Source organism: Camellia sinensis, chromosome 2 (genome assembly GCF_055761805.1).
Source record: "Camellia sinensis isolate YWXY chromosome 2, ASM5576180v1, whole genome shotgun sequence".
NCBI lineage: Eukaryota > Viridiplantae > Streptophyta > Magnoliopsida > Ericales > Theaceae > Camellia > Camellia sinensis.
Genome location: NC_138962.1, coordinates 76,765,709 through 76,826,656, shown reverse-complemented (window position 1 = coordinate 76,826,656; position 60,948 = coordinate 76,765,709). Strand labels below are relative to the sequence as shown.

The 60,948-nt window shown below is 37.0% G+C and overlaps 3 protein-coding genes and 1 pseudogene across 3 annotated transcripts; 2 read left to right on the top strand and 2 right to left on the bottom strand.

Annotated features, from left to right (window-relative positions):
• Nucleotides 1-328: 328 nt before the first annotated feature.
• LOC145814483 (F-box protein PP2-B13-like) lies at nt 329-11,589 on the bottom strand (annotated as a pseudogene).
• On the top strand, nt 3,568-5,546 carry LOC145820725 (uncharacterized). Its single transcript, XM_082917330.1, has 4 exons — nt 3,568-4,275; nt 4,374-4,502; nt 4,774-5,344; nt 5,422-5,546. The coding sequence occupies exons 1-4, from the start codon at nt 3,799-3,801 to the stop codon at nt 5,544-5,546; spliced, it is 1,302 nt and encodes a 433-aa protein (XP_082773456.1). The 5' UTR covers nt 3,568-3,798.
• LOC145820724 (uncharacterized) lies at nt 5,811-7,353 on the top strand. Its single transcript, XM_082917329.1, has 5 exons — nt 5,811-6,134; nt 6,228-6,356; nt 6,462-6,680; nt 6,778-6,899; nt 6,988-7,353. Exons 1-5 carry the CDS (start codon nt 5,811-5,813, stop codon nt 7,175-7,177), a joined length of 984 nt encoding a protein of 327 aa, XP_082773455.1. The 3' UTR covers nt 7,178-7,353.
• On the bottom strand, nt 7,723-10,082 carry LOC114287891 (uncharacterized). The gene is made up of 2 exons (XM_082917328.1): nt 8,987-10,082; nt 7,723-8,887 (listed from the first exon to the last, which is right to left on the bottom strand). Exons 1-2 carry the CDS (start codon nt 10,080-10,082, stop codon nt 7,842-7,844), a joined length of 2,142 nt encoding a protein of 713 aa, XP_082773454.1. The 3' UTR covers nt 7,723-7,841.
• Nucleotides 11,590-60,948: the final 49,359 nt, after the last annotated feature.

Here is a 60,948-nt window from a genome sequence, read left to right as displayed (position 1 = left end):
GAACATAATTTCAAGACAAACCAAATTCTTTTTTCTTTATTTCTTCCTTTTCTAGAATTTCTATGCCAAAAATAAATAAATAAATAAAATAAAATAAAATAAAATTTGAATGAATTCGAATTGACTAAATACAAACCACACAATCTTGCATTTTTACAAATCAATTATCCCTCATTTGGGTAAAAAGCATATATATTGTAATTTTTTTTTCCCCATCTTTATGCCTTTATTAGTCTACTTTTAGTTGCACAATCGTGCCTTGGTCATACATTGAGGATAGAAGAACATGGATTTTGAGTCAAAGAGTCGCTTGGAAAACATTGCTTCATTATTGTTTAGTCCTTAACTCAATGCCTTCAATGATGAGTCCTCCCTTAAAATTATCACCTTTCACCTCCATCACACTCATCTTCACTTCTTCATCTTTTTCACCACTGAACAATTTTCCTATCTCAATCTCCATCCACCCATCTTCTCTCTCACTTTGGGACCCGTCCTTCCCCTCCTTTGCTCACCCTCTGCCTCAACACTTCCACCCGATTCGTATAAAAAAAAAACAGGTCGATTTGCTGTTTCTTGCTGTCACAACAACACAGATACGCCTTGTTGCTTGACACATGACTTCCCACTTCAATTGATGTCTCTGATGGTATTGAATTGAGCCCATAAGCATTCTCAGTGGTTTTCATGATGAGATATACACTGTATGTGGTGTTTGGTGATGGCATTCGAGTTCTAATCTTGCCTTGAATCGCTAATAAGTGGATTGTTTTTGGCACAGCCACCTCTGAAAATCTGTAGAGAGAGTGGGAGAGTATGAGCATGCTTGCATTGGTATAAGGTATTTGATGAAGATCAAATATGGAGAAGAGAAAAAATTACCTTGATTGAGGTATAGATGTCCAATTCCAGTATATTGGCTCATTGCCCCATGTAATGGAAAGTTGTCTTGCAGAGAGTATATATGATTTCTTGCCAGAAAATTTGTCTAATACGAAGCCCTGCATGATGAGGATATCCAGAAGATGATGAATAAGAACACCATTTTTCTCACAACTCATGTATTAATGAAAATTGAAATATTTTTATTTTATATCTTTACTTTTTAAAATTACACGCAACGTATCTTTAAACTTGTTTGGTTTACAGTAGTTTTCTGAAAAACAAAAATTCTTGATTTTATATCATTACTTGTTAAATATGCAGGAAATGTGTCCTCAAAATTTCAAGATTAATTTATGCCCTTAAAAAAAAAAATTCAAGATTAATATTTTTTTTAAAGGGAATTTCGGTTCAGTGCATGATTTGAAGAAATTTTACAAATAAGTAATAAATTTTATAACTATTGATAATTAAAATCATAAATCTTTTTATTAACCTATAAAAAAAATTGAAATTACCACTTTTTTTATCGGCCAAAAAAAAGCTTTATTGAATAAAAACTAAGAATAAATCCATACACCATACATCAATAAAGGTAAAAATACACTTAATAATTACCACTTGATAACTTTATTGAAGTTACCACTTAATGATAATTTTCTCTTTTTCTCTCTTTTTTTTTTGGTGAAATAATAATTCAGTGTAAAATTGAAAAAAAAAATACATGTGATAAATTTTATAAATATTAATAATTAAAATTTCAAACTTTTCCATGTATTCATAAATACTTTTTTAAAAATTCACGGGGCTGTAATTTTTTTGTTTTTCTTCCATTCAATCAGGATCAGCACTGCAAAAGTGGTTGGTATAGTAAGAAGCTCTTTATGAAAAGCAACTCAAAAGGACTTTGAGAAGAAAACTGATAAGCTCACCTTGTTACCACCATCTATGAGAATTGGATTGCAGAGATGGAAAAAAAGCTCCTTCTTTGATGAGAACTTCACCAAAGGACTTTCTGATCTTGCAATATCGGACGGCGGCTATAGTCTCTCCGAAACAACATCAGAATCAGCGGCTGATCAAAAGCAGAACCGGCCCTGGCTAAGGCCATTGAGGCCTATAGGGTCCCAAATTTAAAAAAGTATTATAATATATTACAAATATAAATAAGTTTAAATTATTTTTAGGGAGACTGGCCCAAAGGTCCAAGCCCAACATATCATACCCCATTTAGACCCAAAACAAATTTAATACTCCATTAAGTCCTCAAATTAACAATAAGACGAAAATACCCACAATATATCATCCAATTTACACGCGCGCAACCATCTCCCACGTCTCCATCATCTCAGTCCGATCACTACACTGTCACGTCTCCGCCGCTCGAAATCGACTCCTCAGTCCTCCATCTCTCTTCCGTTCAACTCCATCCCCTCTGAAACCCTAACTCTAACCAGAAAACGTAACCGTTTATCTTCATCACCCACAATCATCTCAGTCTGATCAGTACACTGTTACATCTCCGCCGCTCGAAATCGCATTCTCAATCCTCCATCTCTCCTCCGTTCGACTCCATTCTCTCTGAAACCCTACCCTAACCACAAAACCAAACCGTTCAACTTCAACACAACACCAAGCCGTTCATATTCTCCAATCGGCGACTCTCAACAACACGAAGAACCATCACCACTCTGAAGAGATTTCATAGTTCCTGACTTCCGATTCACAAAAATGGAGAAAAAAAGTAACATCTCTCTTCACCTATTCATTATTTTTCACATTTGTACATCATTCTTTAATATTTCTTATATACACATTTTACATACTTCCAAATGTATAAACCCTCTTTTAATATATATATAGTCCCCTGTTTTTCAACATTCTAAACACTGTTTTTGCACATAAATTCCTGTTTTTACACATTCAACACCTTATTCTTATTCTTGTTGTTCAATATTGGCTTCTCTTATTCTTATTTTTGAATTTTTAATCTTCTTGTTGTTATTGTTGCTTTTTACAAAATACAATGGGCTGTTCCTATTGTTCATACTGTTTCCTTATAAAAATTGCAACATCATAGTGTTTCATTTCATCACTATACAAGCAACATATCTAAATTTATTCAAAATGCAAATGAAACTGCAAAATTACACAGTTTAACCACTACTCAAAACAAATAGCTAACTTATTATAAAGTGCAAATCAAACTGTCAAATTATACAGTTTCGTAACTCTTACCAACAAAATACATATAACTTCATATTAAACTGCATATAAAACTTCAAAATTATACAGTTTTGTCACTATATTACTCATACCCTGTTGTCACTTTCATTTTTTCAGAAATAGCTGTTGGAAGATATTGGAAGAAACAAACCCGTATGCCCACAAATCCAATCAGGGATTTAACCATCTCCCCTTTTGAAAGTCCCTCTCCTGTATCCACTCAAATGCCACCACCACACCCAAAAACAACCAAATCCAACAGACCCCACCAAAAAACCCACAAAACAACCACACCACCTACAAGAAAAAGCCCAAGAACCACAGACCCCACCCACCCAACAAACACCAACCACACCTCCAACCACAACAAAAACAAACAAAAGAAAGCCAACAAAAAACCAAGAAGCTCCTCCAACCAAAAAAAGAAAGCTCCAAGAAAGCCAATCAACTCCTAAAACAACAACCAAGGCATCAAAAGAAAAAAAACCAGCAGTCCCTGCAAAGAGAGTCCAACAATTTAATTATCGTTCCAACATCGGAACGGTAATCAAACTGTTGAAGGGGGTCAAATTCACAAAAACCCAACAGACAGAGCTGCAAAAAACCCCTTTTTGGCCCCTTATAAATGCTCTCTCCTCAACACAACTGAAGGCCTCTTGGTGCAGATGCTACAATTCCATTGTAGCAGAAATGACAACACTCTACAACAAAAGAAAAAGATCATTTGTACTTGGCAAAAAGGAAATGAAACTCAGAACCAGTGATGTCAAGCTCATTTTTGGTATCGACTGTGGAGAAGACAGCATCACCACCAAATCCTATGCAAGACCAAAGGATTTTGAGCTTCCATTTTACAAACGAAGATGCAAATCAGTCAAGAGATTGGATGGCAAGTCTTTGACCAAAATGTTTCAACAAACAAAAAAAGGAAAATCAACCAATGATTGTCAAGATCTTGCAAGGGTAATCACCCTTTACTTGTGCTTGAAACTTCTCATGCCCACAACAGGCCATACACTCAGTTGGAGTTTCCTCAACTATGTTGACAATCTCAACAACATCAAGAAGTACAATTGGGTTGAGGCAATAAAAGACACACTGATGAATTCAATGGCAAATGCAAACAACAACCCAAGGCATGTCACTGGATGCGTCATGTTACTCTTGGTAAACACATTACTCAACTACTTCCCACAAAAATATCAGACATTCACCTATTTCTAACTATCTAACATATTTCAACTTTTTTTTTTTTTTTTTTACAGTACTGGTACTGTGAGCACAGTAAACTCCTCCGACCATCCAACAAAGAAGGCTTCCCAAGGTTTATGAAATGGAACCTTGGCAAAATGTACTCCAAGTGGAAACACATCAGCCTCGCTCACTTTGAAAAGGTATTCAAACTCTTCTATACTATCCTAGCACAAATCTATTCAACACTCCTTTCATATTCATTGTAGTACAAATCACATTATGAAACTGTGAAAATTTTCAGTTTCAAAGCACGCACTTCTTTAACATCACTCATGTTATGAAACTGTAACATTTTTCAGTTTCAAAAAACATATTTCGACACTTAACCCACATTACTCACAGTACAACTCATCTTATGAAACTGACCAAATTTACAGTATTACTGATATATGCCACATTGTTCCAATGCAGGTTAACCAAAGTGCTTTAACCCCAACTGAACAAGAAATACAGTTATTGCATATCAATCAAAGCACATCAACAGACTCTTCAGCAAAGAAACAAGACCACAAAAAGGAGAATAAGCAAAAAAAGAAAACAAAAGCAACAAAAAAAAGAACACTTCTAGACAGTGATGAGGATGACTTTCTCGAAGAAGAACATCATTCAGAATCAGAATCACAATCAGAAAAAGAAGCACAACAAAAAAAAAAGAAAAGAAAGCAAAAACCACAACAAGAACCACAAAGTGATGAACAAGAAGAAAAGAGTGATGATGAAAAAAATCAAGTGACTGATGAAGAAAAAACTGATGAAGAAGAAACTGAAGAAGAAGAAGAAGAAGAAGAAACTGAAACTGAAGAAGAAGAAGAAGAAGAAGAAGAAGAACAAGAAGAAGAAGAAGAACACCTTGATCAAGAAGAAGACCAACAACAAGAACAAGAAGAACAACAAACAAACCAACACGAAGAAGTCAATGAACAAGAATTGACAAACCAACAAGAAGAACTGCAAGAGAAATCTGACATACTTCATGCACAAGGTAAACTATTGTCTAATACTAAAGCATACTGCAAAATTTCATTAAACTAACCAAAACACAATCCAACATTTTTATAGGTCATGACCAACCACAAACACTAACCAAAGAGGACGACAAGGACAAGCTCATATCAGCCCTGAGAGCACAAATGCAAGAAATGGAACAAAAATTCATGGCTGAATTGCATAAAAAAGAAGATTAATTGAAGGAAATGTCCACCAAAAAAACTGGCAGTCCCCAACAAAGATCCATGGTCAAGAGAATCAAACAAAAATCAAGAAAACAAGCACATGACCCAGATTTTGAATACCAACCAATGACCAAACCCAAAGAAGATGCAACAAACAAGACACAAACTGCTGCTGATGTACCCAAACCAACACAGGGTACCAATGAAGAAAAATAGAAGAAGAATGACAACAAAAAAGAGGGTGCTCATGAAGCAAAACAACAGCAGAAAGAAAAGATGCAAGAACATATTGGCCAAGAGAAACCAGTTGCTGCTGAAACAAACCCAAAAGAGCATGCCAATCAAAAGAAGACAAATCTTCAAGTATTGGAAAGTGATGATGATTTCCAGGAAGAATCAATCCCAAACAAGCCACTCAACATTTCATGCCGCAAAACAAACAAGGTTTGGCATAGCCTATCCAAAAAAGACCAAGACCAAATTCAACTCATCAACAACACACAATCAACTGCTTGTGTCTGGTCTGGCAGCGAAGATGAAAACTGCGTATACTTTTCAGATATATGCAGATTGACCAACAGGGAACCCTTATATGGGAATGTAGGTCTCCAACTGCACAATTTTACAGTTTCTGTACATATTCAATAACCTATTCCACAAACCTAACACATTCTCATATATAACATGTTTCAGGTCATTGATGCCTTCTCAGAAAAGCAATTGGCACTCCAACCAACCATTGAAGAATTTGAGAAAAACGATCTAGTCTTTGCAAGCAATCCATACGCAGGAAGATCTTACGTTTTCTCAACACTCATCAATGTAAGCAAAACTTAACATACCTTACAACTGCAAAATTTTCTACTTTATCAACATGTATTACTACATAGTTTTATGACATATTTCAAACATATATATGACTTACAGACTCCACTACAAAACCAAGATCAAGCACTGAGAGAAAAACTGATGGACAGCCATTTTCCAGAAGCAATGAAAAACAGATATATCCATTTCCCAATCAACCACGACAACCATTGGACAATTGTGGTCTTTGACAATGCTGATGGAATATGGAGACACTATGACTCTTTGAGACCAGCAAAAGATTGCCATAACAAGCACTTTGAAATTGCAAAGCAAATTGTAAGTTAAAATAAAATTTCATACTTAGTTCCATCCCTTTACAAACATCTCAACTCATCACTATAACTAACAAAAACACCCACTAACTATTTTGTAGCAACAACATCAACTGAGATGGAATAAAGCATTACTCAGCAAACAGGGAAACATGTTTTCATCTCAAGAGTGCGAGACAGAAATTGCATCAATTGAGGAATGCCCACAACAAACCCCACACTCGTAAGATACAAAATCCATAAACTAATCTTCCAATATGCTAATTTTTGCAGTTTCACCTAACTAATTAACTTCATCTCAAACATTGCAGGAATGATTGTGCAATTGCCGTCTGCAATGTTATCAACCAATATCTCAACTGGAAACCTGTGCAGAAAAAACTTCGTCCAACTGAATGGGTCAAATTTCGAGCACAAATCATCAATCAATTCCTCAATGATGAGAACCGATCTTGGAAACTCGAGCACTACCAAATGTTGACAAAACATACCAAACCATAGAAACAATGAACAAACTTCTTAACAATACAAATATTCAAGGGAACATATCTTTGAACCTTTTTTTTATTTTTTTTTATTTTTCTTTTTTAACATGTGACAAGTACTTTATATACTTTTGGGAATGATCTTTTTCTGGTTATCATGGTTATGGTGAAAATGATTGATGTTGTTGTTGCTCTTATTATTATTATTATTATTATTATTGTGGTTCTTCTTTTGATTGTTTGTCTACCTGTTTGTGGTTGCATATATTTTCATACAGTAAAGGTTGATTCTAATAATTCTTCAAACTGCAAAATTTTTCAGTTTCATCAGCTTGTTTCTAATAATTTTTAAAACTGCAAAATTATGCGGTTTCATCAGGTTGTTTCTAAATAATTCTTAAAACTGCAAAATTATACAGTTTTATCGCTATGAAATATGAACTGCGTTTCCATATTATACTGTTTCAATAAGAAATTTTCAACAACCTTCTCTGCATTCCATAAAAATAAAAAACAAAACCAGACTATTAGAAAACAACTTCAATAAGTAAAAAACACATCAACAAACAAAAAACAATTCAACCAACTTTATTCATTACTTCCATAATACCAAGTATCACATTTTTTATTATCATAATTCCTCAAATTCAAATACAAATCCAAAAGAATAGATTGCGGCCTCAAATAGCAGCCTTGCACGTCTTCTTATTGTGATTCCCATATTTCAAGCACCTCCCACACTTGATTTGCTTCACATTCTCACCCCTTGAAGGTATCCTCTTCTTCTTGTTCCGCCCGGGCTGCTTCTTCGTTATAGGAGGTTTGATAACCGAACTACTGGCACCATCAAAGTCAAATCTCTCACTTGAAGGCACTGGATAAACAGATTCCTTGTATGACTCTCTAAAACAATCTACATGAAAAAAAGGATCAATGAAACCATACACATCTCTACCACTACTACGCAAAGCATGCACAGCATGACAACAAGGAAAACCATTCAATTGCCATTCATGGCAAGAACAAGTTTGTCTACCAATATCAACATAAAAAGAAATAGAAGAATGAACCTCAAGCACAGTATCACTAGCAACAATCACATCCCAAGACTTAGCTAGCTCCAAAGAGTCCACCAACTTCTTTTCCATAACTGGACACAATTTCGTAGTCCATCTTCTAGATTCAGCTCTTCTATCCGACAATTGAGTCATGATTTGAACCCTAATCATATCAACCATACAAGTAATAGGCAACTCACGGGCCCCACCAATCCAATTATTATAAGACTCGGCAGCATTAGATGACATCTCACCATATCGTTTCCCTCTAAAAAATGCATTGGCCCACTTATCATTTTGCAAACCATCCAACATACTATCAACTCTACCATTCCCAGCAATACGCCTCAATTTCTCCATATAATGTTGGAAAGAAGCAACCGTTGGCGCATAAGCACATTTAACTAATATTTTCATCAAACACAGCTTATAGTTAGTACGAAGTCCCACCAATTTGTCAATCAAATTTCTCTTCAAATGATTCAAGCAATAAGCATGATGTGCATTGGGGAAAACCACTGAAAGAGCGTCTAGCAATCCATGTTGACGGTCCGACACAAAAGTCAATCTCCGGCCTGAACCAACAGCCTTCAACAACTGACTTAAGAACCACATCCAATTATCTTGATTTTCAGCGTCAACAATCGCAAAAGCCAAAGGAAACAAACCTGCAAACAAACCCACATGAAACTGCAAAAATTAGCAGACTCACAATACAATAACACACTGACAAACTAAACCAATACTAACTGCAAATAAATACATACCTTGATTACCATCCTTTGATGTTGCTGCAAGCAAATGCCCCTTGTAACGCCCCTTCAAAAATGTACCATCAACAAACAACAACGGACGACAAAATTGAAAGCCATACAAACATCCATGAAATGCCACAAACAACCTCCAAAAACACCCACTACTTTCATCCACATCTAATTCAAACACACTTCCCGGATTCGTTCTCATAGCCGTCTCAAGGTACCATCGAAGCTGGTCAAAAGAAGTTGCAAAATCACCAAACAACCCACCTCTTGCCTTATCAACTCCTAACCATGCAACCCGATAAGAAACATCTATACCATATTGCCTCTTCAACTTTTTTTTAACTTCAATAGGACGAGTCAACGGATTATCACTAATATCATTTTGCACAATATCAGACACAAGTCTAGAACCAACCATTTTGCTACAAGATCTACGAGCAACAACCCCACAAGTATGCACATTATCCAACTTCATTATAAAAAAAACACCAGAATCCATCAACACCCTTCCATGCACAAACCATTTACAACCCGTAGACGACTTCATCATACATTCAGCGGTTACTCTTGTTGCATCATTCTTCAAATAATTCACTGGAAAACCACACTGAACCGCATACTTAGCCAATGCAATGCGGAACCCCGACACTCCACCTTCAAATTCTTGACCAACACTATGTATAATCCCCTTCCAACTAGCAGACAACAAAACTCTCTCTGGTTCTGGATAAAAACTACGCAACAAACCACCAACATCATCACAATCATTCACAAAAGAACTCTCACAAGTTACAGAATCAATCCTACAAGAATTACCATCATCAACCTCCACAACTCTCTTATCCCCCACAATAACATCAACAACATGACAACCACTACCACCTACCATTGACAGCATATTCCCCAAATCATCATCACATTCAACAATACAATTAGAATATCCAGGAACAGAGAAAAACAAACAAAAGTTACCAACACTCAACTCCTTCAACTTCGCACATATTTTCTCAACAACTTCATCATAACTACATCCGTCACTAATCTTAATAGCAGCACAACAATTACTGTATTTGCACATTAACATGAAACACCGCTCCATACTGCAAAATCAGAAACCAACAAACAATTGTTCACAGATTCCAAACTGCAAAATTATGCAGTTACAACATATCAATAACAACAGTACACAATTTACAATTCCAAAACTGCAAAATTATACACTTACGACATATCAATATCAAAACACCAGAATTCACAATTCCAAAATACAACTTCAAAACACATTACACTATACGACAAATAAAATCAACAAAATCAAAATCAAACAAACAAAATTCGCCAAACACAAACCACATATCACGCAAATTTGCTTATATATATATACATACATATATGTCGACAAAATACAAACCACATACACACACAGACATATATATATATATATACATATATATGTATATCTATGTATCGACAGATACATACATACACATACATATATCTATCACCAGAGAGAGAGAGAGAGAGAGAGAGAGAGAGACAACGTACGAAGATATCGCCTGTACACAGAGATTCAAATCGCACAACCAGATCCACCTCACAGCACAATGAGATCGACCACACAGCACAATGAGATCGCCACAACGAAGAGAAATCGAGATCGCGGAGACGAAGATTTGATTTCCTTTTTTTCAACGAAGCAAAAATTTGATTTCTCACGTACATATAGATCTCAAAACAAAGGGTAACACAGTCATTTAAAAATACGAAAATAAAAAACGGGACCTCTGGGTATAAAACTAAAAAAACTGTGGACCTATTAAACTATTAAAAATAAATTGGGATTAGAAGGGAAATAGATCCCCTACATAGGACTACATGGTAATTTTCCCTTATTTTTATTGTTTAGGGCCAATCTAAATGATCCAAAATTATTCTGTTTGGCCCATATTTGTTTATAGGTATGGTTTGATCCAATTAAAATTATTGGTGGCCCAAAATAGGAATTTCAATTTTTGATGGTCCTTGAATGAGAAATACTACATACACATACAAAATATTGGTGGCCCAAAATAGGCCCCCTAATTTATTTATTTTTATTTCTTTATTAGATTTTAGTGGAATAAATAAATTTATCCTAATTTTTTTACTTTATTTGTTTATCAGATTTTAGTAGAATAAACAATTAATTCAATCTCAATTACACTCATACACAATATATTCAATAAACAACAATGCAACCACACTCATAAACAACATATTCAATAAACAACAATTAATTTAATACATATTCAATACATTTTAATTTAATAAAGTTTTTCTAATTTTGGTATTTTTTTTTTTTTTTTTGGGTATGAATACATTTGATATCTATTTTTGTATCAATCAACAATAATGATACCAAATAAGGTAAAAAAAAAATTCTTTGTGAATATAAGCCTCTGTTTTTGTTTTACCTTAGACCCCCGAAAATCCAGAACCGGCCCTGTTCAAAAGGTGGAGGAAGCAAGTGATGATCTACATGCATCTGCAGGAGATGTGAGTGATAGAATTGTTGAAACAGAATCTTCTGGCCGCATAGTGAACAACTTCAACTTCAAACCCTCCATTGCTTAAAAATGGACAAATAAGTTTAAATTAAAATCAAAGCCAAACAGAGCCTTAAGATAAAAACAATAATATGTGGCTTGGTGTGGTTGTACTTGCTCGTGATTGTGGGTATACATATAAGTGAAGCCCTTGAGACAAGTTTGTTTGTGGCCCGAGTTTAACAGTGAAATTGTTTAAGAGAAGCTTCCTGGCATATTAAACTGATTTCATTAGATAAAGTGGGCAAAAAACGTATTTGACAGACTTTAATCTACCTTTGATTATCAAAAATGCTGCGTGACCGAATTAAACTACCGAGAGAATCAAAAAACAAAAACAAAAATTCCTTCCACGTAGATTGAGGGGCCAATCACTAATCATCCCTTTAAAACGCAAGTGATTTTTCTTGCGAAATGGCATCAACCCCAAAGCTCAACATGGTTGAACTCACAATCTTTATTAAGTAATGCTAATAATACAAACAATATTTACATAATGGAATATATGTGTGATTCACCCTTTGTGAGAGTTTTGTGTTTCATTCTGTAAATAGTTTATGTGGATATAGACTTATCCATTTTCATTATATAAATTGAAACAAATATTATTTGAGTTTGAATTTGTTAAAATTGAACATCTCAATTTCATGAATAAAGTTCATGTTGTGGGACTAGTATCTATTCATGTCAATAATCTAAATCATCCATCTTATATGAAACTTGAGAAAAACACTTATGCAAAAAATTGGATTGATCCGATATAATTAATCACATAATCAAATTACATATATATTATAAGAGAAAGGCTTCTCTCCAATTGGGTTTTCCAGCGTGCTGTTGGGCTTCCGTGGGCCCACTACGGAGTCTACATCGATAATCCAAATTGTTCAATATGTAAGACTCGTTAGTACTTCATCTCCGTAAAATATTATGTTAATTAGATATCAATAACCACTTGATCAAATCATATTTGTGTCGATAGTTTATTTTTAAAATCATATTTACTTTTGACACAAATTTAATCTAATTAAGTGGTTATCGAAATCCGATAAATATGATTTTTTGCAGGGATTAAATACTCAACGAGCCTTATACATTGAACGATTCGGATCATCATTGTAGACTCCATGGTTAGCCACAAAGCCTAACAGCGAGCTCTAGTCCGATTTCAGACTGAAGAGAAACATTAGCCATATTGTAACACATGAACAACCTATTCTTAAAAACATGTAGACTGTATAGATTAAAAAACGTCTAATTGTATGGCAATCGATCTTGGATCAACTAAATTTTTGCGTGGATAATTTTCTTAATTAGTTGTATAAGATGAATGACTTAGATTACCAAAATAAATATAAGTTAATCTGATAATAGATCAATTTTACGATAAAATTCAAATTCTTCAATTTTCTCAAATCTGAACACATACTACTATGGTACAAGAACATGAATACCAAATAGACTAGTTTAAATTGGTTAAATCTCAAATACCAAATACAGGGCATACCACATTAATATTTTTGGGTAGTTATTACGTAGTTTCGAGTATTATATGATATTACATATGTAGTGCTTTAAATTAATTATATATAGCTTAAAATTTTATAAGTTAGAAATTATAACTCACCTTTGTTAAGTAGTTCAGATATGGGAAATTATTCAATGTTCCCGGAGTACTACGTATCTATACTCCTTAACCAATCATCATTCAATATACCTCTCATGTTCACCAATCACCCAACAGAATATCCCACCTACCTACATTCTCCACCAATCACAATGTTATAGAATATTACGTGTCTATACTCCGGGATTACTGAATAATTACCCTTCAGGTATAAAAGACAATCTACTTAATATGTTTTGAATTTTTTATTAGCCGAATGTACCATGTTAAAAAAAATCACATGGTACTCTCAGAATATTTAATAATTTTCCAACATTTCTCAAGTTCACATAATCTCTCTTTTGTTTCTCGCTTAGGCCATCTTTGTTTAACCCCATAAATAAAATTTCATTAGATTAGTAATTCAATATAGATTTCACATAAATTATGTTACCGGATAAAAATGATATGGACTAAAAGTCCTTCTAATCCCATTATGGATGTGTTTAGTTCAAAAATTAGGAAAAGGATTTGGAAAGGAAAATTAAGAGGGAAAAGGGAAAGAAAAAAAAAAGTGTGAAATATATGTAAAATATAGTTATATTTCATTCATATGTCGCGTATGTTTTCTTTTTTCCTTTCTAAATCGATTCTAAATCCATGAATCAAACACAGCCTAAATCTCCCAAAATGGTATAATTATAATTCTCATGGGAGGATGCAAATCGCAATCCAATTCTATGAAATTGGAGGTGAAAAAATTAGTTTGCCTCACTTCAAAAAAAAATTAAAAAACAAAACAAAAGCACACCTTTTTTTTTATGTAATTTCAGAAACTTAATATCACCATATTAGTATATAATAAAAAGAAGGGTAAATTTCACTTTACCCCCTTATAATTTGAGTCATATGCAGTTTATCCCCTAACATTTAGAAATGGAATCTTATCCTTCTGTGACTTGTGGACTGAAGTGTACCCTTAGACCCATTAACGATTTAATTAAAAAAACTAAAATAGCCATTTTTGTCATTTGTTTGGAGGTAAAGTGCACTATAATCCCTTGTGATTTATTCCATACGTACAATTTATCCCCTTAAATTTTGAAAATGAGCATATAACCCCCTTATATATGCCATGTGTTTTGCACTTACTGTTAAGTTAGACGGAATTTTAACAGTGCACTTCAATTTGACAAACCACGTGGAGGTTATGTGATGATTTCCAAACATTATGGGGTAAATCACATATGACTCAAATCATATAAGATAAAGTGAAGTTTGTCCTAAAAACAATTATATTTGGCTGTTAAACACTACATATTTGATTTTCTTTTACCCATGCCCTAAAATTAAATTACCAAAAAGAAAAGAAAAAAAAAATTCATAATTCCATCTTCTTCCTTTTCCAGCTCTACCAGCATCACATCCAACTCCACCTATTAGGAAATCAGCAGTACTAGAAATCTAGGCACATAATATATAGATATAAATAAATAAATATATATATATATTAGATTACAGATTTTTCTAAGTCTGTTGAATGAATCCGACTTGATTACAATTTATACAGAATAAAGAAAAGTAATAATTGACTGATGGAAGCAGCTGGCAGCGCATGGGGTAAAGCAGATGTTGTCGGTTGCTTTCGGTTGATTGATTGAATAGTTGAGCGACTTTAAACAAAAGTTGACTGGGTGAATTGTGATGGTGAACAGTAAAAGTAAACAGTAACTTTTACTATTCATCACTTTTGGTAGAACATGTGAATAATGGAATCAATATAAATACAAATTGGTAGCTTTTCTCAAAAGAGTATTGATTGAAGCTAATTTGTATCTATATGGAATCCAATGTTGATCAGACAAATGGATCTTGAGCATCTTGAAACTCGGGTCCTGAATACTGATTAGTTGATTCTTCAGAGGAATGGATCTGATGTGAACCATCTTCTGAACTGGTGGATTGGGCTTTAGCTTGATCCAAAAGTCGATGGGCTAACTGGATCATGTCTTCTTTGGATGATTGGGTTTTACCTTTGGACTTGCTTTTGGGCTCAACAGGAGGTGGAATGGGCTTCGCCTTGACTTTGGACTTTGCTTGAGACTTTGATTGGGCTGGCTGAGCAGCAACAGTTTTGGACTTGGACTTGGATGATTTGGGTTTGGAACCACTAGATGAGGGGCTTCCAAGGTTGACTGGAGGAAGACTGGGCTGACTTCCTTGAGTAACTGCAGCAGTTGGGTTCTGCTGGGCTTTAGCAAAAGCAGGAGTTGGAGCACATTGATCAGGTGGGAATTCGTCTTGAACAATTTCAAGAATTCTGGGAACATTATACTTGACCCACCATTTGACTGTATGTTGGCGGATGATGATGTTATCATCAATCCCATAGTGCCATTTAAATATCCAGGGAATTTTGTATTTAGCAATAAATATGAGTAATAAGGGAAATTGTCGTCGGTGAGTAGAAAATGGGTAATCAGAAGCAAAATAATGAATTATGTTACTAAGATCATCAGGGAGGATGTCTGAAATGGTGCCATAGTGAGTCCACCATCTCAGAAACCAAGTAGGTAACTCGGATTTGATTTTTTGATCAAATGAGATGAACCAAGAATGACTGAAAGTTTCATTTTGGTACAAGAAAATCTTGAACCAGGCATCAACATAGTCATGGTAATTATATTGAATAGAATGACCAGGTAAATCACGAAGCTGATTAGGATTACCCCATTCAGCCATGGAAACAATGTTGTGAATATAAATGGAATGATATAGGATCTTGTAAGCATAAGTGCGATCCTGGATTGGTTTAATCAAAATGGAATGGTGATTGATTAGAATATCCTTGTAGTAGGCGAGGGTTTTCTCTGGATGGGAAAGGGTGAAATGGCATCAAGAGCCAAAATGGAATTTAGCAATGTCATTGATGGTTTGATTTTTCGGGTGACTGGGTTCTTTGTAGAATAGGTTAGTAACATGTGAATTAGTGTATTCAGATCGGGATGGTTTAACAAGATTAATGGGGAATGGAGTAACTGAAACTGATTGACTAGATGTAAAAGGATCAGAAGCCAATGCAGATAATAATCAGGGCGATGAATGGTACCAAGAGTTTGGTAACGATTAACCATTTCGAGTGAATAAGATGGGGTAACTGACTCCAAAGGAGGAGGAACAATAAGTTGATTAGGTTTACTGGAGGATGAGGCCAAAGCCTTGGAGGGAGGCCTTGGACGAGACATCTGCTAGGAAAGAAATAATGGTTAGCAACCAGAAAGAAGATCTAAATAATCTTGATGGCGATGTAAACAATTGTAGTTGTGAGCAAGTAAATTGCGACGGGCTTGAAGTTGATGGTAATTGATATATTGGGCTCGTTTGGTAGTTGGTCGGGCTAATTTGAGGCGGTGAATACGGTAGGCGAGTTGTTTAATTTGGATTTTGAAATAGGTAATGCGGGATTTGTGGTAAGCAGTAAATGGTAGAGTCATTCCTTACCCCCCTGTAAAAATTCCCGGGTAAGAAAATCAGGAAGGGAATTTTGACAACCAGGTATATAGGTAATATCAAAATAAAAAATACTTAAAATAGCTTGCCATCGGGCAAAAATTTGTTTACTAGCAAGATTTTGAACATCTGTTTCAATAACAGATTTAGCAGATTTGCAATCAACACGCAGTAAGAATTTTTGATTTAAAATATCATCCTGAAATTTTTGAATACATAAAACAGTTGATAAAATTTCTTTTTTAATAGTACAGTAATTTAATTGTGCTTTAGTCCAGACACCAGAATGATAGCGAACAATTTGTTCAGAGGACTGAGGAGTAACTTTCTGAAGAAGAATGCCACCATAACCAATATCGGAAGCATCAGTTTGAATAATTTTGAATGAATTTTCAGTAGAAATACCAAGACAAGGAAGATACTTGACATATTGTTTGACTTGTTTAACAATAGAAGTATGAGCAGAAGACCAAGGGGGAGGATTATCCTTTAACCTATCAAATAGAGGTTGACAAGTTTTCCTAAGGTCTTTGTAGAATTCAGCAATGTAATTGAGGGATCCTAAGAACCTTTGCAATTGGGTTTTATCCAGAATTTCATCAGGGAATTTGGATGCAAACTCAATGGATCGACTAATGGGTAGAATAGTATTATGATGAATATCATATCCTAAGAATCGTACTTTATTTTGAAATAATTTAATTTTAGGAGCAGAAATGACAAGACCATGACTCTTGATTGTGTAAAAGAATGCAGTTAAATGTTTTCAGTGTTCAGTAATTGATTTTGAAAAAATTAATATGTCGTCAATGTAAACAATGGAAAAATGACTAAATGGGTTGAAGATGTCATTCATTATATGTTGAAATTCACTAGGAGCATTTTTTAAACCAAATGGCATGACATTCCATTCATATTGGCCAAAGGGTGTATTAAAGGCAGTTTATATCTATCTTTCGGATGAATTTGAATTTGCCAAAAACCACTTTTCAAATCAAATTTACTAAAGATAACAGCTTGACTAAGTCGTTTAATTAAATCTTTTTTATTAGGAATAGGATATCGAATCCATTCTAGAACATCATTTAAAGGTTTATAATTGATAACTAAACGGGGAACACCGCGTTCTAATTCAGCATTTTTATTAACATAAAAAGCAGAGCAAGACCATGGTGATTTACTAGGACGAATGATTTGGTTGTGTAATAAGTCATTAATTTCTGTTTTACATAGTTCAAGTAATTCATGATTCATTTGAATTGGTCGAGATTTAGTAGGAATATGTCGTTCATCAAAATTTTTAATATAAGGTAGAGTGACTACATGTTTTTTCCTATGCCAAAATGTAGTAGGTAAAGTAGAACAAACAGTTGATTCAAGCTTTAATTTGAAATCATTGATTTGAGAAATAAGAATTGGATCAGTTAATTGTTGGTCAATGCGTTTATGATTTATTTCTTCTTTAAGAAAATTTATATGCCGAGTTAGGCGGTTAATTTGATGGGAAATAGAACAATCTTTTAATTGATTTAAGTGTAATAGTTCAGGAGGGGATAAAAATTGAAATGTAACAGGTTGGCCTAAAACATGTGTAGTGATACCTGTACTAGATGTAGTAAATGGATATAGTAAATATATAAATGGGGAACCTAAAATAATTTTATCAGTCATGTTTGTTACTAAAACAAAAGAGGTTTTAAAACAAACATTATCTTGACAAACATGAACTTTAGGTAATTTATATTTGATATGCATTCTAGTACCATTAGCAGAAGTTAATTTCTCTTGACATTTTTCATAATATGTAGTAGGAAGTAAACCTTCTTGTATACAATTTAAATCAGCACCTGTATCAATTAAAGCAATTAATTCTAATTCAAAATTATTGACAATTATTTTAATTTTAGAATACCATTTTTGAATGTAAAGTTTATTAATTAGACTTAACCGTTTTTCTTCAGGATTGTTGGATTGAGAGTGGTGTGAGCGGTTGTCAAATATCAAATTATCAGGATTAGTAGGATCAAATTCATGTTCAGATTCATGTGGGGATTCGTGCTCATTAGTTTGGAAATTATCTAAACTTTTATCAAGTTTTAAAGCAATAATTTCATCTTCGAGTGTTTTATCTTTACATTGCAATTCTTTGATTGTTTGTTTAATCTGATTGATCTCGTGTTGTAAATCTTGTAACGTAACTTCTTTTTGTTTATTTTTAAATCGTTCTAAAGTTTTGGTTAAACTTATTATAGGTTTATGAAACTTTGGTTTAGTATCGGAATGGATTAATAAATATTTTAATTTGTCAGTATATTTTTGTTTTAATTTGGGATCGTCTAATTTACTAATAAGGTCAATAAGAGCAGATTCTTCTTGAGTATTTTTAGTAAGGACAGTAATTTGTTTAACTGGTTTACAACAAACATCATTACATCCTATGTTAACATTGTTATCAGAATCATCACTGGGTAATTGGTAATCGGATGAAGTATCAGGATGATCAGAAGAAGAGGAACTACTAATAGATTGATTTAGGTGAAAGATTTCATATAATTGATTTTTGGAATTATCATCAATTTGAAGTTGGTTAACTTTATCTTTTAATTTTTGTTTTTCTTTACATTTATTTGAATAATGACCTTTTTTACCACAATTATAACAAGTAACATCCTTGGTAGATTTAGATTTTGGATGTGATTTAGATTTGTAATATTTCTTTTTAGGCGTGGTATAAAATTTATCATTGGATTTGGAAGGTGAATAATTCTTTTTATATTTAGTAGAATATTTATATGATGATTTATGTTTATGTTTATGTGATTTTCTACAAGAGGGTGCAACAGGTGGTAAACCATATTGTTCACAGAAATTGCCTAATTCATATTTGGCTTTATGTTTATCTTTATTAGCTTTTTGAGTAAGTTTGAGATCAATACACATTTTTAGTCCTTCTTTTTGAATAGTGCTAATTATATCACCATATGTTAAATTATCATATTCAATAACACCAGTAGGTTGACTAAGAACATCTCTGATTTTGTGAGCAAATAAGCTAGGTAATCCATTAATAAATTTTTCTTTCCAGAATGATTTGGTACAGTCTTCTCTTAGCATAACACGAGAGGTAAATACATCCTTATACCATCTAAAATCACTGAGGGTTGGACAGTTAAGATTACTGAGTTGATCATGGATACGGGAGTATATATTTGTAGGAGTACCAATAAAATGGCGGACTATGGTATAGATTAATTGATTAATGTTGTTAGGGTGACAACATCCTATGGATTCATCAAAGATAGGTAGACCATTTTCATCAGTTTGGTTAGCATATATGATTGAGTCACGTTGTTCTTCACTAAGGTATTTTTCCCACCAGGATTTGATCATGCCAGTGAAACCGGAGGTAATTAAGGAAACAATTTCTGGTTGGGAATATTGGGGATAATTGCTGAGAAAACTATTTGCTACCATAGATAAATGATTTAGTTTTTGAAGGATCTGATCTTCACTGAGACCATCAATATTCCATTCATATAATTTTTTAGCAGAAACAGAAAATTGATTACTAAGATTAGTTTCTTCAAATTGGAGATCAGGTGGAGTAGGTCGAGAATACCAGTTTTTGGTAGTTTGAGGATTAACTTTGGGATAATGAATTTTATTAAGATGAGAAGATTGAAATTGTTGAGCTAATTGATTTATTTCATTATCAGTAGTGTCAGTTTCAGATTGATCGAAAACAGTGTTGGTAATAGGTTGTTGATTTAAAACAGTAATACCTTTATCTTTGGAGGTAGAAGTATCAGAGGGAGTTAATTTAGTAAATAATTGTTCAATAGCTTGGACAGTTGATTGATCATTAGTAACCAGGCTAGTTCTTTTGGAGCGATGACTAGGAAGATTAAGTAGAGGTTGATCTAAGGGTTTAATAGTTTTTGTAGATTGGCCATCTAAATTAGTTTCTAGTTTATCTAATTGTTTACCAATCGTTTTTAGACATTGATTTGTATAATTATTTTGTTCAATAACCTTCTTGATTTCGGGGTCAGTGCCAGGTAATTTAAAAGGAGAGGCTGGAACTTCAGAACCTTGGTGATCAATAATTATATTTTCTAATGGAGGATGATTAGAACTAACAGAGGTAGTAGGAGAAGTTTTCCATTTATGTTTTGTAATTGTGTTGATCTTTTTGTAATATTGATCCATATAATCAAAGAAAGATAATTCAAAACCATATTGAACCATAAAATCATACCATTTTCGGGTTATTCGGGATTGTTGGACAGAATCATATTTAGCACGATAAGCATGTCTTTTAATTCTATTTTCTTTGGATCTAAAGTCAATAAGTAATTTATCTAAATCGGGAGTAAAATCTTTTTTGATTGTCATAAGTTGAGGATTGACTGGTGGTATAAATTCTTCGAAATCAGTTTGGGTTGGAGAAGTATTTGAAGCTATTTCTTCTTCTGGAAAATGTGTGGTAGTAGTATAAACAGGTTTACTTATTTGAGAAGTTGTAGAATTATCAATCCCTTTTAGCTTATTTTGGGAAGATTGGTTGGTTGGACCAAGATGTATTTGACTATTTTTGCGAAATAAAGGAGTATTAAAGATTTCATCATCAGTTGTAATTTCGATAGGGACACTAGAGGTACTATGTCGAGAAGATTGACTTCGATTAAATTTAATTCCAACAGAACCATCATTAAATTGTTGAATATTTTGAATATCTTGGATAGAGGATTGTTGTTGAGTATGTTTGTAATTTTCATTGATAGTAATCCATTGTTCAGGTAAATCTATATTTTGCCATTCAATCATTTGGGGAATATTAATATTGGATTCGCCACAACTACTACTTTGGATTAATAAAGTTTTATCTTTAGGGCTTTTATGTAAAGCATGAACATTTAAATTAGTTTGCATACATTTATAATGAACACGATAAATTAAAGCAATATTATGAGCTTTTTCTAACATTTCAGTGTATGAACCATGTAGTTGAATATTTAATGTTAAAGCTTTGAGTATATGTGGATCACGTAAACTGAGTGTAAAATCAGGAAAACAGTTGAAATGTACGGGTCCTTTGTGAAGACCGGTTTCCATCATACCCATTAAACTATCATTGTAATTAAGAAAACGAGCGTCGCGTAAACATAATAAAACAGAGGTATTTTTATCAACTATAGTTAATGGATTGACATCAACTTGAATTAAACCAATATGCATAAAATTATAACCATTATCTAAATGTCGTTTAATTAATTTTGAATCAAATAATTGACAGGTTTGTAGTGGTTTTTCTAAAGCATAGACTTGTTCAATAGTTTTAACATGGAGAGTGACTTTGAAAACATTTTGTAAAAAAGTTGTTTTATAGATTTCTTTAATTGGCAGTTTAGGTATATTCCATCCAGCATTAAATTTATCATTTTGTATTTCAACATCTTTTTCATTAATTACTAATCCTTGATTAGGTATTGAGGGCAAAGTTGTTGACCTAGAACTTACTGATGAGTTACTTCTAAATAATCGACTCATTGTTATGGTTAATTAATCAGTTTTACAGATATCTTAATACATACCCTATTCTTGTCAGTTTTACAGCATACCTAGTATACATACATACCCTATTCGGAAGACCCCTAAGTCCAACACGGCCTAATTCTAAGGACTTACTTAGGACAGGGACGAAAGTGGGTGACTTAAACTAGGTGGATATAACAGACTGATCTTGTGGGTGATTATATATATAATTGTATTTGTATTCATTACGGCTACTCGCAAATTTGATTGGGTTGAGTTGGGTGGCCTTCCATCTGAACTTAGGCAAATTAAAAAAAAATCAATTCAAATATGTTCGCTTAGTTAGCGGATATGAATTAAGCAGGTTAACGGGTGGATGAGGATCGATTTGGCCGTTTAGACTTTATTATTTTATGCTTTTTTTAAAAAATTATTTTAGAGTAATTTTGTACTAGTTTGAACCTTATTTAAGTCCAAAATTTTTTATTCTTTATTTTTTATAATTGAAATAAAGGTCAAACTTTCATAGCTCATTAATAGCTAATATTATTATTAAATAAAATCTTCTTTTTTTAAATATATAAAGCATAGAAACGTAATATCATTTTCTTAAGGGCGTTGGAGGATCAGGTTGGGTCGAGTAACCTCTCATTCATCATCTGTTCAAACATAGGCAGATTTGAAAACATTTCATCCTCATCTACCTGCTCAAGCTATCGAAACAGCTTAAAAGCACGAGTGTGTTGAGTCGAGTTAATCGGTTTTGACAAATCAATCGAGTCTATGAGTGTGTGAGTGATTTTCCGATCACACTGCCCAACTCAGTATTCAGCTGGAGAGCACTGGCAGAATAGATGACACCTAGCTGACCTGCAACAGAAAGAGAAGATTCTAGCGGTGGTTCGTCCACCCGGGGGCACTCCGACGATCAAGTCAGTATATCTCTCAAAGATAATCAATAGTGTTAAACTCACTGGACAAAATATAAATTGCGTACCTTAGACCCATCAGGGGTGCCTCTCTTTTATAGTTAACTCAATCCTAGTCCCACTAGAAGCCTAACTTCAATGGACTCTTGCTCAGTGTTTAACCTGAACTCTCTAAGAGATAAAGATAAACTCCCAAAGAGCTTTATCCTTATCCAGGCTGAGTTCCCTCCTCATTTTAGGACTCTTGTCCCTTCTCCGCATATCTCGGATTCCAATATCTTCAGAGATAACCTCGGCGTCATGTCCTGGACATGTGGCACCTCGGCTGACACGTCGGCATCACCTTGGCCACGTGTTGGGACTCAAAAAATATATCCCCACAACTGCCCCTTAGGTTCTATTACCTCGGCATCCTGAGGTGATGGAACCTATATCGGTACTTCCTGCCAGTACATCAACGTAAGCCGAGATCATCATCATAGGCCGATAAGTCTTCTTAAAGATTAAGAATCCCAAAGGGCTTCTTCACGCGTATAAGCTGTTATACGTAACAACTCAACCGTTTAAGCCATGTGCCTTCCCCTCACTGGATCGTACTTTTTACGCGCTTGTAAGTCGTCTTAAGCCTGTGTGCGCCGTCTGACAAATTCGTTTTTCTAGGCTCATCAATTCTGTGTTGCCGCCGTTTTAGGTTTTTAACAAAACTTTTCCCCCTTTTCGTCTTTTCACTTTACATTGTCTCTATTCAAACTCTTTCTCTCTCTTGCCTTCTCTAATCTTCTATTGTTCCAAACTCTGAAGCTCTACTACCACCGCTGTTTCACCTCTTCCGGCGAGGCTCTTTTTCCACTACCGCCGTTTGTCTGACTTCAGCGATCTCAACATCGGCTTTTTCCCTCTGGTATGTCATCGTTCCTTCTGGTTTTTAGTTCTTGTTACGCTCCAAGAAATTATTAGTCGTCATTGCTGTTTTACTCAAGTTTTTGACTTATGAATCTTACCTTTCACACACTCTGTCACAGTGTTCTTGGTAGTTCACCCTTGTTCTTGATTCTGAAACACGTTTTTGTTTTTTGTTTTCTGTGTCTTTTCCATATTTCTACCTCCAATCTTGCTCCATTTTATTTAGGTTTGGGATTTGTTTGTAGAACCCTCGATTTTTTAGGAAAAATTGAAACTATTCCCACACATTCTGTGTATCTTCCAACTTTAGCCGAGGTCCATAAAAACCCTTTAGTGATACCACTTTCGAAATCCAACCTTTTCAGTTTAAGACGATATCATGGGTATGTGGAAACATAGAGTAGATACCCCGAGCAAATTAGATCACTTTAGGCGTGAGTTTCACATCCCTGCCGACGTCCATCTGAGGTTGACTGGGGATGACGACTCTATCATGCCCGATGTAAACCTCATGCCTTTCCTAATAGTAACGTTTATTGAGTATGGACTTAGGTTTCCACTTGACCCTTTCTTCCGTGAAGTCCTCCACTTCTATAGGTTGAACCCAATGCAACTTGCAATCAATTCGTACCGAGTTATTAATGGTACCATAGCCTTAGCCAAACAAGAGAATGCTAGGATTACTCTTGCCGACTTCCAGTTCTGTTATACCATGTGTCGCCTGAAATCAAAAAAAGGCCATATCTATTACCTCAAACCGAGGTCTACAGAATACAAAATTGTTGCCGACCTCCCTAACTCCAACAAGGGAGCGGGGGATGACTACTTCATCGTTTCGGGTAATTGGGAGTTTCAGCCAAACGATGACCTCCATCTTTATCCCCTATGTCGTATAATTTTCAGGGAAAGAGCTGGTAAGGGCCACCCTTCACAAATTTTTTTGCTTTCTTGCATAAAGTTTTCAACATTCTGCTCTAATGTTTACGCTTTTTCTTTTTTGCAGTTCTCCCTTAGCCACCAAAGGGCTTCCGTCGGTCTTTCTTTCCCAGCAAAGACTTGAAGAAACCTTTGAATTTGCCAGTTCATAAGCGGAAGGCCCCTCTGCTTCTCACCTTCATCCCCGTGTATAAGTCGGCTCTTCCCGACATCCCAAAAAAAAAAAAAAAAGCCTTTCTCCACCTTCTGCCACAACTCCACAAGTCGCGTCCACATCTCGGACAGACCAAGGATCAACCTCTGATCTAGCTGAACAGCCGTCAACCTCGGCTCCATACTTGATCCCGATATCCCAACGACAACGCTGACGACAAACTGTTTTTGCTATTGAGATGGGCCATCAAAAAACTGTTGCAAAAGATCTCCTGGCCAGCATCCCATCAACCGTCGACGCTCCACCAGCGCAAACCCAGCCTCCACCAAAGTAAAAAAGAATTAAGAAGGCTCAACCAAAGGCCAAGGTGACTCAGGTTGACACTGAGGACACTTTGCCAATCTCCAAACTGGCTAAAAGTGACAAGTCCCAGCCTACCACGGAGAAGAGGCGTGCTGAGGCCCAACCATCCGATTCTCCGAAATCAAAGAGGCCGAGGTCATCCTCTGCAACCACCTCGGGGTCCAAAAAACATGATGCCCCCTGGGCCCCCAAAATCACATTGGAGGATAAACCAGTTATGGCTAGCGACAATGCCGACGACATCAATGTCGGCGTTGCACTTAACACTGCTCTGCTTCTTCCCGGCGATCTCAACAAGAACGCCGGGCTGAGCGAGTATGAAAACTATGCACTGATGCTCCATCACTCTATTCAGGTAAGTCCCTTCATTGGGAATTTTTCCTTTCTGTTTCTTCATTTACACACTTAGAATATTTTCTAATAACTTCTTTTTATTTTCAGACCATTCAGCACGCTCATTCCTTCTCAGTACAATCTTTCCAGAACCGAGAGAAGCTAACCGAGAAGAAGAGGGAGGTCTCCAGTCTATAAAAGACTAATAAAAATCTGCAATCAAAGATGAAAACTCTAGAGGATCAGGCCGAGGCTGCCATCAAGGCTCAAAATGACGTCGAAGAAAAGGCAGACTCCGCTGAGGCCATCAAGAAGGTGCTTGAGGCCGAGAAGAAAGACACCAAGGATAAAACGGCATAGGCCCAAAAATAATTGCAAGACGCTTTGGCCGCCAAAGAGGCCGAAATCAAGGCGGCCGACGAGAAGGGCTATAATGAGGGGGTGGCTGACGTCACAGCGGACTACGAAAAGTAGGTGAAGCAGGCATGCAACAGGGGTTTTACCCTTGGTTGGATGTCTCTTCTCAAAAAACTTGAAGTCCCCGAGGACTCGCCCCTTCGGAACGCCGATGTCATTCCTCTTCCATTCCCTCCAACTCCAACTCAATCCGATGACGACTCTGAATCTGAGGAGAAGGTTTTGGTGAGGAAGTCAAAAGATGTTACTGGGGCCAAGTCTCTTCCTCAAACTGAGAAAATCCTAGACTTGACTCAAGATGAGGAGGTTGAGGAGGTCCCCAAGGAAGCAACCCTTAAGAGGCATCTTTGGACGTGCCTCTTGCCGACAAGAGCCTTAATCAGACCCTTCAAGAGATTGATGCTAAACTTGCGGCCGTGAAGGTGGCCGAGATGTCCTCCCAGCAATCTTCCGAGATCCAGACCCAGCCTGCTGATGGTGCTGAGGAATCTTAGTCTTGATGTTTTTCTCTTCCTTTTTTGTACTTTGTTTCTCCTTTCAAAGTAATGTAAACTCTTTAAGTTGCCGATGTGCTTTTTCATGAATACAACTTCTTTCTTGATTGCTTGCATTGTTTGTCCTTCCTTTATTGTTTCTTGTATGTCTTTCATACTTAGAATAATTTTCATATCTTTAATACATACTTCTATCTTGTGCAACCTTCTCGGGGTAACATACCTCGGTTATGACGATTTACTTCGGCAAGTATCCAAATACTTTTCTTGGCATAACCTCGGTTTCAACTTGTAATTTTGTCTCAAATTTCAACAAGTGTTTGACATCACCTTGGTTTAACTTTAACCTGTAAACTTTTCTCAAGTTTCAACAAGTGTTAAACATTATCTCGGTTTAACTTCAACTTGTAAACTTTTCTCAAGTTTCAACAAGTGTTAAACATCATCTTGGTTTAACTTCAACTTGTAAACTTTTCTCAAGTTTCAACAAGTGTTTAAACATCATTTCGGTTTAACTTCAACTTGTAAACTTTTCTCAAGTTTCAACAAATGTTTAAACATCATATCGGTTTAACTTCAACTTGTAAACTTTTCTCAAGTTTCAACAAGTGTTAAACATCATTTCTTCTCTCTGCCCCCTAATGTGAACCTAAGTTCCTCTTGGGGTCTCATTATGCACGTGTTCTGAAACAACGTTATGTATCTTCATCAGTCACAAATATAAAAGAATTCTGCGAAAATCTTATTCATTACGTCGGCAAATAACAAGGAAAATTTAATAATAGAAAAGCTTTAGATTACAAGTATTCCAGGGTCTTGGCAACTTTTTGCCCTCACTATCTTCTAGCCGATATGCCCCGTTGCCCAATACCAAAGTGATTCTGTATGGTCCTTCCCAGTTTGGGCCAAGCTTGCCCTCCCTGGGATCCTTCTTGTTGCCGACGACTTTTCTCAGGACTAGGTCGCCAACTTGGAACTCCCTTGGGTTTACTCTTTTATTATAAGCTCTGACAAGCTGCTGCTGGTAGGCTACGAGCTGAATTGCAGCTTTCTCTCTTCTTTCTTCCTCTTCGGCTAGGCCCGAGCCGACAAGAAAGAAGCGTTCTTCATCCCCCTATTGGATGAGGATTTTCTTCAGTGTTTCTTCACTCTTTTCTGCCGGCTCCTTGCCGACATCCTCTAGGACCTCCACGTCCTCATCTTCAATCTCTGCCTTCTTTGGTTTTCGAATGTTGCAGGTGGATTTCATCGCTGCCATGGAGCAATTCTTTGCCTGCAGCTGATCTCCTTTGACCTCCTCAATCCCATACTCTGTTGGGAATCGTAATAGTTGATGCAAAGTTGAGGGAATAGCCCTCATTGCATACAACCATGGCCTTTCCAAAATGATGTTTTAAGGGGAGGGTGTGTCAATTACGGTGAACTCTATTTTTATCTTCCTAGTACCTGCCTGCACCTCCAAACTAGTTGTTCCCAATGGCCATGTCGGTGTTCCATTGAACCCGACCATTGGGCTATTGGACTGTTCCATATCATCTGGGTGAAGGCTAAGCTCCCTATAACATCGGACGTACATGATGTCATAAGAGCTGCCTCGGTCAATCAGGATGCACTTTACTTGGCATTCCCCAACCTGGAGGGATACTACCAAGGCATCATTATGCGGATGTTGCACCATCTCAAGGTCGGCTTCAGAAAAGGACACTACTGGTCCTTGGTACTCCTCTGCCCAATGTCTCTTCTTCCCGACTTGGTAGACATGCTGCAGATGTTTTACCTTCTAGGTCTCCCCCCGAATCTCGTTTTCATTAACCTTCGAGTGAATTACATTAATTACCCGAGGTCCTCCTGCTTGTGGTTGTTGTACTGGAGAAGGTGGAGCTGCTGTCGCCTGAGGCAATCTTGCCTATTCTTCCCTTGTTCTGGCCTCGTCGACAAGGTCTCTCAGATGGCCTTGCCTCACCAGGTCTTCCAAGTGTGTTTTCAGGGCTCTGCAGCCCTGAGTCATATGCCCGTTTTCATTGTGGTAAGCACAATGCCTGCCAAGGTTTCTTCCCATGAATTCTCCTGGTGCCCTTGCTGGTGTTCTAAAATAGGGTTGGTTCCGAATTTGATCCAGGACTTTGTGAATTGGGATTTGGAACACAATTGTCACTGCTTGTGTAGCCCTTAGTTCTGTCTCCTGCTTGCTGGATCCGTTGTTACCTCGGCCTCACTTCGGCGAGCCATTTCCTTTCTCCTGCTTTGTTTCCCTGGTCCCCGACATGTCTTCCTCGGCGCTGGCATACTTCTCGATTCTTGCCATGAGCTCTTCCATGCTTTTTGGCAATGTCTTTGCCAAAGACTTCCGTAGTGGACAGTTGTCTTTTAGGCCGTTCTTGAAAGACACGACCGCCACTTCTTGATTACACTTTGGTATTCGGTTGAATACCTCATAATATCTTTTTGCGTAGGCCATAAGGCCTTCATCCTTACTGATCTTTAAAGCCATCAATGCGTCGACCTACAAACGTCTCGGCCAAGCCTTCCTAAGTCTTCACGTTTCCCTTTGATAATTTGTGGAACCAATCTGATGCAATCTCCCCGAAGGATGAGGGGAACATTTGCAGAGCAGCGGCTCGTTCCCATTATACAACGCCATTGAGTTCAAGTATAATCCAACATGGAAATTGGGGTCTGACTTACCATCGTATATTTGGAACCTCGACATACTGAATCTCTTCGGTGCCTCAAACCTGTCCAACTCCACCGAGAATGGTGTCCTCGGCTTATCTAGTGAGGTTACCTCAGCGTCGACATTCTGTTGCTTCCTCTTGAGGTAATCCCTTAAGTTCTCCTTTGTCCGCTCAGGAGCTCGACTATCTCCTGCTTTCAGTCTTTTTGGTGCACTACTTTCAGCTTCGTGGTGAGTCCTCTTTGACCCTTCTTCATGAGTTGTGTCGAAACACAGCGCTTGCCCCTGAACATTCCGATGTCCTTTGGGTTCTGCCTCCTTTGTGCGATGCGTCCTCTGTGATTCTTCTCTTCTTGACTCTCTTCGTCCGACCTCCCTGGAAGGTCGGTGAGAGTATCTTTCGCTCCTGCTGTACTGAGGGGTTACGAGGATTGTTTCTGCCCTCCCTTCTGGGCATTGGCCGCTGGAATCGGCGTGTCCTGCAGTGGGAACGGTGGCTGCATGACATTATTTTGCATCATGAAATTGACGACCGACTGCAGGTCTGCCAATTTGTTTGCCATATCTTTTACCTCTTCATCCCTCCGTAGGCACCTATCCTTCCATACTTGGAGGTCGTCCTCGTTGTAGTACCCACTTCGATCTGGTTTCTTTGGTACGTCGCCAGTCTGGCCGACGTCTTTCACTCCGTGATTCTGGTCACGAGTTTCTGCGTTGCACTCGTCCCCTTCGATATCAAGGTCAATAGGTCTCCCACTCCCAGTAGGAGTGTCGTCCCCAATCTTTTCCTTCTGTCCGTTACTGGCCATCTATTCTTCTTTCTTTCCCACAGACAGTGCCAAATTGTGTGAGTGATTTTTCGATCACACTACCCAACTCAGTATTCAGCTGGAGAGCACTGGCAGAATAGATAACACATAGCTGACCTGCAACAGAAAGAGAAGATTCTGGCGGTGGTTCGTCCACCCGGGGGCACTCCGACGATCAAGTCAGTATATCTCTCAAAGATAATCAATAGTGTTAAACTCACTGGGCAAAATATAAATTGCGTACCTTAGACCCATCGGGGGTGCCTCTCTTTTATAGTTGACTCAATCCTAGTCCCACTAGAAGCCTAGCTTCAATGGACTCTTGCTAAGTGCTTATCCTGAACTCTCTAAGAGATAAAGATTAACTCCTTAAGAGCTTTATCCTTATCCAGGCTGAGTTCCCTCCTCATTTTAAGACTCTTGTCCCTTATCCGTTTATCTCGAATTCCGATATCTTCGAAGATAACCTCGGTCTTGCCAAGATCACCTCGGCGTCATGTCCAGGACATGTGGCACCTCGACTGACACGTCGGCGTCACCTTGGCCACATGTTGGGACTCAGAAAATATATCCCCACAATAAGTATCCCTAAATCTATAAATACAAAAATAAAAGTTAACATCTATCATAATATATCATTGTGGGTCAAATTATAAAACTTTTTTTTATAATGTTAATGTCTATCCTAATTAATGTATATATATATATATATATATCCTAATTATCCTAATTAATGTATATCATTGTTAATGTATATCATAAATTAGGAATTAGAGTTAGATTAGGATTGTATCACTCTCCTATATATAGGAGCTTTTGTATATGGTTATTCAATCCAATAATACTGATACATAATTTTCCCTTTCTTTCAACCATCCTAACAAGGTATCAGAGCGTAGTTCTTGAATCCTAAATCCTCTTTTCTCCTGCTTATTGCCCGTACACAGTGGCATTATAGCATCTCTTTTCTTTTTCATTAATACACCATTCTTTGTTCGACAACACCGTTTCGTCACTGCTCTATCATCATTTTTGACCAAAATTTTATAAATTTTTTACCACCGTGCTAGGAATTGTGCCCTGGTTCCAACGCCACCAGGCCCATTGCCACACACCTCCGTATGCGTTCTCACACGCTATTTTTGTAGTCGGCGCGTCTAGCCTTCCGCCGCCACTCTCCCACGAGCCAACACGAGCCCTTCTTGCTACCGTGTGTGCCTTTTCTGCTACCATGCACCCACGTGCACCGTCCTGCTACTGCGCACCCACATGCGCCGCTCCTACTACCATGCTCCCGCGTGCACTGTTCCTGCTACCGTGCACCCGTGTGCACCGTTTCTACTACTGTGTGCCGCGCATGCCTCTATCATTACCATGCACCACGCGCCTCTTTTGCTAACGTGTGCCACACACACTAACGTCATCCACTTATTGGTGACATCATCTGTGGCCTATTTGTCATTTACAGGTCCATTTTTTGGCTATTTTGGGCCAACTCAGTTGCTTTCTAGCTATTTTCAACGTTCCAGATTCACTGGACACTCTATTTCACCCAGTTCTACACCGACACTACTGGGCCCTGTTTGTGACTCATAGTTTGATCATTTCATAGATCATTCAGATAGTTCTTCTCTCTACAATGGCTCTTCTGGATCCTCTAGTCGACATAACTCTTCGATTTAGTTTGCCTTTGCTGTTGTTGCACCTGTCTCCTCTTCCACTCACACTGTTCATGATATTGAAACTATTATGCAAAAAGTTATTTCCACTTCTGGTACACCTTCTACTGTTATCTCTATCAGCCCAGGTACCTCTTCATGGTATTTTGATTTAGCTTGTTGCAACCATATGACCTATGCCCTACACTGTTTTCTTCCACTACATGTCCTTCTAATTTTCCTAGCATTCATACTGCTGATGGTTCTCAAATGCATGTTAGTCATGTAGGTCATCTTTCTACCTCTAATGTCTCTCTCTCTCTCACACGTATCTGATCCTTAATCTTACACTTAATCTTATCTCTGTTGTTCAACTCTGTGATCTTGGCCTCACCGTTCTATTTTCCCAAACTGGTTGTGTTGTGCAGAATCCGAAAACGGGACAAACCCTTGAGATAGGTCATAGACATGGACGTCTATATGAGCTCATTTACCTTTGCATTCCCTCCTCCAGTCCTTCCAATGTTGAGACTGCTGCTTCTGCTACTATTAGTTCCCCTCTTGCTTTATGGCATTCTCGGTTAGGTCATGTGTCTTTTGGTCGTTTGTGCTCTCTAGTTTCAAGTGGCCAGTTAGGTGATGTTTCAAATGATTAAGTAGACTGTCTATCTTGTGAACTTGCAAAATAGTCTGCCTTGCCATTTACTATAAATACCCTTTATGTCTCATGCACCTTTTGATCTCATATACTCTGATATTTGGGGGCCTTCACCTAATACCACTATAGGGGGATCTAAATACTTTGTTATATTTTTCGATGATTTCACTTGTTTTACCTAGTTATTTTTTATGAAATCTCGCTCTGAGTTACACTAAATATATTATGATTTTTCTCATATGGTCAAAACTCAGTTTTCCTCCACCATCAAAAATTTTCATGCTGATAATGCTCAGGAATACAAAGAAACTCATTTTTTGAAATTCCTTCGTCAAAATTGTACGCTTTCTCATTATTCTTGTCCTGGTACCTCCCAACAAAATGGTCGTGCTGAGTGCAAACATCGCCATATCTTAGACACTGTTGGTGCTCTTTTAATCTCTTCTTCTTGTCCTGAACGTTTTTTGGGAGAAGCGGCTCTCACAGTAGTCTATACTATCAACCGTGTTCATTCCCCTACCATCAACAATCAAACCCCATATGAGCGCCTGTATGGCACACCTCCTGCCTATATTGGTCTTCGTGTATTTAGATGTGCTTCTTTTGTTCTTCTTCAACCACATGAGCGTACCCAATTAGAACCTCGAACCCCTTTGTGTTGCTTCTTGGGGTATAGGATTGAAAATAAAGATTATCATTGTTGGGATCCTCTTTCTCATCACCTTCGTGTCTCTCATCATGTAGTATTTTGGGAACACAAAATGTTCTCCTCTACATCTAAGTTTCATTTGTCCACTCCTCTCACTACACCATTCTTCACAGATCTCTCTCTTCTGTTTGATAAGCTTGATACAGACACTATTTCTGACATGATGACTCTGGCCCATCCTGAGGATTCTGCTCCGCCTCCTGGTCTTGCTGCTCCACTTTTTGATCTTGAGCCAACTTCTATACCTGCTCCTACTCCATCTCCTAGTCCTATTATCATTCCTTCTCCCAGTAAGCCTCATACATCCCTTGATTCCACTACATTATCTTCTGCACCAAAGGTACCTTTTCGTCATTCTACTCTGGTAACACAACCTTCTATACTTCTCCGTGATTTCATTGTTGGTTCCACTGCTTTTTCTTCTCATGAACCTATTTCCTATCAAGAGGCTTGGTCTAACCCTCTTTGGCAGCAAGCTATGAGTGATGAACTACAAGCTTTAGATAAAACTCATACCTGGGATGTAGGTGACCTTCCACCTAGCAAGAGTGTTGTTAGTTATAAATGGGTTTACAAGATCAAAACCCACTTTGATGGTTCCATTGAGCGTTATAAAGCTCATCTTATTGCTCGAGGGTTTACTCAAAAATATGGGATTGCTTACGAGGAAACATTTGCTCATGTTGCTCATCTTACTTCAATTCGTAGCCTACTCACCGTTGATGCTACTCGTCATTGGAGTCTTTGTTAGATGGATGTCAAGAACGCCTTTCTCAATGGCGATCTCACTAAGAAAATTTATATGCAACCTCCTCTTGGTTCCTCAATTCTGTCCACCAAGGTCTGTAAACTCCATCGTGCTTTGTATGGTTTGAAACAAGCTCCCCATGCCTGGTTTGCCAAGTTTAGTTCTACCATTAGTGACTTTGAATTCTCTTCCAGTGCCTATGATTCTGCTCTGTTTATACGAAAGACAGAGCGTGGTGTTATTCTTCTTCTTCTCTATATTGACGATATGATCATCACCGGAGATGACACAGTAGGTATCTCTAGTCTCAAACAGTTCCTCAGTCGCCAGTTTGAGATGAAAGATTTAACTTTGCTTAGTTACTTTCTCGGCTTGGAAATTTCTCATGATTCTTCTGGTTACTTTCTCACCCAGGCCAAGTACACCTCTGATCTCTTGGCTCGTGCTGATCTTACCAATTGCAAGACTGCTCCTACCCCAATTGATCCTCAGACTCATCTCACACCTCTTGATCGTCAGTTGTTGTCTGATGCTACCTTATATCGTCAGCTAGTTGGCAGTCTTGTTTATCTCACAATTACTCGTCCAAACATTGCCTATATTGTTCACATTGTCAGTCAATTCATGGCTGCTCCTCGCTCTCTGCATTATGATACTTCGGTTCGCATTTTGCGCTATCTGAAAGGAACTATGTTTCATGGTTTTCACTACTCAGCACACTCATCTTTACAGTTACACTCATTTTCTAATGCAGATTGGGCAAAGGATCGTATTGATCGCCGTTTCACTACAGGATTCTGCTTCTTCTTGGGTGACTCTCTCCTTGCTTGGTGTAGCAAGAAGCAAACTCTTGTTGCTCGTTTTAGTACTAAAACTGAGTATCGTGCTCTTGCTAACACTACTTAGGAGCTTGGGTGGCTTCACTAACTTCTTTTGATATGGAGATTTCTCATTCTACTGCGATTAACCTATATTGTGATAATCAGAGTGCTTTCAGATTGCCCATAATGATGTCTTCCATGATTGCACAAAACATATTAAGATTGATTATCACTTCATACGGCAGCATGTTACTAGTGCCATTGTTCATCTTATCTTTGTTATCTCTGCCGATCAGACAACCGATATCTTCACCAAGGCTTATCCTCTTGGTCGTTTCAATGATCTAGTTTCCAAACTCAAGTTGGTTGATACTTACCCACCTTGAGTTTGACGATGGCTGTTAATTTATATTCTAATTAATGTATATATATCCTAATTATCCTAATTAATGTATATCATTGTTAATGTATATCATAAATTAGGAATTCAAGTTAGACTAGGATTGTATCACTCTCCTATATATAGGAGCTCTTGTATATGGTTATTCAATTCAATAATACAGATACACAATTTTTCCTTTCTTTTAACCATTCTAACATATAAATCTCAAATATTTTTCTAAATTAAATTACCAAAAAAAAAAAGAAAAAAAAAATCAGAATTCCATCTTCTCCCTTTTTGAGCTTTATCATTATCACATCCAAAATACTGTGATCCTCTCCCTCCAAAAGTTGCCCCAAGGAAATTGAGTGGGTCCTTTTAGGAAGGGGAATCCCGAGAGCCTAGTATACCTGTAGCAGAATTTTTTTAACGAGGAAATTGCTATTCATAGTATGTTTTTTTTAAAAAAAGATTACATCAGTGATAAATTTTTGTAAATATTTTGTGAAAAAATTATTGATTTTTTTTTTTTTAATTGGCGAAAGTCAGTGATTAATTGTTATACTAGTACTTTTGGGAGTTAAAACTCACACTAATATACCTTGTAAGAAAATATTATCATCTCAATCTACTCCTAAGAGTGGAACCCAATCCCTTCCCATTAGGAGAGACTTGGGGGTTGTTTGGCATCCCTTACTTAAGCACATCTTTTTATCGTATTTGAGTTACATCACCTTTTATTTGAATCACATTATTTCTCTATCATATTGTATATCTTTTTGTAAAAAATTAAAAACAAAATACTTATTTAGATCATCCTAAATAATTCATAAGTAACCAAAAGGTTAGCCAACTAAACTAGAGTACTTAGTTGCAATTTTTTCGTTTTTAATCCTTTCATTCATACTGCTAATCCATTACAGAGAACAGCTATTATCACCGTGTATTCTTACCGGCTGATTTGGTATGACAAAAGTGGAAAAATGTTACAGTAAGACACTCTACTATGTAATTTGTTAGGTATTTTTATGATACGTATTATGTATATTTATAGTAAATAGTATATAATTTTTTAGTAGAGGTATTGTTACTTTAAAAATGTTTAATATTATCACAAAAATGCATGTTCATTTTTTAATTAAAACTTATAGTAGTTCTATGAGAAAATTATGTATCATAAAAATATCTAATAAAAGACATACCGTACATACATTGCACAATAAAGAATTCTTACCTGTTTGAAGAAGTTTGGAACGATTGTATATTTGTTTATGCAAAAAATCTAAAGGTCCTAGAATTTGGGACTCATAATGTATTCAAAAATGGATTTGGGTGGCCAAAATTAAATTGATGAAATGTACGGTCCATATATGAAATGAATTTGAGTAATTGGTGTAAAATTCTGGGTAATTTTTGAGTTTTTATATCTGAATCCTTAGAATTACTATTGTTTATGTTTAGGATATATAATTGTAGAGAAAGTCTATGATATCAATACACCCTATCATAAATTGGCGTAATTTTGTTATAAAATTTTATAACATCAATCACAAAATGCGTAACATCACTATAAATTAGTGTGACTAAAAATACCATAACCAAACCACAAACTTTTATAATATCAACCACAAAATTTTAAACATTTTGTTAAGCTAATTTATGACAAAATTATTAATTTCATAATTAATATTACAAAATTTTATAATAATGTTAATGGGCGTACACCATAGACTTTCCCATGATGATTTTAACCTCATACAACCAATAACTTTATGATACTTGTTAGGGATTTTTATTGACAAATCTCATTTTGGAGTGTTCTAACCCAAAAAGTCCATAAAGGAAATTTATAACCTAGTTAGTCTCATATGATTGTATTTTTATTCCATAAGGTCCTTTTTTCCTAATTTTATATTTTTTTGAGACTATTATACCCTTGTATATTATGTTAATACATAATATACAGAGAAAAAAAAAAAGAAATACATGTTCTTGTTTTATTTTTTAGCGTTATTCACGTTGATGATTTTGATTCAATTAATCAATGTCGATCGTTTATGGTAGGGTTTCATTGTGGTAGGATTTCGGTGTAGTGAAGAGAAGACGACGATGATAGGTTTCTGTCCATAGGTGTGTTCGTTTTCGTAGTTTGGTGTTTGTGTGTGCTCTGGTTTGTTACATAATTGTTGAAGATCAATCATTGATCGGAGGTTGAGAACGATTACAGAATTTTTTTTTCCTCAAGGATAGTTTCATTTTGTTTATGAATGCATTGTCATTTATGTGAAGAATTGTATGCTCTGTTTTTGAATTATGTGCATTTTCTAGAATACATAGGTAATACAAGTGTATGTTTGATGAATAAGGTTTTAATTTTTTACCAGTAATGCATGTATATTTTTGTTGTTTGAGTATCGGATATTTGACAGAGATGCATGTACAGTAGTTTGAACAAATTAATTGTGGTGGATCATTGGTGAAAGGTTGTTTTTGGTTGATTGGTTTATTATTTCTTGTTGTTTTGTGATTGTTTTCATAAGATTTTTGTGGCATTTGGTGTGTCATCTCTGTTTGATTAGATAATTTAGATTATGTGAACAATATAAATGTTCACATATCATTTGTTATAATGTGATTGTTCACTTCCTTGTTTTTGTATTTTTGCAGCAAATGGATACCTTCATGTTGTTGGTGTGCTCATATGGATTCTTCCATAGGTGTAGTTCAAAACTTTGTTTTTATTGCTTTTTTGTTTTTTATAATTTTTGGGTTTGAAGATTCAAAGATTGTCTTCTTCCATTGTTATGATTCAAAACTCTATTTTCTACCATTGTTACAATTTCAGCCAAAAATCAAAGGGAGAGAGAAGGATTTGAATCAAAGGGAGAGAGCGGATTCGAAACTCAATTATGTATCCAGTCGCTTTTGTTACAAACTTATTCTTTAAATGTGCATTTGGTTTGATTTGGACTAGATTGGTGTAATAGTGAAATTGCATGGATTGTTATTGATAGTGATAATAATGAAGATGAAGATGTGAGTGATGGTTTTTTATTTTTTAAGAGATTGAGATTTGTCAAATTTCTAATTCTGTTGCATCCATTATTTTTGGTTTTTTGTTAACCTCATCACATCATTAATCAGTGTTAATATTCACATTATCTGTAACGAAAATTTGTCATTTGTGTTGTCAATTAGTGTGGATATTCACACATCCATATAATATTGAATAGTGCATATATTTTCATTGTGTTCATTACTACTATGCGACTGTGATGTTAAAGTTCACATCAAACCACTGTATTCAGTCATATAACCACAAGCCACAATGTTTATTTAGATACAAAAATTATGTGAATATTCACAATGTAACAAATAGATGTGAAGATTCACATTAATTCTAGTATGTTTGTGGATGGTCATACACTTTATTTATGTACAATGTGAATATTTACATCTGTAGTCAACTATAATAAATATAGGACATAATGTAATCAAAAATGGGCCTTAACATAAATTACGATATGAACATTCACACCAATTTCAACATAAGAAACCAAATGTGGATGTTCACACTTCATATTATTTAGAACATTATTTGGTCAACTATCGTTGTGTGTATTCAATATTCTTTTTTGATATGTTTGTGGAAGAATCATACACCTGACATATGTAAAATGTGAATATTAACATCTTTAGTCGATCACAGTAAACATAAGACATATTTTAAATATTCACATTAATTGAAAATGGGCATTAACATAAATTACAATGTGAACATTCACACCAATTTCAATATTCACACTTTATATTATTTAGCACACACAACACATCAATACCAAATATACCATCAAAACATATAGCAGTGTGAGAAGTAGATCATTAATTTATATATATATATATATATATATATTATTAGTGTTTTCAACTACAAGTTGTCCAAAAAAAAAAAAAAAAAACACACACACACACACACACACTTGTATTGTGGTATAGCTAGTGTATGGTGGACAACCCCCAACCATAGGATTGAATGAATTAAGAACATGTTTCATTTTTCTACAAAATTATCACAGACTGACTTGTTTCGGTCATTCAAGAAAAAAATGACTAATAAATGTCGTAGTTTGCACCATTCAGCATGAGACATGTTTGGCTCTATCGAATCATAGTAGACACGTTGTCTCATAATGTAACAAACGCCCAGTGTACAATCAACGCTTCAAGATAGATGGATGTAGTTAATAATTGAAATAATTTATATTATGTTGTTCGAAGGTGAAGATATTGTGGTGAGACTTACGAGTTCGGGGTTTGTTGGGGTAGTTGTCAACTGAGATAATAAACTTTGACGTATTGTGGGCTGCCAACTTATCTCTAACTAGAATGATAAACCTCTATTATAATCTGAGAGGGTAATTTATGTGACTACATTAGGCCGAGCTAAGTCAATGGTTTTAATCATTGGATCGGGCTGTAGGCCGAGGTACGAGCTTGGGTAGCATGGTCTTGGGCCAAGCAAACATTGAGCCAGTCAGATGTGTCGCTAGGGCTTGGACCAAGCTGTCTGGACGTAGTCTAGAAGCAGACCGAGGTATCACTAATGCAGAGGGCCATGCTAAGTTTAGCTTGGTAGAGCGCCATCTTGGATATGTCAAGCATAGAGCAAAGCCAAGTTAGCTCGCTTGACTGTGTTGACAGCCGAGATAAAGGATTTGAACCATCTCACTTGGTTGGCAGTGAGTAGGGTGTTCTCAGGATAGGCATTATCCTTGGGAATGTGATTCCTAGGAGGACTCTACTAAGGAGAGTTAGAGTCCTACTAGGATTGTACCAGGCAGAATTTATAAAAACTTATGATAGAACCTGTGGATAGATATGGCAATTCTTACTCTCGAATACACAGAACTTTGCTGTCTATTGTTTATTTTGCTGACTTAGGCATCGGAGAGGTTTCCGGCATACCCTCGTCGGTTAGCTCACGCTTGTGTTTTCAAGTGGTAAAGTGACGACGTTTGGAGAAGTGCAAACTTGGTTAACTGGATTATACGATAAGATTATTCTGTGCTCGTACAATTGACGTCGTCTGTGAGAAGTAATCACAGAGAACATGTGACTTCCCAAATCTTTTTTTCTTTTTTTTTTTGGAACATCATCAAATTCAAATAACAAAATAGCTTGCTACATTAAACACCTAATTAGAGAAATTTAAATTCACATAATCAAAAGTTTAACAACACAAAAAAAATTACAAGTCCACATACAACATTATAACATTCTTAATTACTAATACAAGATATAATAAAATTTTATTTTGCTAAAATTTTGACTTCAAGTTAGCCAAGGTTCTATATTAGTAGCAGCTCCAATCTCATCTTCCATTCCTTGAATGTTAAAATCTAGCATAAAACGTTGGGGTAACAAATATATATGCCTTAAGTTTTACAACACAGTAAGAAAATATAACCAACCTGCCATTCTTTTTAAAGAAAATAATCAAATTAATAATCATGGCAATTAAAATAATAATAAAATTAATAGCATGATAAATATAACAACCATTATAATAATTTCAACAATTTTAATAGTTTAGGTGACACTTGAAATCTCACCAAAGAGATTTTTTTATCAACCACTAAGCTATGACCACGGTTAATTTGAAACCCCCCCTCCCTTGGTCAAATATTCAAGAACTACCAAGGATACCCACGCCCAGAATTACATACCTAAGCCGTGGCATCCATGGTCTGCCCCAAGGAAATGGTCTGTCAGGGGTACGTAACTTCCCTGTGTGCCACCCGCACATCCACCCTTATCCCCAAAACCAAATACCGATAAGGTTCAAATAAATTCCGTGCCATCTTTAGGGTTTCGCGACACAATTATACAAAAATTATTAAAAACCAAGGCTCACCCTGAACTACCGATATTAACCCTCGATCGTTAACTTTGTGTATACCGCTAATTATTTCAATTAGTTTTTATATTAATCACAAATAATTCAAATTTCAAACACCAATAATGTTATACTATTTCATTAAAATTCTCAATATAAAATATTACACATGTTACACAATAATCAATCAATGTACAAAATTTAAATAAACAATTAAATTAAACCATGGTATGAAATCATAATTTAGATACAAAAAAGAAAAAATCGTAATTACACACATGCATGGATTTTTAATTTACAAGATTACACTAGCACAATATTAAATTTTAGTCCAGATAAATAATTGAAGTAATGATTTTGGTCTCAATTTGCCAGAAATTTTTAGAATATATATTTCGTAATTAAAACTATAAATAAATTACTTATACAATTCTAAAATTCATAAAAATCCATAGAATACTCAATAAACATGTTATGGTCATTTTTCAAAAATCATTTTCCAAAAATCAATAATAAATAATTCTGAATAATTCCAAGAAATTTTATGACACAGATTTATCACATTTTCTTAAATTAATTTCATACTTAAATTTATAAATCAATTCCACAATATAAAATTTTATTATGAAACTAAACTTCTCAAATTTTATTTTTTATTTAGAAATTACCAGATTTGGTTTAATATAGAATTTTTAGTGATTTTTCAAACATATAGTAAAATATGTCTACAATTCCAGATTTGTTTAAAATTTTGTATAAATTCGTACAAAACTCAATAATTGTTGCAAACATTCATGGATGAACTAGACATTATTCTCAACAACTTTGTAAAGAAATCATCTCAAAAGTGTTAGTATAAAATTGTCTAAAAATTCGTACAAATTCTTACAGATTTAAGAGCCAAATAAAATCTTTAATCATCTCTTTAATGGCATAAACTACACATGCAAGTCTAATTCTACGATAATAGCATGATTTTAAGACTACTAATATTTTCAAATATTTGATATACAAATCACAAAATTTATATACAACTATAAATAAAATTCTATCTATAATTACTGCTATGAACACAATCTAAAATTTTAACTTTTAAAACAAATGAGTGGGTTGAGAGGATTTTCTTACTTAGTAATAAGGTTGAAATGGAGTGATGAACTGGTAAGAAAATATGTAACTTTCTAGATCCTATACTCTTCTTCTTTTCCTTACTTATTTTTCCCACAGAACTTTTTATTTCATTTCTCCTCACTGATCTGGAGATGCAAGCATTTACGCACTTATATAGGTGAAATCACCCTACTGAGCCTTCTCTCTCTCTCACTCTCTCTCTCTCTCTCTCTCTCTATTATGTCTAATCAGATCTTCTAATTCCAAGGGATATCATGTAGGTATACATTCTACAATGACATGCATACAAACAAGTGGCATTCACTACAAGAGAAAATCTGAAAATTTGATTTTTTTTTTTTAATTTGTGTAGGTTTATTAAAATTAATACACTAATGTTTTTAACTAAGTTATTTAGCAAAGATAATTATCATGATAAATCCTTATTGAAATAATTTATAAATAATAAATATTGAATACCCACAAAATTATTATTCTTAATAATGACTTTGTTAGTGATTGAATTGGATTAATTTAAAACTAACGTATACACTAATATATATTTTAGATAAACTCTGGGTAAAATTAATTAATTTATTTATTCATTTATTTTCTTTTAAGAATAATTAAATGCAGGTTCTCAGAATCTACCTCCTTAAAATAAAATAAAAAATTCCGCCCCGAAATTAATTCATACCTTTAGATTTGAAGAGATGAAGATAATTCGCACATATGACATCTTCTCATTCCCACGTTGACTCCTCCATCCCACAATGTCTCCAAAGAACTCAAACCAATGGTATGGTTTTACCTCGTAATTTCTTCTTACAACGATCTAAAATTTTGACAGGCTTTTCCTTAAATGTCACATCTTCATCAAGATTAATTTCCTCCTAACTGATGATGTGAAAAGGGTGTGGCTCGTATTTCCTTAGCATAGAGATATGAAATACATTGTGTACCCCAGCCAGTTGACGTGGTAGAGCCAAACAGTAAGCCACCTCTTCTACTTTGTCCAAAATTTTGAAAGGCCCAATGAAGCGAGGTGACAACTTTCCTTTTTTTTTCGAAATGAACAACTCCTCAATGAAATTGTATTTTTAGAAACACATGATCTCCAACTTGAAATGCTAAAGGTCTTCTCCTTTGATCTGCATAGCTTTTCTGCCTATTCTAAGCGGTCTCAAGTCTTTGTCTAATTAGGTTCACATTCTCAGTAGTTTCTTGAACTAACTCTGGCCCTCAAAGAGGTGCTTCTCCGACTTCCATCCAACATATTGGTGATCGACAAGGTCGTCCATACAAAGCTTCATACGGTGCCATACCAATACTTGCCTAAAAACTATTATTGTAAGAGAATTCGGCTAGTGGTAAGTGTCTCTCCCAACTACCCTTGAAATCCATTACACAAGCTCGAAGCATGTCTTCTAAAGTCTGAATTATTCTTTTTGATTGACCGTCAAGTTTGAGGGTGAAAAACCATACTAAAACAAAACTCTATACCCATAGCTTTTTGCAGACTTTGCCAGAATTGTGACGTAAAACGAGGATCACAATCTGGCACTATTAAGACTGGTACTCTATGCAACCTAATGATTTCTCAAATAAATAATCGACTTGATGATTCGAGTATGTCTGCTGGTCCAATTGGTAGGAAATGTGTCGTCTTAGTTAACCGATCAACCACAACCCAAATGGCATCATGGCCTTACGGTGACCAGGGTAATCCCATTACAAAATCCATTGTTATGTGTTCTCATTTCTATTCAGGTATTGGTAAGGGTTAGAGTTTCCCTGCCGACTTCTGATGTTCTGCCTTTACTTGCTGACACGTTAAGCACTTAGATACGAATTGAGCAATGTCCTTCTTCATTCCACTCCACCAATACTGTTGCTTGAGATCCTGGTACATCTCGTTTCCTTCTAAGTGAACCGCAAAAACTGAATGGTGAAATTCTTTAAGTACTTCTTCTCTCAATTGTTCGATATTTGGCACAAAAATTCTACCTAAATACCTTAAACTACCATCTTGATAGAGCGTCCAATCCGGTGAAGAATCCCTGGACACAAATCGTGACTTGATGAAATCGGTCTCTTGATCAAATCTTTGAGCTTCCAGCACTTTGGTAAAAAGTTAGGGTGTTGTAACTATTGCAAACAACCTAACCTTTCTACCCCGAGTCTATAGTTATAACTTAAACTCATTCATAGTACTTACCATTTCCCATTCTTTAATTAATATGTTGGCTATAATCTCCCTTGTCTTTCGACTTAGTGCATCTGCTACAACATTAGCCTTCCCGGGATGGTAAGACAAAGTGAATTGGTAATCTTCAAGGTACTCTATCCAGCGTCTCTGCCTCATGTTCAAATCTCTTTGTGTGAACAAGTACTTCAAGCTTTTGTGGTCGGTCAATATCTTAAACTTTTTGCCATAAAGGTAATGTCTCCAAGTCTTAAGTGCATAGACCACAGCCGCCAACTCCAAATCGTGAGTAGGGTAATTTTTCTCATGATTCTTGAATTGTCTTGATCCATAAGCTACTACCTTCCCGTTTTGCATTAACACGCCACCTAACCCTTCCTTAGAGGCATCACAATAAACTATGTACTCGACATCACATTCAGGTATGATTAGTATAGGAACGCTTGTCAGTCTCTTCTTGAGTTCTTGAAACGACTGCTCACAAGTTTTGTTCCACTCATGCTTTACTCCTTTTTGTGTTAGGCGTGTCATCGGCTTGGCTAATTTGGAGAAATCTTGAATAAATCTCCTATAATAACCTGCAAATCCCAAGAAACTATAAATCTCAAATGTATTCTTAGGTTGTTTCCATCCCATTACAGCTTCTACTTTAGTAGGATCCACTGATATTCCCGTTTCAAACACAACATGACCTAAGAATTTTACTTCCTTCAACCAAAATTCACATTTGCTAGCTTTAGCATACAATTGGTTTTCCCTTAGAATTTGCAAAATGGTTCTCGGATGTTGCTCGTGATCTTCCTCCGATCGTGAGTATATCAAAATATCGTCAATGAATACTACCACAAATTGGTCCAAATAAGATATAAAAAAAAAATTCATTAAACTCATGAATGCCCCAGGCGCATTTATCAAACCAAATGGCATTACCACAAACTTATAGTAAACATAACGGATTCGAAACTCAGTTTTGGGTATATTTTCTTCTTTGACACGAAGTTGGTGATACCCAAACCTAAGGTCAATTTTGGAAAAACACTTTGGACCTCTTAATTGGTCGAACAAGCCATCAATTCTTGGTAATGGATTGATTTTTAATAGTGACTCGATTTCGTTGTCGGTAATCAATGCATAATCTCAAGGTTCCATCCTTTTTCTTTGTAAATAATGTTGGCGCTCCCCAAGGGGACATACTTGGTCTGATGAACTTTTTATTCAACAATTCTTGTAATTACTCCTTCAGTTCCCGAAGTTTAGCTGGCACCATACAATGTGGTGCTATAGAAATTGGTGAAGTCCCAAGTTGAAGCTCAATCGTGAAATCTACATCCCGTTTTGGGGGTAATCCCGATAATTCGTCAGGGAAAACATCAACGTACTCGCACATCACATGGGGTAATCCTAGATCCTTTCGATTTTTGTTTTCCAAAATTAAGCTTGCCAACCACCCAGTTAGTTAATCATGCCACCGCGATTTGCGACACGTTGAAGTTAAAGAATCTTGTCTAAATTGAACTTTCGTGCCATTAAGAGAGGATGATGTCACCGTCTTACTGTAACAATCAATAATGCCTCGATGAACTGACAACCAGTCCATTCCTAGGATGACATCAAAATCAAACATCTCCAAAACTCTTAGATCGCATATCAAATATGAACTGGAGATTTCTAGTTCACAAGATTTACATACTAGATTTACTCGGGTTTGACCACCTAAAGGTGAAGCGACACTCAAAGCTATCTCTAATGTTTCTGGCTCCAAACCCAAACTTGATACACATGCAGTGGATATAAAAGAATGCGAAGCTCCAGAATCAAACAATACTTTAACCCAAGAATTCATAAGGATTAACATACCTTGAATTACTGATGGGTTACCAACATCTTCTTCTTCTTAGAGAGCATACATTCTTCCTACTGCTTGTTGGTTAGTCCCTCATAGTTTCTTTCCATTTCCAGCTCTTTGTGGTTGTGTTCTTGGCCGGCTTGCATTCCTAGAGGCTTATGGCTGCCTTTTGTTGGTCTGAGCATTTTGAATGGGTTTAGAACCTTGTCCTGACTGCATTTGTTGTATTGTTGTGCCCTTCGTTAATCCATAAAATATTCCCCACCTTGAGGACACTCATTTCAACGATGCCCCTGTTGGCCACATCTGAAACACTTTTTTTTCCACTCATTTACAAAGTTTTTTCTTTGCTGGTTTCCTCGATTCTGCCTATGTTGTTGTTACAACCCTCCGGCATAAGGTGCTGGTGCAGAATGGGTTCTAGTGTTTCAAACTAGATCTTCTCCTCGTGATTGGTTATTGTTCCTTGATCACTAATTTCGAATGCGTTCAGAATCCACTAATTCTCATTCCATAATTAAACCTCGATCCACCATTTGAGCATAGGTGGAAAGTTGCACTACGATTAATCTTCCTCTAGTATCTACGTCCAAACCCCATTCAAATCGTCTAACCTTATCCTCTTCATTTACCATTATTGTTGAAGCATCACTTGAGAGAGCCTCAAAACGGTTTGTATATTGAGTAACTAACATTTTTCCTTGTTTCAGTTAGAGGAACTCTTTAACCATTTCTTGTCTTAGCTAGTTAGGAAAATATTTTTCCATGAATAAGTCTTCAAATTGCCTCCAAGTCAATCTCTCTACTTGTCAAGTACTTTTGATTATTTTCCACCAATGATCTGCTTCCCCTTCCATTTGAAACACTGCCATAGTCATTCTATCTTGCTCATTTCGGATGTCAAAAGTATCTAGTAACTTCTTAATTTGTCTTAACCAAGCATCAGCTTCATAAGGGTTTGATCCACCAAGAAATTTGTGGGGATGTAGCTTTTCAAATTTTGCTATCATTTCAAATTTGCTTTGATCTTGGTTTCGAGGTGGTATATTGCCAACCCTATCAGCAATTGCGCGTATAATTCGGGCGACCTCCCCATCAGATACTCCATCACCATTACCGTTGTTATTATTTCTTGTTTACCCAACCATTCTACACAATGGGATTTTTAGTAATTTGAGATTTATTCATTTATTTATTATCATTATTATTATTATAACATATATTTATATGCAAAGACAGTAATTAAAAAAAAACTTCATTAATTAGATTGGACAAGTTACAAACAACAAAATACAAATAAAAAACTAAAAATAAAATACTACAGGCAAAAGATAGCCCCTACAAATTAAGGTTAACTCCTACATCAACAATTCTAAACTAGGCAAATTTTACATAGTAAGCAAACAAAATGATTGGTAGCCTAGTTTGTAACTCCCTTAAGACCTCTAAAACAGCTAAGGAAAGTCTCTCCTCACAAGAACTTCCGGCTCCCACATGGCTTGGCAAAGTCCCATGAATCGCCACAACACCCTCACAAAAACAACAGTTTCATGCACAAAATGCCCTAACAGCTGCATCGGTTCCTCCTGATAAATCCTTTAGTCTTTGAAGTCCACTGACCCATCTATCTTCACAATTCAGTTTGGGTCGAACATGACATACTGAAGGCTCCAAATGTCAAAAAGGTTGCTCATCCTATCGGTAAAACCATCCAGGAAAGGGCCTAACTGATATAACCAAGGATTCTCTTGCCTCAAGATCTGGACAGGTCCGATGTAAGCATCTACCCAACTTTCAGACTTCCAAGTGCAGCTTCCTAATGGATAAATCCTAACATACGCAAATGAGCCAATTTGCAGGCCATTTTGAACATTCCAATTCTCAAGTACAGGTCCTATATCTCTAGTACTTTTGTCAGTATTAGCCTCTACAGATTCCTCTTCGGTGTCAGACTCAATCACAATCACCTCTAGTGGGCTGTACATAGGTGCAATTTCTTTGGGTTCAGGTTCAGACTCAAGCTCATAGTCTTCTATAGGTGACTCCACTTCTTCACTTGGGTCAAACTCTATTTGATAATTTCCCACTGAGTCTTCTTCATTAGAGTTAATATCTGATGATCCTGGCATCCTACAATTAAAAGGGTTCTAACTTAGTTAAGTCACTGAAAATTATAAAGAACGTAAGTTTTTTTTTTAAAAAAAAATATAATTGCTACCCATGGCCCAAAAGTTCGAATCTAAACTCTGATACTAAATTGTGACGCCCCAAATATTATTTTTTTTTTGGAACATCATCAAATTTAAATAACAAAATAACTTTCTAAATTAAACATCTAATTAGGGAAATTTAAATTCTCACATAATCAAAAGTTTAACAACACAAAAAAAATTACAAGCCCAACATGCAACATTATAACATTCTTAATTACTAATACAAGAGATAATAAAATTTTATTTTGCTAAAATTTTGACTTCAAGTTAGCCAAGGGTCTATATTAGTCATAGCTCCAATCTCAGCTTCCATTTCTTACTCGTCAAAATCTGGCAAAAAACACCAAGGCCACAAAAATATATGCCATGAGTTATGCAACACAGTAAAAAAATATAACCCACCTGGCATTCTTTTTAGAGAAAACATCAGATTAATAATCATGGCAATTAAAATAATAATAAAATTAATAGCATGATAAATATAACAACCATTATAATAATTTCAACAATTTTAATAGTTTAGGTGACACTTGAAATCTCACCAAAGTGATTTTCTACCAACCACTAAGTTATAGCCACGGTTAATTTGAAACCCCTCCCCCCTTGGTCAAATATTCAAGGACTACAAAGGATGCCCACGCCCAGGGTTATATACCCAACCCGTGGCATCCATGGTCTGCCCCAAGGGAACGGTCCATCAGGGGTACGTAACCTCCCTGTGTGCCACCCCCACATCCACCTTTATCTCCAAAACCAAATACCGATAAGGGTTCAAATAAGTCTCGTGCCATCTTTAGGGTTTCGCGACACAATTATACAAAAATTATTAAAAACCAAGGCTCACCCTGAACTATCAGTATTAACCCTCAATCGTTAACTTTGTATATACGCTAATCATTTCAATTAGTTTTTATATTAATCACAAATAATTCAAATTTCAATCACCAATAATGTTATACTATTGGATTAAAATTCCCAATATAAAATATTACAGATGTTACACAATAATCAATCAATGTACAAAATTTAAATAAACAATTAAATTAAACCATGGTATGAAATGATATTTTAGATACAAAAACAAAAAAAATCGTAACTACACACATGCATGGATTTTTAATTTACAAGATTACACTAGCACAATATTAAATTTCAGTGCAAATAAATAATTAAGGTAATAATTTTGGTTCCTTCTCAATCTGGCAGAAATTTTCAGAATATATATTTTGTAATTAAAATTATAAATAACTTACTTATACAATTCTAAAATTTGTAAAAATCTATAGAATACTCAATAAACATGTTATGGTAATATTTCAGAAATCATTTTCCAAAAATCAATTATAAATAATTTAAAAAATTTCCAAGCAATTATATGACACAGATTTATCACATTTTCTTAAATTAATTTCATACTTAAATTTATAAATCAATTCCACAATCTAAAAATTTATTATGAAACTAGACTTCTCAAATTTCATTTTTTATCTAGAAATTACCAGATTTGGTTTAATATAGAATTTTTAATGATATTTCAAACATATAGTAAAATCTATCTACAGTTCCAGATTTGGTTAAATATTTGTTTAAATTCGTAAAAAACTCAATAATGGTTGCAAGAATTCCTGGATGAACTAGGCATTATTCTCAACAACTCTTTAGAAGAAATCATCTCAAAATTTTAAGTATAAAATTTTCTAAAAATTCGTACAACTTTCTGGCAGATTTAAGAGCCAAATAAAATCTTTAATCGTCTATTCAATGGCATAAACTACACATGCAAATCTAATTCCACAATAATACCATGATTTTAAGACTACTAATATTTTCAAATATTTGATATACAAATCACAAAATTTATATACAAGTATAAATAAAATTCTATCTATAATTATTGCTATGAACACAAGCTGAAATTTTAACTTTTAAAACAAATGAGTGGGTTGAGAGGATTTTCTTACTTAGTAGTAAGGTTGAAATAGTGTGATGAAATGGTAAGAAAATATGTAACTTTCTTGATCTTTTACTCTTCTTCTTTTATTTGCTTATCGTTCCCACAGAACTTCTTATTTCCTTTCTCCTCACTGATCTAGAGAAGCAAGCATTTACACACACATATATAGGTGAAATCACCCTGTTGAGCCTTCTCTCTCTCTCTCTCTCTCTCTCTCTCTCTCTCTCATCTCATCATTCTATTATGTCTAATCGGATCTTCTAATTCCAAGGGATATCATGAGGGTCTACATTCTACAATGACATGCATACAAACAAGTGGCATTCACTGCCACAGAAAATCCAAAAATCTGTTTTTTCTTTTATGTTTTTTTAATTTTTAAATTTGTGTGGGTTTATTAAAATTAATACACTAAGGTTTTTAACTAAATTATTTAGCAAAGATAATTATCATGTTAAATCCTTATTGAAATAATTTATAAACAATAAATATTGAATACCCACAAAATTATTATTTTTAATAATGACTTTGTTAGTGATTTAATTGGATTAATTTAAAACTAACTTATACACTAATATATATTTTAGATAGACTCTGAGTAAAATTATTTATTCATTTATTTTCTTTTAAGAATAATTAAATGCGGGTTCTCACAAAATGACCCTTTTTATTAAGTTTTCATTTAACCGATTTCAATGGCACACAACGAAGACTTGCCTCAATCTGTTATCGATAGACAAACTCAAGAAGGGGACAATAGGTGGGAGGATTTGCCTTTTGTCCCGCCCATGGTAGAATTGGATCCCTAGTGACGGAACCCAAAGAGAGGCGTACGAGAAAAACGAGGCTCAAGTCCTCATCGCTCTCAAAGCCCATATGGATAGAGACGAATGTTGGATTCTCAAGTTCTGAAGGATCGCGTGAAGGAGCAAAACGAATTGATAAAAAGGATGATGGCTGACATGGAGATCATGAAGCATTAGACGAAAGGCAAAAAAGTGGATGGGGAAAAAATCCATGAAAGCAGAACGCGTTCTAGCCACTCAGAGGATCGTGATAGGCAAGTCACACCATCACAATCTGAAATCAGAAGCCTTAGGATAAGCGACACACAATCGAGAACCTCCAGGACTCGTTACTCCATGTATGAGAGAACAAAGACTGAAAGGTCTTACACAGAGGAAAGCAATTATCGACCCTCCCACAAGCTCCAAACCACTTCTCAACACACCCAGTTGCCTAGGTTGGCAGACCTACAAAACGTGCTAGAAGAAAAGGCTCAAAAGAGAGAAGACTCCCAGGCACGCGACCACTTAAGGGTCTCTGCTCTACAGCGGCTAGCTCCTCGGACACATGGAAGTGTCAAGGTTGGAATGCCAACGTCGCGCCTTACTTATGAACCAACAGACAAAGCGTTAGCAAGGTTGCAAAGCTCGTCGTTCGTTCTGACAATAGAGAATGCACCCTTACCCTTAGGCTTTAACCAACCTAAGTTCACAACGTATGAAGGGAAGTCAGACCACTATATGCACTTGAGCCACTTTCACCAAGTTATGGCCATACATCGACAGAACGAGGCTCTAATGTGTATCCTGTTTCCATCAAGCCTAGGCAACCTGGGCTTGACTTGGTTTGAAAGATTGCCAGAGGGTAACATCGCTCCATGGGCGCAACTGGCGGAAGCGTTTGTCACTAGGTTTAAGACAAACACTAAGACCCCCATCAAGATAGGCCAGTTGCTTGCCATTGACATGGGTGAGAAGGAAACGTTAAAGGCTAACAATAACAAGTATTAGGAGACCTTCAGTTAGATAGGCGATTGCCCCACCAACGTAGCTATCGCACAGTATAAGCGGGGTTTGTCGGCGAGCCATAAATTGAGGGATTCAATGACAATGACACCACCCCTCACAATGAAAGCCATGATGGAGAGAGTGCACCAGCACATCAGGGTAGAGGAAGATGGCGCTTGAGCCAAGCCAAAGTCCGGCACTACAGCGATGTCGGACAAAAAGCCTGTGGCAAAAGTTAACACGATCGATCAAGAGGACCGACCAAACAGAAACGATCGAGGCAGATGACCAAATGGTGAGGACTCCCAGGCAAGGAGGTTAACAGTCCGCACCACCATTACCACTGTGTTCAAGAAGCCTATCTACCGAATTCTTAGCGAGATACGCGATGAACCCTTCGTTTGGCAGCCAGCCAAGTTGGGAGAAGCGCTAAGGGGTTATGACAATAGATATCAGTGCACCTTCCATGATGAAGTAGGGCACTGAACCGAAAATTGCACACCACTGAGGGGGCATCTAGAAGAGTTAGTGGTCACGAGCCACTTGGACCAATATATTGAAAGGAAAGCTCGGCCAGCTCCCTAAGACAACAATAGGCCAAATGGGATGCCAATCGAACCTTTGCCTCAAGGCATAATTAACGTGATACATAGGATCATCGAGCCTAAGCGAGTCTGCGAGCTTAGAGGAATGATCAAGAAGGCGGAGCACATGAGGGAAGTACTAAGTGTACAAGCTACCATGAAAAAAGGGAATATTGAAGCAAAAAACGTTATCACCTTCTCTGATAGGGACTTAGCAAGGTTACAAAGCCTGCACAACGATGACTCTGCGCGTCAAGAAGTTTGACATCAAGTGGATCTTGATAGACCAAGGGAGCTCATGGGAGATAATGTACTATGAGACCTTCAAACAACTCAAACCAAAGGACAAAGACTTGGCACCCGCGACATCTCCCTTGGTCAGTTTCAACTCTATGCCAGAATGGCCGGTTGGCAAGATAATTTTGCCGATCAGAACTGGGACGAGGATGAAACAAGTGGAATTCTGGGTGCTGAAAGTCCCTTCCACTTACAACATTATTTTGGGGAGAGCATGGTTGCATGTCATGCGAGCAGTAGTATCAACCTACCATTAGGTGATGCGATTTCCTAATGAAGTAGGAGTGATTGAAGAAATCTTGGGAGACTAAATCATGTCCAAGAAATGCTTCGTGACGGTAAATGGCAGCCAGGCTGCCAAAGGTTTCGTACAGATGGTAAAGGAACCAAAGAGCAACGAATTATTTACAGATGTCAGCAAGGCAACCGAACAGAAAGCAATAGAAATCTCATGGAGGTCAGAATAGACAAAAGTTCCCAAAGAAGTTCTTTTTGCTTAGCTCATCTTTGTCCAGCACGGAGAGAATAGAGATCATGGAATTCTTGACCTCTAACATCGAAGTGTTTGCCTGGACGCCGTATGACATGCTTGGCATTGATCCAACTTTTATATGCCATCAACTTAACGTCCACCCGACCGCCAGACCAATTATACAGCGAACTCGCCGATCGGCACTTCACCACTCCGAGATAGTGGCTAAGGAGGTAGGAAACCTACTGGAGACAAGGGTAATCAGAGAGGTTCACTATCCCAAGTAGATCTCTAACACCGTAGTAGTGCCAAAGAAGAACAATAAGTAGCGCTTGTGTGTGAACTACAAGACAGTGAACAAAGCATGCCTAAAATATAGTTCTCCTTTACCACGGATAGACCAACTGGTGGACCTAACTGTAGGTCACAACCAACTTAGCTTTCTTGATGCGTATCGTGGATACCATCAAATCCCTATGTATGAACTGGACCAGGAGGTTACGTCATTTACAACACCTAGGGGGTTGTATTGTTACAAGGTCATGCCCTTTTGCCTAAAGAATGCAGGGGCAACATTTTAGCGAATGGTCACCAAAATGTTCGAGCCATTGCTAGGCAGAACGATGGAAGCTTACATAGATGACATGGTGGTCAAGAGCAAGAACGAGGGAGACCATCTCAATGACCCAGCTGAGATGTTTCAAATTTTGAAGACTCACAAGTTACTACTAAACGCATCCAAATACGCGTTTTGGCGTGGGGTCAGGTAAATTTATTGGCTTTCTACTGACCAACTAAGGTATAAAAGTCGATCCCTCTCGTATCGAAGCCATTCAAGATCTAGAGAGGCCCAACACAATGAAGGAACTACAGCATCTCACAGGCCTAGCTGCCACGCTAAACCGATTCATAAGTCGATCGTCAGATAGGTGTCGACCGTTCTTCCAAGCACTCAAAGCCAAGTTTGAGTGGGATGATGAATGCGACCAGGCTCTGGAAAACTTGAAAGAATACATAACCTCTCCGCTACTGTTGGCAACCCCAATACCAGGAGAGGAACTTTTTTTATACTTGGTAGTATCCCAGCATGCAGTTAGCGCAGTGTTGGTATACGCTGAGGGGATGCAACACTTGCCTATCTTTTATGTAAGCAAGACATTGCTGGGTGGCAAAATGAGGTAATTGCCTTTGGAAAAACTGGCCTTAGCTTTGATAATAGCTTCAAGAAAATTGTCGCACTATTTCCATGCACATACCATGATCGGTTTAACAATCTTCCCCTTAAAAGCCTTGTTTGAAATGGCGAACTTTTCTGGGTGAATATTGAAGTGGGCCACGAAGTTAGAACAGTTCGACATCAAGTTCCAGCTGAGAACCGTAATTAAGGCCCAAGCTTTGGCAGACTTCATAGCTAAGTTTGCTCCAGGAAGTCATTATGTTTGCCCAGTCGATTTGACCGAGGCAACCGAGCAAAGGGGGAAAAGTGTCACAGGAATAACGCAGCCCCCAAAGCAAGTCGCTCAACTGCGCAGCGAACCATTCAGTCTTACAGTGGGAGGGGGAAGGAGCAAGCCGTACTACTACAAGCAAGGACTCTCCAGAAAGTGAAGCGCTAAGACAGTCAGGCAGTGAGGATCAAATCTTAACAATAGACAAAAACTTAGAAGAAGACAACGTTAACATCCATGATCCTAAAGTGTCCTTAGATCCCTCCACTTGCTAGAAGTTGTTCGTAGTAGAGATGTGGAAGCTCTTTGTAGATGGAGCGTGCAGCAAACACGGAGCTAGACTTAGGATAGTCCTCATCTCACCATATGGCTTGAGCATTGAGTAGGCTATGAACCTCGGTTTTTCAGCATCTAATAATGAAACGAAGTATGAACCACTATTAGCCGATTTGAAGTCAACCTGCTAAATAAAGACCACCGAACTGATAGTGTACAGCGACTCCCAACTAGTAGTCAACCAAGTTTTGGACGATTATAAGGCGAAGGATGATAGAATGGCCAAGTACTAAGAGTTTATCATAAAGGAGATCATGAAGTTTGAAGTTATGAGGATAAAGTAAATCAACCGAGAAGAAAATAGCAAGCCAGATGAACTAGCCGGTTTTGCATCTATAGCTGACACATCTATCTCACACCCATTGCTAGTGGACTTCCTGCCAAGACCGAGCATTGAGGAACCTGAAGCAGCCGAGGTATGCTATGCCGAACTAGGTTCCTCTTGGATAGACCCCATCATTGTGTTCTTAAAAGATGACATTTTGCCAAAGGACAAGAAGGAGGCCAACAAGATTAGGGCGAAGTCACAGCGATTTTGGCTCTCCCCATCGCTAGCACTGTACAAAAAGTCCTTCACGGGACCATACTTAAAATATGTCCATCCTAGCAAGGTCAAATCGTTTTTGTTTGAAATCTATGAGGGCATTTGTGGAAGTCACCAAAGAGGGAGATCTCTAACTTACCGAGCTATTTCACAGGGGTATTGGTGGCCATACATGCAGGCAGGCGCAGAGAAGTATGTCAAGAAATACGAGCAATGTCAGAAGTTTGCGCATCAAATCCATCAACCAGCTAGAGAGCTCTTACCTTTAACCAATCCTTGGCCTTTTGCAATGTGGGGCTTAGACATAGTGGGATCACTTCCAACCGCGTCGGGCAACAGAAAGTTCTTTATTGCGGCGATAGATTACTTCACAAAATGGGTGGAGGCAAAGGTGCTTGCATCCATCAAAGGAAAAAATGTCAAGAAGTTCGTCTGGCAGAACATCATGACCCGATTTGGAATTCCCAAGGCCTTGATATTTAACAACGGCACTCAATTTAATAGACAAATCTTCAGGGGTTTTTGTGAAGAGTACAAGATCGAATTCTACAACTCTGCGCCGGTATACCCCCAAAGCAACGGCCAAGTCGAAGCTTCCAACAAAGTAGTCTTGGATGGTCTAAAAACGAGGCTGCAAAAAGCAAAAGGAAAATGGGCTAAGGAACTTCCCTACGTCTTATGGGCTTACCAAACTACACCTAGGAGGTCAACCAGCAAAACACCTTTTTCCTTAACTTATAGCATGGAAGCAGTAATCCCCCTGGAAGTCGGCCTCCCCACTATTAGAAACAAAAATTTTGATCCCGATTTGAATGGAGAGGCCATAGCCTTGGAGCTAAATCTTGTCGAAGAAAGAAGATAAAGGGCACTGGTACACATCGCCTCATATCAATAAGAATTGTTCATAAAATACAACAAGGCGGTACATCGAAGGCAATTCAAGATCAGAGTTTGGGTACTATGCAAAGTAATGGGAAACACTTTGGTGCCTGGGGAAGGCAAATTAGGACCCAACTGGGAGGGGCTGTACTAAGTGATTAGTCTAGCAAGAAAATGAGCATACCACCTCGAAGACATGGATGGCCGAGCTATCCCAAAGCCATAGAACACGGCCAATCTCAAAGTATATTATTTTTAGCTCTGTAAAAACTTGTAATTTTCTTTGACATTCAATAAAACAAGTCGACATTTTTTTCAGTATAATTTCTTTCAGTACTTGTATTTCCCTATTTGTAAACTTTTTTGCATTCTTTGCCTAACTTGGAGCGATGAAGATTGACGATTTTGACCAACATCTTTTTGCACTCGGTAGCCGAGATGAGTATCTAGGCTAAAGAAGGTTAGCAGGTTTAACTAACAAAATTTTTTTACTCTTTAGCTGAGATGAGTATTTAGGCTAAAGGAGGTTGGCAAGTTTAACCGACAACATTTTTCGCACTCTTTAGCTGAGATGAGTATCTAGGCTAAAGGAGGTTGGCAGGTTTGACCAACAAAATTTTTTGCACTCTTCAACCGAGATGAGTATCTAGGCTAAATAAGGTTGGCAAGTTTGACTAACAAGACTTTTTTGCACTCTTTAGCCGAGATAAGTATCTAGGCTAAAGAAGGTTGGCAGGTTTGACCAACATTTTTTGCACTCTTTAGCTGAGATGGTTGTATCAACTAAAGAGGGTTATCAGGTTCGACCAGCATAACTTTTTGCACTCTTTAACCGAGATGGTTGTCTCGGCTAAAGAAGGTTGGCAGGATTGACTAACTATTTGAACTGTTTGACCGAGGTGGTTATTTCGGCCAAAGGAGGTTAGCAGGTTTGACCAAGAAGCTTTTTGGATTCTTTAGCCAAGATAGGTATCTCGGCCAAAGAAGTCGACAAGGTAAGGTATGGCCGAGCTAGTTAGTTCGGCCAAGCATTTGTGGGGAGAGGTTTGAAATATTTCATGAGAAACATAACAGACGTGCAAGAAGATCAAAATATTTCATTGATTAGAAGTTGATTACAAGAGGTGGGGCTTGTAACCCTGTTACATGGAAAAAAGAAACAAAAAGAAAAAAACAACAGCAAAATACAAGTTTCATCATGGTCAGGCAAAAATGTCATCAAGCTCGACATCCAGGTCACCATGGACTTCACCACTTGGCAATTTGGCCCCGACTTCACCTTCTTATGTTAGATCGGTTACGGCCGCTCCGTCGATCAAACTTGGCACGGTTTGACTAGGCAGATCCACCCGAGCAAGCAAAGAAGTCTAGCGACCGAGGTTAGTGTTTGCTAGAGGAGCGTCAACTGGATTTGGGATCTCTTCCTCGTCCTCCTCTTAAAGGAACTTCTATTGGACAGCATTCGCATAATCCGTCATGTAGCTCGATATGAAGTGGAGAAGAGGATTCAGGAATACTTTGGAGTCATGTGTCTAGCCGAGCTTTTCAGCTGCAACCTTCTAGCCGCACTTAAAAAAGATGTCCTTGGACGCTTCACATTGATGGATGTAGGTTTCTTCACCCTCTTTGAAACCCCGGTCCTCCTCCTCATTCTCCATCTTCTTTGCAGCTTTTTGATTTTAGCGTTCTTCTTCTTCTCTAGCTTGGCAAGTTCGCACAAATATCGTTCCTTTTCTCGGCCAGGGCTTTTTGCTTCTCTGCCACAACCACACTGACCTACTCAGCCAGCTTCTCCTTCTCAGCACTTAGCTCTACCAGAGAAGTCTTCAGGGCCTTTAACTCAGCGTCTTTCGCATTTACCTCGGCGATGGCTGCCTAGCCATTTTTCGCAATTCAATAACACATTGGTGAGCAACGTAACTTTTCTATACAATCTGCACAGCGTATAAAGTGGTTAGTTAATCCATACCAAGAGATGGTAAAAATAACAGTTTCATGGAGACTTCAAACTTTACCAAGATCATCGACTTGGTGGCGAATCGAATCGCCTGCAGCTTGGTTAGGTGGTCTTGTTTTTCCATGTCGGGTGGAAGGCACAGACTTTTGGATAAGCTAAAGGCCAACAGGTGGTCTTTTTCAGTGGCAACTGAATCGGTTGTGGTCACAGCGCAACCTTTGAAGGTCACGGCTGGAGCCCACATCGACGGAGAAGAGGAACTAGCACGGCCGGCGTGGCGAGAAGGCTGGGTTGCTGGCAGCTCGGCCTCTTCTTTATCTACCAGCCGTTACGGTTAGGTAGCCAAAGTGCGTGGCCTCTTGCTAAGCCGAGATGAGGTATCCCAGGTGGAAAGGAGGGCAATAACGGTCTCGATGGTCTGGCCGGTGAGAGATTGCCCGGTCTGGACCTCGGCATTTGAAGTGAATGTCTACTCAATGATTAGAGCTCGGACGGCTCTCCTTTTGGCCATCCCTTGTTCTCCGGTAAATAGAATTAGGTTAATTTAGGAAAGATTGGGGTCTGGCTCAGGTGAGGACTCCAAAAGGAAGTCGATTACTTTAGCCTTTCTCCTACCACTGTAGCGGTTGGTTGGCTGAACACCGAGCAGTTCTGCTCACTCTCGATGTCAATAGCTTAGCACGGCTCGTAGTGCGGCTTGATTCGCGTAGACGTAATTTGATTTAAGCTGGTTCAAATCTACAAGGGGGAAAAATCACAATGGTTAGTGCGGCAGGTGTTAAAGTAGCAAAAATGATTAAACCGGACTATCCTTACCGGTTGTTCCCTTATTCCAGTTGATATTATAGCTCAGTATCTAGGCTTCCTAGTCTTCCAAATTTGCAAACACCCAGAGAAAATCATCGTCATTTAGGTCTTTATCTGGTGTACACTTGACGATTTTCTCTCGGCCCTTTCTTATTCTGAGGTAGTAAACCCAACTGTCATCATTTTAGCCAAGCGAGTGTTGATGGAATAGCTCGGCCAATCCAAGATTGAGGCCGAGCCAGCAATTTAGCTCAGCTACTCCGTTGATAATCCTATAGGTATTGGTGGATAATTGGGTGGGGCATAATCTGGTTTACCTAAGGAACTCGCTGGGAACCGAAACGCCTCTTCCACAATGGACAGCACTGAGAAAGGAACAAAACCTGGCTTGCCCTATGGTGTGGCGTCTAGGTTGGCTAGGGAAAGGTGGACGTCGTCTGGAATGTTGTAATCCCTTCGGAATTCAGCCATGGCACTAGGAGAGTTTACCATAAATCGGTATTTGCCCATTATCTTAAATTTACTATGTTAAATAAGGTGTACACAGCGGCCTAGTGCGGTGCTAATATGGACTTTGGTTGGCTCGGTTGAGCAAAGCCGCCCAGGGGCAAAGTGCAAGGTGTGCTTGGCCAACCTAATCAAGTCTACAAAGTGGAAATAAAAAGGTGTTATGCCCAAGTGAAAATCAGGCTAAGTAAGAGTCAAAACTAATCAAGCCTAGCTTGGCAGTAGGGGGACGCATACTATGCTTAGTTCAGCCAAGGAAAAGTTCAAGATTTTTTGGCTCAGTTCCAGAACTAGGTCAAGGTTTTAACCCGATCCCAAACCGGGGCAATTTCAAACCAGTTTAGGAGAGGGGCAAAGTTATAGCCCAGTTTGTTGGATGAGGGACTCCTAGTCCGATCAAATCTAAGCATAAGGTTGCAAACAGGTTTTTATTTCGATCTTAATAGAATTTTGGATCAAAAACACTATTCTTGACTAGTTTAAGTTCCAGTCAATGTGTGTTCACATTTTAGCATGAAGTTTTGAGGGTTTTTAGGTGCCGGTTCAATCTTAATTACATATAGCATGCATTTTTGGTGTTAAAATGCTATTTTCAGGCATGAACGGAAGTATACCAGTACAAAAATGACAAAGGCATGAAAAACTTACTAATTTGGGCGTAAAGTCAGTCCATTTGGAAGAAGGAGCACCACCAACAATGACGAAGGAAAACAGGTGATGTAGATGCTTGGATTAAGGCTCAAACGTAGGAAGTGAGGATTTGGAGCTCTAAGTATGAGAGCTTGTAGTAAGGAAGATGAACAATAAGGACTATTCATGTATATGAGTTGTGCATATAATTGAGGTAAAATGGCGGGGCTTTTTGAATTTTTGGGTAGTGTGTGATGGCTGT

Excerpts from the sequence above, each read along its gene's own strand:
- LOC145820725 (XM_082917330.1), top strand. The coding sequence starts at position 3,799 with ATGACAACACTCTACAACAAAAGAAAAAGATCATTTGTACTTGGCAAA. Across the intron at positions 4,276-4,373 it reads GATGCGTCATGTTACTCTTG|TACTGGTACTGTGAGCACAG; the intron begins GTAAACACATTA and ends TTTTTTTTACAG. Across the intron at positions 5,345-5,421 it reads TGACATACTTCATGCACAAG|GTCATGACCAACCACAAACA; the intron begins GTAAACTATTGT and ends ACATTTTTATAG.
- LOC145820724 (XM_082917329.1), top strand. The coding sequence starts at position 5,811 with ATGCAAGAACATATTGGCCAAGAGAAACCAGTTGCTGCTGAAACAAAC. Across the intron at positions 6,357-6,461 it reads TTTTCTCAACACTCATCAAT|ACTCCACTACAAAACCAAGA; the intron begins GTAAGCAAAACT and ends TATGACTTACAG. Across the intron at positions 6,900-6,987 it reads CCACAACAAACCCCACACTC|GAATGATTGTGCAATTGCCG; the intron begins GTAAGATACAAA and ends CAAACATTGCAG.
- LOC114287891 (XM_082917328.1), bottom strand. The coding sequence starts at position 10,082 with ATGGAGCGGTGTTTCATGTTAATGTGCAAATACAGTAATTGTTGTGCT. Across the intron at positions 8,888-8,986 it reads ATCAAAGGATGGTAATCAAG|GTTTGTTTCCTTTGGCTTTT; the intron begins GTATGTATTTAT and ends GTTTGTTTGCAG.